The sequence below is a fragment of the Glandiceps talaboti genome, chromosome 16 (genome assembly GCF_964340395.1).
Source record: "Glandiceps talaboti chromosome 16, keGlaTala1.1, whole genome shotgun sequence".
In the NCBI taxonomy this organism is placed as follows: Eukaryota; Metazoa; Hemichordata; class Enteropneusta; family Spengelidae; genus Glandiceps; species Glandiceps talaboti.
In genome coordinates, this window is record NC_135564.1 from 639,317 (window position 1) to 711,405 (window position 72,089).

The following is a 72,089-nucleotide window of genomic DNA, read 5'->3' on the forward strand; positions in this document are numbered from 1 at the left end:
AATAATGATGACAAAGTTGACACATGAAAAATGTAGAACCTCGATTTTTTTAACAAAAAAAAATTGTATATAAGATACTTAGATGTATCTATGTATATATATCCCCTGCGTTCTGGTCGGGTAGCGGATCACTAGAGCTATTTAAGGGGATTAATTTGTCATAAAACACTGACAAGGGTACTGATCTAGTGTCATATCAGTACTGATCTCTCTCCCCAATGGGCATCTAGTGTCATCTATAACAGATGTATTTAGGTTTTTTTTATTGAGGTGTAACTCGTACCCCAACCTTGTCTTACGTGTTTGTCTGGTCCATAGATTTTGATTAATTCCCAGGAAACTCTTTCCATGCTCCCACTAGAATCTCTTTCCGTTACTGTCAAAGTTTGAGTGCATCCTTTTTGTTCACTTTCTTGTGGAATAACTTTAAATTCAATTCAATTATGATCTCTCCCAGATAAACCATACTTTAATTTCCCAAGTTTGTCTCTCTTACACTAACATCTCTATTACCCAAATTTGTCTCTCTTACACTAACATCTCCATTACCACTAGTATTCACGGGAATGTAAAATATTTATAAAAAAACCACATTTTATGTTGGAAACTCGAGACAAAGATATCAGCTGCGGTGGAATTCTAAAGAACACGTGACATCACAGTGTACATTGAGTCTCGACATGTCTGCGCCCTCATCGTTTGACTAGTATTTATCTATTGTGGCTATCACAAGTTTTCGTTCTCTAAATCTGTTGTCTAAGCCATGATTTAGGAGCCTTTCTTTATTCTTACAAACTTTCCTTGCAGGGAGAACGAGACATCGATACAAGGAAGATGACAACATGGTGGTTGCGAAAGTGATGGACGTCATTTCTCAAGACATCGCTACTGTGGATCATTGTCTTACCAGAGTCAACTCAGTAGCCAAGGATTTACATTGAATATATAATAAAAAACTTGGACTTAAATCATTATTGATAGATCTGAAATTCTAAAATCTGAAACTACGTTACCCTGATCATACGCGATTTCTTTGAAGTGAAGGCCCTTCCCATTAACGTCGTAGATGGCGTTGTTCGGTAAAAAGTTATTGTGCAAGTCACGCTGTTAGTGTTACATTGTATATTGACAAAATTCGTTATACATAAAAAAGCTGAGCAACTCGTGAGCATTATTAAGACGCTTTTTAAATGACGCTACTTTGTCATTTAAATTTTGTGCCAAAAATTAGTTTTACCCCATATGTTAGTATCGAAAAATGACCTCCATGAGGTGTTGCTTGGATTTACATACCCGGGAACTGATAGCCAATCAAATCGGAGATTTGTTCTAAAATTTCAAAAACGATTTAGACAAAGAATTTTAACCTATCAGTTTAGGCTTTAGCTTTGAATGTTCGCTAGAGACTGTGAAAAAGTTTTACCCGGCCTTCGAACCTGACGGTGGTACTACGAGTACTAGCCTACTCTGTGTTGGCTCATTTTCCACGTTCGCTCTCCGCCTCCACAAGAGAGCCTCGGAGAGAGAGATCGAGGAAAAGGAGCCTACACGTATATAGTTTCTAGACTTGACGGTGGTGATGTCTATAAAAGAGTTACATGATTATCTCAACATTGTGATTAACCGAGGAAAAAAACAGTTGTAAAAAAATTTCAGTTGTGTATGAATTGTATATATGGAAATAATTATTCAATGCTCTAGTATTATGTTGCTAGGAAAACTTCGAGCATTGAGCAAACGGGTATGTTTTGAGCTTTTGTAAAAAATGTAGTGGTAAACACAACGAGTTCCTGGTGCAATCTACGATTTAGTTTTGGTTAATCTGATCACAGGGTCTTGAAGACGTCATTTTGACACTTTCTGCGTGACCAGGTGACAAAGTTTTCAAGTTGGCAAGACCTTGGAGGTCTAAGGGGAGTTGACATGACGGACGAATATAAACCGAACGATCTATGCTTATCTCATTCACCTCCAAGTATCTAAGTGACGTTCGATGCCCGTTGATCGTGGCAATTGAATGCTAGAGTTTAGAACGGTTTTACTGAACGATTCGTCATTTAGTGTGTACCGTGATTCCGATATGTGCAAAAATCAAACAGGTGTTTAGTGAATTATTAACAAGAGCGCCACCAACGACGACTTTTTCAGCATTCTATTATATCAGCTTGGTAAGCAACAGAGCGTTGTATATATTTCGATCAAGGACCCTGTGTACAGATATAACGTCACAACATGCTGCAAGATTGATTGGTCAGGAATGAGATCATGATAGCACATCTGTAATATCTTATTCTAGGGTAGATGCACCGGATTGAAAATTACTATGTATACAATATCCGCCACCCTTGTGTCTTCTGATAGTATATTTTCATTCTTCGCAGAAACCGTGTTGACTTTGTTTATATTTGCATTGTTTGTCTTTAATACCAATATTAAGAAGTAAGTACAAGTAGTGTAATTTTTGGTACAGATTTTTTTTTTAAATGTAGATATATAACAGGAAAATGTTTTCCGAACTGTGACACGTGAGATATCAGAAATATATATATTAGGTTTGGACAATAAAATTCGGCAAGTTGATAGTGAATGGAAATAAAACAATGTGACATCTACATGATTCGAAATATTTGTTATCAATGAGCGAGAGAAACATCGACAGTGAAAGGAAGACAGACATACAGTTGTGTAGAGACAAACGAGCTATAAAGAGACACGGAGAGAGAGTGAGAGTGGAACAGCCAGACAAATTGTGACATAGAAATTAGAGATAGAGAGAAAATATAGTCGGGGGAGGGGGGTGTACTGCTGTAAATTTATATTTTATCACAGTCCCACTGTCATAGTCTGTAATATACGACATTCGTGCAATGCTCAGTATCAGCCAGCACTTACTGGTTAAGTAGCCTGATGGGGGCTGAACAACACAGTGTATCTTATTATAGTCCACCTCTATCAACATAGAAAATAAAATAGCTCATATATTTATAGTTCAATAATATTATTTGCCTAAATGTCAGTAATCTACATGCAGGCAGTACAACTTTACAGCCCTGGATGCAAACCAACTTTACTATGAACAAATGGGTACTTCCATCCATCGACCTTTCCACATGAGATGTATATATTTCAGCCTCAGACTGGGGCAGCGCTGTAGGCTTGCACGTTACGAAATTGGGAACAAACACATGTTGTCGGCCTTTTTTTAGACGGAACCCCGAGGTCGGGACTTGATTCTGACATTGTCCCCTAGACAGAATCGAGTCCCGACTTACTCCGTCTAAAAGCAGAATTTAACACACGGTAGCTGTTGTCGTGTATATTTTTTCCTCTACCATTCAACCGATAGAGTACTAAAAGCCTATTCAGTACCCATAACATGGTTTCCGGTGACAGTGTAGCAACCGCCTTTGTTATGCAAATATAATCAAACAAATGGGTAAGTCATTTACTACTGTTGAAGCAATCGGCATGTTCGGTCGCCATTGCATACATAATTAATGTGTTGCTAGGGGTCGACAACTACCTGTTTGTACACTGAAGCGATCTGATCGTCGGAGAAGTTATCAGAAACTGGACACGCGTCTACGACTCTGTGTTTTTCGGGATTGAAATTAAACCAATTTAACATGGAAGAAGAGAACGAAAACAAACCAGAAGAACAACAGGAAGGAGAGGCACAACAGGAAGAAGGGCAAGAGGTACAGGGTGACGAGGAAAAAAAGGTATGTGGCAATTATGTGAACAACACCTACCGTTTGTATTACCACCGAATTTCATAACCACGAATGGTCCTTTATGTAATTTATCTTACATTTTGTGTGTACAGGAGGAGAACGATTCAAAAAAGAAGACTAAGAAGAAACAGAAACCCCCGCAGAAACCACACAGAGGGCCACCAACGCCAACACCAGAGGACCTTCGAGAGCTGGAACAGGGCTTCATTCTTGACAACATAGCAGTGAACTCAATATCGAAAGACTACGCCAACACACAACCTAAATTAGGACCAGCTATACCCCCATACAATTCACAGAAAGACAAACACGTTAAGGATTACTTCGAATTTGTTCAAGTCGATGGAACTCTGGAAAAAACAGCACAGGTAAAGAACAATTTCTGTCGTCTGAAATTGATAGTTTATATTGAAGACCTGTATATGCATATGTACAGCCGTCATGGACATTCCGCCATTGTTGATTTTGTAATGTGAGTAACCCCCCTGTTTGTTATTATATTTCGTACGAACACAACTTTGCGGTCTTTACAAATAAAGTGTGAGCCTTACTACGCTTTAATAAACATTACAAATTCCTTTCTCACATCACACAGGATTAACGAACATTTTTTATTCCAGAATCGTTGTTACAGAGAGACATATTATTCAAAGATTATCAAGACATAGAAACTCAAATGATCCCCACCCTCACATCACCCCTCGTTCTCCTAGATTACTATCTTAAATTTACATATACACATAGAGATACGTCAATAAAAACACAGTTTAAATTGATATTACAAAATGGCCGCTATTATAATCACGTGAAGCAACCTTCGCGACGCTTCAGGTCATGAGATACTAGTATATGCTACTACTGTGTGTACTGTGTTTACTCAAAATCAAAACAAAATGCCAAATCTTAACACGGACAGTTTGTATCTTTTATAAAATATTATAACTTAATCTCGTAAATTAGTGCAAATAGATTAGTAGATCAAATTATAATCAATGCAACATTTACACAGGGATTATTTTCTGACAGCTCAGTTGTATTGGTACATCCTTCAGTTTCAACTATATTGAATATGCAAAATATGTATGAATGAAATAAAATGTGTATAAATTTGATATAATAATTACCCTACTAGTAAATGACGAAAAGATGGTTTCATTACTTATTTAGCATTTTTTCTTATGAGTTGTTTAAATTCTGATATTTTACTGTCTACAATTGTTGTATACCAAGTGTCCTAATTAAATAACATCAAATAAACCATTTGTACAAATATCTATATTTTCTTGTAAATTGAAGATAAAATGTCATAAATGTGTATCTTTATTGATAGGACAATGGTGGATGTTCAATTGATGGACCAGTTATTGATAGATTCATAGAATCCGGTGCAGGTTATCAATATTTATCAAGGCGAAATGCAGCTGGAGCAGGTATGTATGGGCACCACACTTACAGTCTGTTTCACATTAGTGTTCACTGGCTCTGTTTGATACAACCATGCTGAAACCAATAAGAAACTGTAGATTCTACACCTAAGATAGCAAGATCGCAATTTCTACAGACATTTAAATGTACTGTAACTAGATGCAGTCATATTGGTGCTAATGTTTAAATGTCTGTATGGTGGCATGTTAGTTCATTTCACTTTGACAAAATGTTGCAAGAAACTGTATTCATTCAACTTTCTACCTTAAAGTGTAGCATGTGCAGGTTTTTTTATTGGTTTCTGCATGGTGGCACCAGTCAGTGAACACTAACAATAATAGGTTGTATATATACATTTGTAGTTTATGAAACAGATTATTTTATTTACTCCTTTAACTTGTGTACATGTCACCACAATGTCAGATGTATGTACTATAGATAATACACAGCCTTATAGTATCTTGACTTTTCTCTCTGAACTTTTGTCTTTTTTTCTGAAAGAAAAGGGTAGTATGGTACATTTTTAGACATACTCCAAGTGGGGGAGTGATATCAACTGGCACATAGCATATATTTACCACACATTGATCTAAACTTTTCATAAACAATCGCCATTCCATTTGTTGATACATTTTGTTTTATAAAGTAGATTTCCAAAGGGATTGACATGATTTGATGTCATGTGACTAAACTATTGTATTAGCTGAACAAAAAGGATTATATTAGGTATTGTGTATTAATGATACAACTGTAATCAACATAAGCAGTCAGTGAACAGACACAAATAAATACACTTGTTTGAATGCTTAGGAACTCCAAGGGAGTATGTTTGTTTGTTAGAATACCAATGCATAGAATATCACTTAACAGTGTTTGTTTAAAATCCACTCAGCATGCATAGAATTGTTTACAAGAACCCAGGCCATCACAGTTTTCCTTGGTTTCATTGTGTTGTTTCTTACAACTTGTTCTCAAATGACCATAACCATTACATGAATACTTTGACCAAATACTTAGATGATAACACCTCAGAGTTGTTCACATGATCATTCCAACTAATTGAATGTTATTGTATAACTATCAAAGCTTTAGTAGCAATTTTTCTGTATAAATTGTAGAGTTCAACTTTGTTGCTATGGGGAGGGGGGAGGGGGTGTTTTGTTTCAAGATACTGGCTTGACAAACAAAAATGAAATCTGTCTTTCATACTGACTGTGACTAGGCTGACATGGTGTAGCTCAGTGATGCTGTGACCTGGTCAAAATTGCAGTGAGCTCAGTGATGTAGCAACCTGGTTGAAATTGCAACCAATCATGCTGCAGCTTAGTGGTGCAGCAAATAGATTGAAATTACAACTTCATAAAGGAACTGTAAATAATACACTAGAAAACTGATAATTTTTCTCCTCTTTTCAAATGAACTTATCCATGGTTTTAACTCTGTTATTTAGGTCACTCAGCAGATGGTGTAGATGGACATGCCCAATTTATGCAAGATGTGAAACCAAACTTTGGTTGGCATGGTCAGTTTGGATTTAGGAGAAACTCTCCCTGGCTAAGAAAGAGTCCATCATGTTTTGGTACTGACGCACGGTCTCCAACACACTGATTGACGGATAGATAGATATGATATGATATGATAGAATCTCTGGACATTTACCATAAAACAAAGAAAGCATATTTGCTTTACAATGTGCACAAACAACATTTCATCTTTGTCACATTCCCATGAATAGAGAAGTGAGAACTAGAGAGTCTTTACTTTCTGCAAACATCATTGAAGAGAACTCAACATGAAATGGATATAGTAATTTCCCTCCAACAATCATGCTAATGTTTACCTCCTGAATACCATCATACAGTGATAATAATATCATAATAATATTAAGAATAATAATGGAACATATTGCTTTGCTACCAAATAATGAAACGTAATTTTGTATCTGCTTCATGTTGCAATTAACTCAACCGAGTTGAGTAGTTTTTTTGTTATCGTTTTGATTTCTTAAAATCACTGTTTTATATCTAAATTTTACCAAAATAAATGCGATGTGTTATTACCACTGTTTATCAGTTTCTAGATTATCTGTATATTTGAGTGAGTTGATTCTCTTAATTATCTGTTATACTTAGTTCGACTTGAAAGTCAAGAAACTTGAAAACATGCTTATTACACAGTATATCAACATGGTGTATGATGTTTATCAACATGTAATAGCATATTTAGCACAGTATATCAACATGGTGTATGGTGTTTATCAACATGGAATAGCATATTTATCACAGTATATTAACATGGTATAGTATGTATCATGCACTTCATTTCAAGTTTCTGGAAAAATTTGTCTTTCCTACAATGCACATCACATATAAAAACAATTGCCTCAAGTAGTTGCTGCTGTCTGGTTTTCAGTATTGATAAATTGTTGAGCGTGGTTAGTAATGTTAAGCCATGGCTTAGCAGTGTGTATGTGATTAGACTGAGTGAGTCATCTTTCTTCTAGTCCATGTGTTCACTTACTGAATGTTAAAGTGGCCATATGGATATGAGGATTTGGTATTTATTTTGGATTTTTCATTTATAAAACAATTTTATCATGGCTTCCGACTTAAAACGCAATGTGAAACAACAAACCAAGTCTGTTTGTAACGCAATAAAAAGATTAATAAATGTGTAAAATGTTTGTACAAAACTGAACAAATATTCAGCCATTTTAGTTTTAAATGTTTGTATGTACGATAATAAACATAAAAATTGTTTAGCTTTTTGCAATATATTGAGTTACAAACACAGACTTGGTCAATGTTGTTTCACATTCATTTTTCAAATAGGAAAATCCAAAATAAATACCCACTCCTCATCTATATAGCCACGTTAATGTGAAATATGCCTCAGAAATAAACTATTCAAAGTGCTGCTGTTACTTTATTCAAGAAAACTTCAACCTATTCTATGTGAAAATAAAGTAAACAAATCGGGGTCGGTCACCTTAAACATTTTTTAAATAGACGTAAAAATGTTATCACGATGATATACACAAGATGATATACACAATATCTTTCTGCCCTTAACAGTCTGTGAATGGGATTGACCATAATGGAAGGGGGCAACCTTCTTCTCCTTCATAAATACAGTCCTCAAAATTATTAAATTCATACTGGCAGCATAGCAGCAGAGGGAAGTGAAATATATATACAATGTATGTAGTTTTAAAACCCGACACTGCAGATCTTACAAACTAATATCTACTATGCTTGACACATTGTCTCTTTTGTAAATAAATCTGGCATCAGTCTCCTCATATTATCTCCTTATATAGGTCTTCTCATTAATCTGGATACCCAATGGGTAAACAAAAGAGAATGCAAAAGACAAAGAAGGCTGGGACTTGATCTGAATATTTGTTTATATGCCAATATATTTATCTTTATGTTTGTGTTATTATTGACAAGGAATATTCTGAGTCATAATCTTGAAAGACAGCTACTGGGGAATTGGTATTTTTCTGGACTATGATATCATCCTAACCAGCCATTCATTGAACTATGATATCATCCTAACAAGCCATTTGGGCTTCTCTTCCATTATGGTATGTCTGAGTGATACATCTATGTATGCTGATAGCGTGAAGAGATTCTTTTTATTCAATGAATGTAAAATATCTCAATAACCACACCAATTAATTTGAATAATGAATAAAAGACTTTATTGTCTCTTGGTAAATAAACAAGGTACCCCTCAAATAATAGTTATTTTGTTCATTTTCTTGGTCTCTTCTTTCCAACACTTGTCCGTTTTTGTGAGTCCTTAGATTTCTTTTTGCTGCTTGATGACTGTGTCGGTGTTTGTAATGATTCGTCTGATTCTTTGGAACTTGAAGTCTTTAAATCCAGTCTTTTACTACGTCTTATAATCTTTGCTGGAGTGGTGGTTTCTTTGTCATCTTTTTTCACCTTCTTTGGGGGTTCTGAAACATCAGACTCCTCAGCTGGCTTTGATGTGTCATCATCTGCTGGATCTGACTGTAATTAGAATAAGGAAACAATATCTTCAGATCAATAAAAGTGTAGTGACATCACTATTTGCAATACTTTATACATAGAGGTATGGTACTTTTAGTGACATCACTATTTGCTATACTTTATACATAGAGGTATGGTACTTTTAGTGACATCACTATTTGCAATACTTTATACATAGAGGTATGGTACTTTTAGTGACATCACTATTTGCAATACTTTATACATAGAGGTATGGTACTTTTAGTGACATCACTATTTGCAATACTTTATACATAGAGGTATGGTACTTTTAGTGACATCACTATTTGCTATACTTTATACATAGAGGTATGGTACTTTTAGTGACATCACTATTTGCAATACTTTATACATAGAGGTATGGTACTTTTAGTGACATCACTATTTGCTATACTTTATACATAGAGGTATGGTACTTTTAGTGACATCACTATTTGCAATACTTTATACATAGAGGTATGGTACTTTTAGTGACATCACTATTTGCAATACTTTATACATAGAGGTATGGTACTTTTAGTGACATCACTATTTGCAATACTTTATACATAGAGGTATGGTACTTTTAGTGACATCACTATTTGCTATACTTTATACATAGAGGTATGGTACTTTTAGTGACATCACTATTTGCAATACTTTATACATAGAGGTATGGTACTTTTAGTGACATCACTATTTGCAATACTTTATACATAGAGGTATGGTACTTTTAGTGACATCACTATTTGCTATACTTTATACATAGAGGTATGGTACTTTTAGTGACATCACTATTTGCAATACTTTATACATAGAGGTATGGTACTTTTAGTGACATCACTATTTGCTATACTTTATACATAGAGGTATGGTACTTTTAGTGACATCACTATTTGCAATACTTTATACATAGAGGTATGGTACTTTTAGTGACATCACTATTTGCAATACTTTATACATAGAGGTATGGTACTTTTAGTGACATCACTATTTGCAATACTTTATACATAGAGGTATGGTACTTTTAGTGACATCACTATTTGCAATACTTTATACATAGAGGTATGGTACTTTTAGTGACATCACTATTTGCTATACTTTATACATAGAGGTATGGTACTTTTAGTGACATCACTATTTGCAATACTTTATACATAGAGGTATGGTACTTTTAGTGACATCACTATTTGCTATACTTTATACATAGAGGTATGGTACTTTTAGTGACATCACTATTTGCTATACTTTATACATAGAGGTATGGTACTTTTAGTGACATCACTATTTGCAATGGTTTATACATAGAGGTATGGTACTTTTAGTGACATCACTATTTGCAATACTTTATACATAGAGGTATGGTACTTTTAGTGACATCACTATTTGCAATACTTTATACATAGAGGTATGGTACTTTTACAGTTACACATTGGTTTACAGAAGAACGCAAGTGTTGGCATATCATTTAATGCAGAACACAATACTCATGTTTTTACTAATGTTGGGGAACCCCAGTAACAGAAACGGTGACATCAGATAACACTAGCATATTTTCCCATTGCATTGCACATAACATGTTTGTTAGGGAACCCATGTGAAATGGGTGGGAACCAAGGTAGACTTTACTTACTTACCAAGGTAGACTTTACCTACTTATGCCTTAAAAAAACATTGACTACATAAAATTACTATCTCTTTATGATTGCAAAACGTATGTATATTGACTTGTTGTGACAAGGCTCCTTAGCACACTCATATTTTGCTTGGCTGAAAAAAGAGAAATATTAAGGAATAATATCTCATTGTAAATTGTGTAAAGAATCACCTCATCCATTGGGTAAGTTTAACTGGTTTGTTGAAAACTATGCTGCACATAAAAAGTTGTTGAATATTGACTTCATCACTATTGTTGAAGTATACTTACATATCCATCAAAATCCCAATCTATTCCCATGGCTCTTAGTCTGTTTTTAGTCCGTTTTTGTTTCTGTAGAAGTTTCTTCTTGGATTTCTCAAGTCTCTCAGGATTCTTGATAAGGCTGTTGTGTCTTTCTAAGGCTAACTTATGTGCAATTGGTTTCTTAAACATTCTATTCCACCCCTTGAACAAGTCTGGCCACACTTTCTCTTTTGGAATAAATTTACCTGCAAAATGCCAAAAATAATTTTATTATTAGATTTTTATTTATGTCAAATATTCATATTGCAAGGATGACAACACAAACACACAGTGACACACACACATGCACACGCAGACACATGCACATGCAGACACAGACAGACGTAGTCATGCGCAGACAGACATGCAGACAGACAGACAGAAACGCACACACAGACATGCATACACACATATTATATACATACATACATACATACAGACAGACATGCACACACACACACACACACACAGACAGACATAGTGATAATGTTGAAATTGTCTCGTTAAATGTGAATACACGACATCTCTTAAACCATAATTTGTACTTACATTTCAGAAGTTTATGGTACATCAAATAATTATTCATTGTTTCAGCAACAATCTTTGCAACTTCTTCAAACTCAAATTCTATAAATGCATAACCTTTGGAGTTGCCGGACTGAGACAATAGGAAAAAGAAAGAAAGAATTACATCAAAACTTTAATTTTTTCTTCAATCTCCTCATCTTTGAAATAGCATTTACTAATTATTTCATACTCAGCTCTCCATTGGTTTCTTTGTTATTTAAAGTATGCAAAATTACAAAAATCAACACATTTTTGTTGATACCAGTGAAAATTTGGGGTTACCTTCCAATTTTTTTTTTACTTTATGAAAGTAGAAATTTTCATTTGCTTTAGTGAAGAAACTGTGGATTTCATTGGACTTACTATGCTAAGATAGAGGTGAGTTTCAGCACCTCATCCGAAGTTGGTGTCAAAATCAGAATTGCTAAAAATCACCTTAGAGAGAGTATCTGAGGCTGACTTCATTTTTCAGAGCCAGATTCGAAAATGTTGGACAACCTTCGATGAAAATCAGCATTAAAAAAAAAACAATAGGACAGTAAAATAAAGTTATTTTGGAATGGTAAAACTACATTGGAACGGATTATTGTAGGTTATCAGAAAGTTTCAAAACTAGCACTGAAAAAGACATCAGGATCAAATAATTATATTGTTTTCGAAGTAATTTTATCTAATTCTGGTTCTGTTAAACATGCTGAGGTTCAGGACACTGAGAGTGGACTCTACCAATATCCTCTGGGTATACAAGAAAACGTTAATTCAGATTACTTCAACTTGTCATTCTACTAATTGTACCTTTTTACTTCTACTGAGTCGTAATCTGGTAACTGTTCCAAACTGAGAAAAGAATTGTTTCATCTGTGGTTCAAAGAATCCATGAGGTATATGCTTCAAATATACAACACCACGACCTTCACTTGATGACTGGTCTACCTGTAAAATGATTTGATTAATAGTCTTGATAAGTTAATATATGTTCTCAATAATATTTCATGTGTACTTTTGTTGTAATATATTTACACACCAGGTTAACAGCTTGGTAATAATGCATGTTTTGTTATTTTACTGAGATGATTTCTCCAAAAATGGAAAATATTTGTATGGATTTTACAACAAAGCAAATATTGGTAGATAGGTATAATCATGAAAATAATAATCTTAATAGTATTAAAAAGTTAGTTAGGACAGTTTCTCTTTTGAAGATTGACTTTGAAATAACATGATTGGACTTTGTGAAATCATATAAAATGTTTACAGTTTCAGTTATGAAACACCACAACCAGGAATATATTACTATTTAGAGAATATTTATAATGTCTCAAGACTCTCGTGGCAGCTGATGAATAATCTATTGCGGTCTTCACACACACACCAAAGTGACAAATATATATGTGAATCCATACCAAGGAACTTTCACATTATCAATGGGTGTTTTTTTTGTTTAGTGTAGATAAAAATCTGATAGAAAGCCTGAAAGGGTTCATTACACTTCCTGAACATCCAGCATCGATGCCAATGACTAGAATATCATCGACCACGGCGATAATTAACATATGTGTCATGTATTTCTGTTAAAAAACATACCTTTGTTTTTATATCTTTCACTTTTTTCTCAAACTCGGCCTGTTTTTCGGTGTCAAGTGCTAATTCAAGCTTCGGTTTTTTATCCCCAGACGCACGTTTTCTCTTTGACGCCATGCTTACAACGCTTACACCATCGTCTTTTCACGTGGTTTCATATTCGTATATAGTAAAGTATTCGCATTGGCACGGTGGTGCAAATCGTAGTGTCACTTCTCCCTGCTCATTCGAATTTTGGAGATTTTATCTTTTTCGGCAATATATAACATGTAAAAAAATCTTGAATATATTTTTAGGCTTATAATAGTGACAGAATCCAACACAATTTGGCGAAATTTCGATTTCCAGGATTCCGAATCGTTGCTACGGTATTGCATCGTATGCTTGGGTCAAATTCACAAATGACTTCCGGTTAAGACATTTATATTGGAGGGAAGTGAAATCAACAAACATACGATGTCCCTAACTCTATAGCAACCAGCAAACAGAATGTCGAAGTTTGTGATAGCAGGTTTGTACTTATTTTCTGCTAAATATTAAGATGATTTTGATATAAATATTCCATGGTTGATAATTTATGATATCTGTGTTTCTTTTGGATTTCTCTAGAACGTTTTAGAGTAAAATTTCAACTGTTAGGAAGGATATTTTTATGATAAACATAAGATAGTGCTCCACCGTAACTTTCCCAACACTATCACTGCACTGGGACTCATTGAGTTGACAGAACCACTAGTTTCTTTTTTTTGTCTACCCCCCCCCCCGATTCTCTTGGAGTGTCTTCAAATGGTACTCGAGTACTCATTTTGTTGTTTTCTTTGCAAATGTAATATTGTAAAAAAAAATTGTATACATTATAAATATGACCAGTCACTTTTTTAATTAAGTGCATAAATTAACATCTGCAAATTGTATATTTATATAATATTACTCCTTGTACAATTGTACATATATGCATTCATGCATACAAATGTAGGCAAAAAACGGAAGAAAAAACATGAACTAATTGAATATTTGAAACTTGGAGAGAAAAGTAAAATTCATAGTGATGAAATTGAAGGATGTTGTATGTTCTTGGGTATATGATTATGTGTTTATACATATACATATACATATGATATACAATATACAGTCATATCTAAATGAGATGAAATTTATGAAGTTTTTCCCTTTGAAATTGTGCGAAATTTTTAATGACAGCAGGTCAAAGCTAAATTTCACCTACTGCATTTGTTTTCTTTAAATAAATTCACCCAAAGTGGATGTTGTACTTGTAGTGAGTTTAGCAGATATCACCATCAGTTTGTATATTTCCATCTAATGTGTCAAATTACTAGGAAATTCAACATATTTTAGTATTGTACAAATTTTACAATGTGACATTTTGTGATGTTTCAATTTATTTTATTAACAGGAATTGCGGATTGTCCGTACTATGCCAAAGCTGAATTACTGGCAGATGATCTGAAGACAAATTTACCAGATTTCAAAATCCACAAAATAGTCAAACATCCTGATGACTGGCAGGTGAGATTTCTACCATTATTTGTATTTCTATTTATTAAATATTTCACCATATTTATTTCAACAATAACAAAACAGGCTTTGAAGTTGTGTAATGAATGGAAAAGAATGAAAGTAAACATATACAAAAAATAATATAAGATAAATGTACAATATGGATAAACAAAAGACATGTCAGTTATGTTGTAGGAGGGTGCAACAGTAACTGATGATGAATACCAACTTGTTAAAAAGTTTATCATTTACCTATGGATAGAATCTCTGATTGTAACTTGTCAGCTGTATTTATCTTGTCTTTCATTGTTTTTTAATAGAACTGGTTGACAGACACATGTAAGAGACATAACTGGGCTCATAAGAAATCACCGATTGTATGGAGGGAATTAGTTGACCGTGGAGGGAAAGGTATGCTAATTGGTGGGGCCAATGAATTCCAGGAATATGCCATGGGATACTATGGAATCAAGTCTCCAATGTCAAGTGACGACATGAAGAAGGTTTCATCAGAGAACTTGGAGACCAAGTTGATCATCACAACAGAGGAAGAGCACATAAAGAGTCTGAGTAAACCTCTACACATCTGTATTACCAATGCTACAAGTCCAATTGCATACAGTTCAATACAAGCAATAGCCAGCGGTGATGTTTTTGGAAGTAACATGGAGGTGTCGCTGAGGTTATTCAGTGAAGGAGAAAACTGTTTGCCTGCTCTAGAAGGAGTCAAGATGGAAGCTGAAGATTTAGCGTGTCCTCTTCTGAAAGATGTAACCATAGTAACCGATATTAAAGAAGCGTTGCAAAATGCACATGTTGTCATTATGTTGGATGAAATTGAAAAGGGCAAGGATATGGACAGAAAAGAATGGCTCAAGAAAAATGCCGAAATATTTACATCACGTGGTGAAGTATTAGATGAGGTAGCAAACAAAGATGTCAGAGTAGTTGTTGCGGGTAACGGACCTGTAAATTTCAATACTTATCTACTGAGTCACTCAGCACCATCCATTCCTAGACAGAACTTTGTAGCACAAGCAAGGCTACGTGAAAACTATGCTAAAGCAATAATTGCTAAGAGACTTGCAGTCAATTCAGCTGGTGTTGTTGATCTGTTGGTTTGGGGCAATATCAATGGTACCACATATACTGATGTCAAACGAGCTTGTGTTCATGGCTATGATGGTGCAATCTGGGGACCACCATTCTATTCTCGACCTGTGATTGAGATGGTACATGATAATAAATGGTTAGATACTGAATATCTAGAATTGCTGCAAACTCATAGAGAAAGTGTAGAAACTGCACTTGGTCATGTCGCCTCATGTTCAGCTGCATCAGCGATAACAACCATGTTAGCAGATTGGTGGAAAGGCTCATCTCAAGACCGTATATATTCACTTGGTGTCATCTCTGAAGGTTTGTTAAATATTAATATTAATTATATTGTTTAAAATATCAAAGAGGGGGTAGGGGTAAAACTTAAAATAGTCTGCCTAGATATCTGTTTTTCTAAGCTAGAACACACCTATTCATGTTACATCCTCCTGTAAAGTACAGAAAGATTTTTGAGCAGTACAGTACTGTATTAGTTTTGTAAAAAGTAACCAGATGTCCCATCTTTTTGAAATATCACCTCATAGCAAAGTGGCTATTTGTGGTTGACAGCAGATATTGGGTTTAAGCTAGGGAGGCCAAAACTATTCATCCTAACCCAAACTCCCTAGCTTGACATCTTACCATAATAGAGACACTGTATTAAAAGATCACATTGCAAAACCAACTAATTCTCATTTTTTTTCCACCACAGGTTGGTATGATTTACCTGATAGTCTGGTTTATTCTCTACCAGTCAAATTTCATAAAGGAACATGGGAAGTGGTCCAAGACCTAGATCTACATGATAATGTTAAAACCAACCTGCAGGAAATCGCCAAAGAACTACAGAAAGAGCTGTATGTTATATTCCCTCCTCCATTCACTCTAACTCCACCCCCGTCTGAAGAAGAAAGTGAAAAAGATGATGAAAACAAGAAAGTATTTGGCACTGATGGCGAGTCATCTCAGGATGAGTCAGGTTCAGATGGTGAACAGAAAGGTGAAGGTGTTGGGGAAGTGTCATCTGAAATGCGACAACTAGGAACAATCAGAGAGGAAATTGAACCTGAAACAACTGACACAGAAGCAGCAAAAAGTGTACCTGTTACAGATGCTGAAGAGGCTGTCTCTACAGAACCTGCAGCCACTCCAACCCCAGCCCCAGCCCCAGCCCCAGAGCCAGAGCCAGCCCCAGCCCCAGCCCCAGAGCCAGAAGAGTGATTTTTATGTCAATTGTTCAGGGTGAAAGACTCCTTATTTTATTTATACTTAATGATTGTAAATACCCCTTAATATTTGAATTTGATGCATTAATGCAGATTTTATTCATGCATTCATTATATTGAGTGTCATATTATGTAAATAAAGAAATTTACACCTTGAGCTGTTTTGATGTAGCGTGTGGCATACTAACTCACTTTATTGCTTAGTATGATTAGTATAACTCAAAATCAGTTTTATTGACACTTTGTACTTAATGAAGCATATAAACAGACATAAATCTAAGTCTCACTTGTTTGTATTTAGCACAAATGAAATCTCTCTACACTTTATATAGCTTCCCTTGCAAAATGTTGCAACGATTCTCCAGTAATGCGTAATTTCTTTTTATATCTGATTGGGCTTTGTACAGAAAAGTCAATTTTAATTTGCAACAGTTTACTAAAGCAGCATATGTGTATGGTATCTTGATATATCTGAATATATGCTCTTAGACTTGTTAAAAAAATCAGATGAAATCAGATGCTTAAATGAGGTGACCTTCCTCCACGTGATGTGTTATAAAACTGTCACAAACACTATGACTGTATAAATGGTTCTTTTCAGCACTTAACTGATCCTAACTGCCAATCTTTACTTCCACATGTAGCTATCAACAACACATCTATTGAAGGCGTAATGATTTCACCTTAATTGCCTCAAAAAAAAAAATCACTTCAGGGTCAGTGGTGCCTCTTGTGTCATTTTCACTTTTCAATTCATATTTTTTTCTCTATAAAAGAATGTAATGTATTTTTTCCCAAAGTTACTTGTTTGTGATATTTCATACCGACAACAGTAATTGTTATATTCAGCTATCAGAGACAGTTTTCTAATAAAAAGATTGCTGACTTACTATGAGGGTTTCAATTTTATTTCAGTTGCTAGTGGTTACACTTAGAGTCAAGAAAACATTCCTGATGACACCCTAAGGCCTTGTATTACTGATTAAACACTGCCACTATTGGTCGTATAGGATATGGTGAATGATTGCATTTCTAAAAACATGTCTGTGTTTGTGATTGATGATATTCATCACAGATACATAATTACTGTATAATGTAGTATTATGATGATAATCTCAAGAATACTACCTGACCATTTTACTCCTTGATAACTATATATATAGTAATCAATATTAAAAAACATCTTTCCACAATGTATGTCATAACCATAACACTATAATTATTACCCTAGCACTGACCTGTAATACTATAGAACAACCCCATATGTAACTTTCTCAACAACAAAAACATCCATTGCTGCCTTTGTGTTTAATCTAGCTGCTAGACCGTCCAGCAATTCTGCTAGTTTTAAAGCAACCACAGGTCACATACTGACCAAGGTAGTGTTGAGGGCTTGTGTACCAGAGGTACTGTCACCTGTGGCTTTTGTTTAGCAACCTCTAGAGTACAGATCCAAGTCTTATTACAAGACTACCTCTATGAATGCATTGTGTTAATCCTTCAAAAAGCTATCTCTATCCTATAACTGGACCTTATATTCTAGTATACATAGCTGGGTTGACTAGTTATCTATATATGGCTATTTGGTTGTTGATTTGTTGTTGATAGTTACTTTGGTATATCATTATCAATGTGTTATAGTTATCTGTCTATGAGAGTACAAAATAGTTGAATAGCTGATGTACTTTAAAAGTTTTTACTTTCTCACTCATACCACCATAGACTCAGTACCTCCCCTCCATTGTCGATGGTATCACAGATGATTGTGTCTACGTGTTTGTGTGTGTTTCGCAATTGATAATGAATTACCAGTACAGCAATAGGTATGCAGTAAATACAAGATAGCAAAATTGAAAGAAAACAATAAACGTTACAGTAGGATGTGAAAGTCAAACTTTTTTTGTGAGTATAATAATACTCACAATAATAATGCCTTTGGTTGTTCATGAATACACTCATATATAAAATATTAATACTGAGAAAACGCCACTCCAAAAAGAGCTTTCTGTGAACCGTGACGCGCCCGTCCCGGTTCATAAACCCACTACAGCGCCACCAACCTTTTATATGGAATCTTCGTCTGTTTTCTCGTTGCGCAGTTGATACGCAACACACATGCTTTTAATATATACATTGAATAAGTGCACACTTTTTTCAAAGCCGAATGGTTGCTAAAACCAAAAATCATCTGTTATAAACCACCCCGATGAGAATCATTGCATTAATTACACGTATCTTTGCCTGCTCACATTTGTGATCCTTTCGGTGCATTCAATGAAATTCAATTTTGTGCAGTAATCGATTTGAAAAAGGAATCATTTCACTTTTGAATGTGCGATTCTCAGTTGCGGACACTTGTGGCACAGGAAATATCTTTTATTGCCGTCCCTTCCTAGCTTAATGCTTAACTTTTTATCACAATTTCAACCTATGCAAATTCATTGACCATACATGCACTCACATAAACACGCATACATATGCATACCTACATACGTACGCACAGACAGACATACATACATACACACACATACATAAACGCACGCACGCACGCGCGCGCGCACACACACACACACACACACACATGCATACATACATACATACATACATACATACATACATACATACATACATACATACATACATACATACATACATACATACATACATACATACATACATACATACATACATACATACATACATACATACATACATACATACATACACATCAAACAATACGACACGAGTTAAGGTTACTAAGACAACGCTACGACTTTATTTGCAACAGAATTTAAGCGCCAGCTTTAGATTGACGGTAAACTTTGGAAGCACTGGAAGACCTTCACTGTAAGCACATTGTCTAGTAAATCAATGAAGGCGATTATTTGTATCATTTATGTATTTGTGTCTTTTTAATGTCTGATATTGAATTTGTCATATTTTAGTCATGTGATGTATAGATGATCAAGTCGTGCTAATATAGTCCGATACTGAGTTTGTCATATTGTAATCATGTGATGTAGAGACGATCAAGTCGTACCAAATACAGTCTGATACTGAATTTGTCATATTGTAGTCATGTGATGTCGGAACAAGTCGTACTAAATACAGTTTGGAATGTTTCATTTTTCTGATTACTATAGAAAACGAAAGTTTCAAGTTTTATAGTTTGTGACGGAGTTGTAGCCGGTCGAGGTTGTTTTTCTTTGTTTAGGATTGTTCTTCCTCTTGTTCACCTTCCTCCTCATCGAATTCCCCCTCCTCTTCAGCTGTGGCATCCTGGTACTGTTGGTATTCAGACACCAAATCATTCATGTTGGACTCTGCTTCAGTGAATTCCATTTCATCCATACCTTCACCAGTGTACCAATGCAAGAAAGCCTTACGACGGAACATAGCAGTGAACTGCTCGGACACACGCTTGAAGAGCTCTTGGATGGCGGTGCTGTTACCAATGAAGGTGGCGGACATCTTCAGACCACGTGGTGGAATATCACAGACAGCGGTCTTGACGTTGTTGGGGATCCATTCAACGAAGTAGCTGCTGTTCTTGTTCTGGACGTTCAACATCTGCTCATCGACTTCCTTCATAGACATACGGCCACGGAACATAGCAGCAACGGTGAGGTAACGGCCATGGCGGGGATCGCAAGCAGCCATCATGTTCTTGGCATCAAACATCTGTTGGGTCAGCTCTGGTACAGTCAAAGCACGGTATTGCTGGCTACCACGGCTGGTCAGAGGGGCAAAACCTGGCATGAAGAAGTGAAGACGTGGGAAGGGTACCATGTTGACTGCCAGCTTACGGAGGTCAGCGTTGAGTTGACCTGGGAAACGGAGACAGGTAGTGACACCACTCATGGTAGCAGAAACGAGATGGTTCAAGTCACCGTATGTTGGGGTGGTCAGTTTCAAGGTACGGAAGCAGATATCGTACAGGGCTTCATTGTCAATACAGTATGTTTCATCTGTGTTTTCTACCAGCTGATGAACTGAGAGAGTGGCATTGTATGGTTCTACCACAGTGTCTGATACTTTTGGTGATGGTACAACACTGAATGTGTTCATGATACGATCTGGGTATTCTTCACGGATCTTGCTGATGAGGAGAGTGCCCATACCAGAACCGGTACCACCACCAAGGGAATGTGTAAGTTGGAAACCTTGAAGACAGTCGCAGCTCTCGGCCTCCTTTCTCACGACATCTAAAACTGAATCTACGAGTTCAGCACCCTCTGTGTAGTGACCCTTGGCCCAGTTATTACCAGCACCACTTTGGCCTGAAATGGAGAATCGAAAATGTTAAATTCATCATTCTTAGACTAATTATTATTTAATTATCTTATTTACACCAAGCTGCCTAAAATGGTAGGGTGAGAATCATATACCAAACAGTAACGAGAGTGAAGTGTAAAAATTACCAAAGACGAAGTTGTCTGGTCTGAAGATCTGGCCGAATGGTCCAGAACGGACAGAGTCCATGGTTCCTGGCTCCAAATCTACCAAGACAGCACGGGGTACATATTTGCCACCAGTGGCTTCATTGTAGTATACGTTGATTCTTTCCAACTGCAGATCGGAATCGCCATGGTAGGTACCGGTTGGGTCGATACCGTGTTCATCGGAGATGACTTCCCAGAACTGGAAAACATAATAATAGCAAATTTTGTTGTAGCTATGGGTCAACATTTCGAAGGATGTTTGTTTGTGCATAATTAGAAAGATATACGAGGTGTTATTTAACAAGTGCCACTCTAATATTACTGAGACAGAAAAGTGAAATCAGATTTAGCATAGTAAGAACTGTCTCATTTATATTTTCATGATCATTTGTGAGATGTCTACTGGAATACTGATCAGGACTTTCGAAAGCAAGTTTATCAAACTGTTAAATTAACGGACGAAGTTCTTGTTGCTAGGTAACCTTGTTCTGTGTCCAGCATTGAAGCTATACGCGTGTACTCAGCCCTAAATTTAGAGGTACACCACGCAGACAAAACATCAACTCATGGCAGAACATTTCCATGGATGACATCACGCTGTCGAGTACCAATGAACAATAGAGTTGTCAAAAGAGCTATAACTCAACCCACTCAGCACCCACACAGAATCTTCAATATGTGTACAGCTTGAATGACTATCTTTTTATTCACTTAAATATATTTTACATGTTATAGGAAAAAGTCAAACTGGGGTGGATCATAGGTTTTATTTTAAGAAGAAAGTAGTCACGTATGTGATACTTGGTCGAATCTACATCCGGGTAACTACTAGTTACACATCATCAAACCAACGTCAAGGAGACAATTGCTTTTTGTTGTTAGAAAATGTTGAATGTTGTTTTTTTGTTTGTCCCAAATCGTTGCTCGGGGTGACTCCAGGCCAACCAGTAATTATAACCTCTCCTATTACCCAACATATATCATACACGGTGATGACCAATTGACAATTGCCCTTTCATTCAGCCAACACGACAGTACAGACCAGTGATGTGTCAACACATGTTAAGGTTTTAAAGTCTCACTTGTCAGATGACAGTCTTTGCAAATCTATTCTTAAATGGCCCGAAGGTTCTTCACTGAAAAAAAGTCGGCATAGCCACCACAACGAATGCTAATGAAGGACTCGAGACGATGGCTTAATTCACATAGCCTCACGTACTCAATAAACTCCAATTCATCTTTGCAACGTAGCGCCCACCAATTGTTGATGGCATGATCGACCAAGTACCAAATTCCTTAAAACTTTGGATCGACCAAAGTCATGCTGGTTATGAGAATTCTGGCAATTCTCTGTGTCAACTTTCCACATACCACATATATGAATTGTCGCAAGGAAGTGGTCCATGCCTAATTGAATCGCTTGAATAATGTCCTTGCTCATTTACTTGTCTGAGCACGTTGACAATACAAAGCCTTGTTTGTTAGATAAAACACTGTCTAAGACTCTCCTTAAAATGGCCCTAAGGTACATGATTGTACTTTAGTCGAAAAGTTGCCAGGGACACTCTGAAGAATACAAATGAGAACAGTCAAGAAAGACTTTAAGTAGACCCTGTTAAAACGGCGTCATCGATTATTCAGACAGCCATCGAAAGTAAGCATACTAAATCCCAAATGGTGGAACCAAGTGAAAAATGTTAGTAATACAAGCAAGAATATATGTTTTATACGTTAGGCAGTGGTCAATGTTAAATACATACTGGACACCTGGTTGACAATAACTTGATGTAGTTTGTGTATTGTAACGTTAGCAACCAGTAAACAGTAAACTCAAAGAACCCGTTAGCGATATATCAGTGATGCATCTATTTTCAAAGTTTGACATTTATCTATCACCATGAGTATGGTGAGCTTATTCGAATAAGTATATATCAACAAAATGTGTCTGAACTTGATGAAGGTTTACTTCATCGACTAAATTCTGTTATCAATTTTAACGTCATCGAATTTCGTCTGTTTATCATTTCCTGACCATACATTTGCAGATCATACTGCAATTCGCTGTCTCATACTAGTTATTGTACGGACACTTCGGGACAAGTTTTCAAGTAAATTCAGCTCTATTTCAAAACGATGTATTGACTCTAGGGAGAGCCTGTGCAGTTATCATAACGGGAGCCCATCGAAAAAATAATTATTCAGTCAGGGGAAAAATGTAGAAGTTACCCGAATTGTTGATAAACTGTGAATAATTGATGATTTTTGTGTGTATGTCAAACCTTACCTTGGCACCAATCTGGTTACCACACTGGCCAGCTTGAAGATGAACGATTTCACGCATTTTGAGGGCGTTGAAGCAACTGTGCCTTTAAATGATTGTCACAAAAACTGAATGGACAGACAGAACCAAGGAGTGGCTTTATGTATTGCAGAGGACAGAGTACTTCAGATATATGCACGAAGTTGTGTATCCATTCACCAGGTTACTGACAAAAAATAGGTCCACCAAGGGGCACTAGTACACTTGAAAACTCAGCAGGATTTGACTTGAAGGTTAATTCGATTTCCACTAAATATCGTATATCTGATAAATTCACAATGGTTGGTCAATTTATTCGCTACATTTTCAAAGAAGGGTCATCAGGAAATCTTACAATAAGTTTGCTGACATTTCTTTACGTGTGCATTCCACTGTTCCAGAGCCAAGGGAGAGAGAGAGAGATCATAACTGAAAACTTGAAAGCTAGAAACCCTAAATTTATCATTTTGCATATTTACATTTGGACCTATAGCAGATGCGCTACTGATTGGTTGATTTGTTTTGTTTTGTTGTTAATTTGTTTTAAATGAATTGGTTGTTATTTATGGATTGATGGATAAGTTGAATAGAATCACCCTATACCCGGTATCACTACGCCTATGTACAATAGAATCACCCTATACCCGGTATCACTACGCTTATGTACAATAGTGTGCGTATTTTTAGTGGAAAACATGCGTGCAGTATTCTGACATGAGTAATTCGTTCTGAAGTACTCGCAATACATAACACCACTCCTTGGTTCCTTCTGTCCATTCAGTTTTTTGACTATCATTTAAAGGTATTATGTTAATATATATTAACATAATACAACTTTTTACCCATTATTTACGAGTTTTGATAATTTTTATTTGTCCCACTATAAACTTAACATCACTTCTTTGTTGTTCACCTTTTTCGGGTTATTTGTCAGCAGCTGAATGTTAAAAATCAATTCAGCTGTGAGTTCGGTAACTATAAAGCCGACAGTATATACTTATATCAGCATGTCCAAAAACAATAACTACAAATTATTTCCTGATATTTTTCTCCAGTTAGACGAGGAAAGTACGTGTGACATAACCTTTAGGTCACGAATAGTTTATGGCTGAATGGAGAAAAATATTTGGAAATGATATAATTATACCCTTGCAAACATAATTCGTGAAATACTCATACATGTATAATGAAATTAAATTTTTGTGTGAGTTCCATTCACTGTGTCCTTCCGTAAAAGTCTTTTCGTTATGATCCCCATTGCTTTAGTAAACAGATTCCTAAGTTGGCGACTCTTATAGGCATGCGTAGAAACCCAGTCTACCCATCCCACGAGACCTCGGGCAATTCTAACTTTAACAAGTTACTGTAGCATAGCGCCAAACAGTCAGGAATATCTCCCAATTTGGATAATTATCCCAATCGCGATGGACACATACAAGGTACTTTCGGTATTTATCCCGCTCGGGAAAGAGTTTTTTAAAATACTTTGTTGACAGGTACCAGTGGTATATCCCCGGGATAAACGGATACATGTATAAAATATTGAAAACATTGATACACACGTGGTGCCTATATGTGTCTTTCATAGTGTAGCCCCCTTGTAAGAGTTCCATTCTGGCCAGACATAAAGTAATAAAGACATTTACCTGTGGCTGTGTAAATCAATGATATATCTCAACATCTAGGGACAAGATGACAGTTTGCTTACAGTAGAAGGAACTTATCATGGCAGACAAGTTCATTCTGAATGTAGTAGTTTAAATATAATCATCATGGGATTAGTTTGGCGAACGTTACATTTCTTCTACGAAAATAAGTGGTGATATAACGAAAACCAGAGAATTTTGCTGGATAATTCCAGGTTTATATTTATAACCATTGGAAACAACAAACCAGTGTGGCTCTGGTATAATAGCCATAAGTTAGTCAGTGTACTTTTAGATATATCTCATGATAGTTACCAGGAAAGGTATATAGTGTGCCATCATTAACATAAGCTTATGCATTGTTATATTATACAAGTATATTGGTGACGCAAATCGAGAGATCTGATTGGTCTAGACATCAAACTAGCACGTCTAACATGTCTAAAATGAATGTTAATAAAGTTGGCACGCGTCCAAGTTAAGTCAATGTTTGTCGTCTGCTCCGAACGTTGCATTCTGCTCAGTGCAGTGATAGTAAACTCTGTGGATTGTCAGGGGAAGATTTTCTCAGTGAGACGGAAGAGTTTATGAGAAATTATGAAGGAAATTTCGAAAGCAACCGAGTGATCGCGTATTTGTACAAATCATCGCCTACTACATGTACCGAGGTCAAGGCATGCACGGTTCGCGACTCGGCAGGTGCAGAGCTAGAAGTGGAAACAGGTACGTACACACGTCATAAACAAAAGCAAGTGTAAGAGTTTACACTGACCGACTTACCATTATGCAATTACGAAATTTGTCTGGGATCCTGTCCAAGATATCTGTTATCAATCCGAGTGGGGAATCCCCAAACCCGAAAGTCTACTGTAGTATAAACATACAATGTAATCAACCTGCGGTCAACATCTCGCTCTCTGTCTTCGCGAAGCTGTATGCAAAGCATGCCCTATACCAACCATTTCAAGTAATACCTTAAGTCAAGCAACAGGTGGTTTATTCACAAATGTACTTTTAATTGGGCCGATCAATGTACAGATTATCAAACCAAGTAGCAGACAAAATATATCCAGTCACTGCAGCTGTGGGACACGCGGCGTGGCGTTCATGGTGGATATCAACTGTCTTGCAGCTTCACTGTTATACAAGTTATTCATAGGGGGGGGGGGGTGCGGCAGACGAAACCATAAATTGTTAGTTCTTTTCTTGTTTCAGATTTTTATTCAATATACTGGTGTAATATACTATTAATAGCGATAACCCACCCCCTTGGTTCAAAATCGACTGGTATACCATCCCCAGGGAGTGGTTTATTGAATATTCCATAGGTTCATAGATAACACTTTAAACACAGGATTTGTTTACACAAATGGACAAACAAGCAGATAAACAGGGGCGGAAGAAACCGAAGTCCAATCCCGTTGGTAGGGGTTGTAAGTTTGTCACATTATTGTATTTCACGGCTCAGGCCATAGTGGTCCGAGTCCACTGGCATAGTCGATGCTGACAAGGGGTGAGATAGTTGTAACAGCGCCCCCATAAGGGTGGTCAGACGTTCCACAATGTCGAGTGTTCGTAGTTAGGGTATCGCTCGTTAGATCTTCACTTTACACTCAGACTACCAAAAAAAGCTATACAGCTGCCCATGCACAATACTGCTATCATTGTGCTTGGGTGTGTTTTTCAAACGTAGTTGGGGTATTTACATGCAGCACGAGGGTTCTACTTGTTCTCTGCGACCGTACTTTCACTAGCACAGTGACTGAAAGTATAGCACTACTAGCAGGAAAGACCACAAGGACTAGTGTCGATATTACTACGAGCAATAGCATAGGCACTCACGCATCATCGTGATCATGGGGTGGTGTTGTTACTAATTACATTCTGTTTATCACAACGATCGTACGCTCATGTGCATACAGTAACTTGCATACTTGCGGTATTTCACTGCAGTGCAAAGACTAATTTGTATGAGGAAGGTAGTCTTGGTGCTAGACGCTCGGGCTTTCTTCCGATACGATAGCGAACGAAGATTATCGTATTGTTTCGGAATAACACCCGAGGTCTAGCAGCTAGGCTAGGGGGAAGGGGAATCAGCTGTCTTAGGCCTAAAGGTGTGGTGGTATTTTTGACAATATAGTGGATGTGAAAGTTAAAAAGACATTTCTTACTTGAGCAGTCTATCCGGGAATGTTTCAAGAAGAGTTATTACTCGACTCTTCCTGCAAATTGTTATTCTCATATGTAATCCTACCCTTAAAGATAAGGTCATCGTGACTCCAGTAAACTAGCAAAAAACAAACTACACCACATTGGAAAGCTTATGATATTGACTTTCAATTGATACAAATATAAAACAAAGTGTTTCTTCACTACAAAACTACATTATTGCATTCCCATGTGCTTCTAACGTACTAGATTGCGAGTAGGATGTGACACATTACATTTGACCTCAGGCCATTAAAAATATATATGTAGTCTCTGAGATCTGGCTCTGTATAATATGTAGTCTCTGCGATCGACTCTATAATATGTAGTCTCTGAGATCGACACTGTATAATATGTAGTCTCTGAGATCTGGCTCTGCATAATATGTAGTCTCTGCGATCGACTCTGTATAATAGAAATTCTCGTTCGAAACATAAGACAATAAATGAATGAAACAGACTCGCAGGTAAATAAAGAAATCGAACCGTATTCTCTGCATCAAACTTCAAATCAAATCAGATTGAGGGTTGGTAATGACCAAGGGCATACAACGTTACCGAGCTGAGGCTGTAGGGACAACTGACCTGTTCCAGTATGGTTGCCTTGAAGGTGTTTGGCAGTCGTACCACATGTGCAGTGTCCACGTAATCACACGTATTTAAATACCTCTCCACATGTGACAGTGTCCACATAATCACAAGTACAATTAAATACCTGTCCACATGTGCCAGTTTCCACATAATCACAAGTACAATTGAATACCTGTCCACATGTGCCCGTTTCCACATACTCACAAGTACAATTAAATACCTGTCCACATGTGACAGTGTCCACATAATCACAAGGACAATTAAGTACCTGTCCACATGTGACAGTGTCCACATAATCACAACTAGTACAATTAAATACCTGTCCACATGTGACAGTGTCCACATAATCACAAGTAGTACAATTAAATACCTGTCCACATGTGACAGTGTCCACGTAATCACAAGGACAATTAAGTACCTGTCCACATGTGACAGTGTCCACATAATCACAACTAGTACAATTAAAGACCTGTCCACATGTGACAATGTCCACGTAATCACAAGTAGTACAATTAAATACCTGTCCACATGTGCCAGTTTCCACATAATCACAACTAGTACAATTAAATACCTGTCCACATGTGCCAGTGTCCAAATAATCACAAGTAGTACAATTAAATACCTGTCCACATGTGACAGTGTCCACATAATCACAACCAGTACAATTAAATACCTGTCCACATGTGACAGTGTCCACATAATCACAAGGACAATTAAATACCTGTCCACATGTGACAGTGTCCACATAATCACAAGTACAATTAAATACCTGTCCACATGTGACAGTATCCACATAATCACAACTAGTACAATTAAATACCTGTCCACATGTGCCAGTTTCCACATAATCACAAGGACAATTAAACACCTGGCCACATGTGACAGTTTCCACATAATCACAAGTACAATTAAATACCTGTCCACGTGTGACATTGTCCACATAATCACAAGTACAATTAAATACCTGTCCACATGTGCCCGTTTCCACATAATCACAAGTACAATTAAAGACCTGTCCACATGTGCCAGTGTCCACATAATCACAAGTACAATTAAAGACCTGTCCACATGTGACAGTTTCCACATAATCACAACTAGTACAATTAAAGACCTGTCCACACGTAATAATAAGAATGGTATTTGATGAACAAGGCAACCTTGTATATTAACATGTAATCATCAATACTTCAATTCATTTTTTATCATTTTATCATTTCCATAGCGTCGTTTGTTAAATTCATATTCTCTACCAGACATCATTGAACTCGTTGACAAACAAATATATTGCTAAATCATGTCCAACAATAGGTAGTATGTTAAAGCACAGGCAAGGAAAATGTCGAAACTGAAAAAATAATATCAATATACAAAGTCAACACACAAAATAATCAATAAATTGCATCTTGAAATGAGGGGCCATTTTACAGTCAAGTTAAAGTTCTTTGGACGTAAACAATTTATTCTTGGCCTTCCTTCCAAGCCATTTAAAATAAGATATTAATATATTCAAACCGATTTCATATTCCTGGCGTGAATCAAAAATGATAACATGTACTGAATCTAGTATCAAATCTTCCTGATCAGCAAGGCATGTTGGAAGGATGAAATGTATAAATGATGCTGATGATGATGATGGGTAGTAAGAGAACACTTGTACATCTGTAGACATTTATCACAGTCATCATGTATTGTATTCAGTTTTGTAGGAAGATTAGAAAGTGTGTTCAGTTCATGATACAGTACAACTTCATTTCAGCAAAGTTGCAATGTGTGTGTGTTTGTCTCTTTCTGTTGTTTTGTACGCATCATCACGATCTAGGAGGATATGTCGCATTTCCATCTAGGCTGTCTCCTTTAATAAAATGACCAAGATATATCACCGACCAGCAAATGACGCTGATTAAATTCCAAGAAGTACAACAGAGGAAGAGTTGGACAACCGGAAACGCATCGATGTATAATGCATGTGTCCTCTCATATCAGTAGATACGTGAAAGCACGGTGAAGTTTCTAAGCGATCAATAACATTGTGTAAATTGACATCCAGAAACCTTCAAATTATGAGCCACTGATGGGCACTGTTCGAACAGATCTCCCCAGAAAAGGTGAACTAATAATGAAACTAGCAAAAGCATAATTTTTGATGAACTTGAAACATTGAGACGTATTTAGAGTCACTGCTACAAACAGGAGACGATATGATTAATTGGTGACGTCATTGATACATTTGTATCTGTTGACCTAACTCGTTTGAATAATTGACTGGTGCATCTGGTGGCGCATGGTACAATGTTAAAAGTGGATGCATTATACTGCGTACGTGAAACGAAGTCCAATGGAGTTGAATCGATCGTTTCGTCATGAACGCCAACTCAAGATTGAGTTTCTGTGAATCTCTCCATAAATTTGTGAAATTGCAGACTTATTTATGTGTTTGTAAGGAGCGTGAATCAAAAGCTCAGTAGTTTTATTTTATGCACAAATACAAGATTGCGAAGCCGGAGGAGAGAGGGCAATAACTCACTCACCATCACCGTAGGTTCATAATTGCCATACCGTATCACATTTACCACTTTCCGGTGTACGTACGACTGACATATGCCTGATAAGTCGGGCACGTAAGAAAAAACCTTTGTTTCTTAGAACTCGGACACATTTCTCCTCTAGTTTTCTGTTTAAATATTCATTTACTCATCTACGAAGAGGAAACCGTTGTTACATCTACAATTACCGCCGAAAACCGTTCACATGTGCATGCCTCGTAATCGTATCACTATTGCGTGCGCCAAAATTGTCAGCGAAAATATCAACAGCAGAAAGGAAAACATGGGTGACGTCTGTACTTCTTGTGTTTGTGAGTATATCTCATGTATAACTTCTTAATATATTAATTTAACTCTAGTAGTGTAACTTAGTCTATACCTTCTTCCAACCTGGAAATCGTCCAGTTGATTTGAGAAAATTTTGTTAAAATATCTTACCATTCTGTCATCAGACAGAGTTCTTTGTAAATGTAAAAAATTACCATAATCACAAACTCGGCTCACAACGAATATAGGTTGCAGTTGATTTTCAGTTTTACATTGAAGAAAACCTACAAGTATCATTTTGCAACTGTAAATTGATGCAAAGAAATTTCCTTAAACGTATGACTGTATTCTAACAATCGGAAGTAATCACATATGTCAAGGTTTACATGTACTTGTCAATATATTGGCAGTTGGAAACAAAAAATGATGAAGTTTCTGTACAAAGAATGAATTGCGCAAGTTTTTTCCCGCCTTTAACACAAAACCGTGTACCAAATGCAAGTTATATATGTTAATTAAGACGTGCTAAATCTCAACTGTATATCTCTCAGTAATTACCGTTATCATGTCAAAGCACGCATGTGAAAGTGTTGCCATGGTAATATGGGCGTGAAGAAACGTGATACACCGATAGAAGAGTCATAACCGCCACTTTTCGTATCTTCAGAATGCGTTGTTCTTTTAACTTCAAAAATAGGGTTTGGAAATATCATACAATGAAAGGCAGATTTTTTTTGTCATAATTTTTGGAAATCATGACTATTGGAGTTTTAAACTTTCAAACGCATGACATTTTTTCTGTAAGTGTAAGCAAGGATAGAGGTGTGAATAAAGATGAAATAAACCATTGACAATTATCTTGTAAAATGGCAGTTCTCAGTGAATGGCAGTTCTCTTGGCAACGCAGTATAACGCAATTATTATTAAAAGAGGGTGACCGTTTGTGTTTTTGACATTACGGATTTGGAACAGTTTGCTTCTTGTGGGTTGTAAGGGAAGCCTTTCGACCTAGTATCTTCCTGTGAAAAGAACAAACTCGTGTCTCGATTCAACTAAACTCTGTTTCCCCTCTGTACAGTGCGTATGTACTGTATACTGTAGTGTAGACTGGGTGTATTAACTGTTTAGATTCTACCATGAGTGAACGATTTTCAAAGTATTTGAAAAGAGACAAGTCCAATGTTGATAGATCTTATAGTAGACTTAAAATTGACTACATACACAGATGGACTGAGAGTGAACGATATACAGTTGAAACAAGACAGATTGATGTTTGGACTTAGAAACTTGTATTCGTTTATGGAGCCATGTACTTGAATGAAATGTTTGAATTTAATAAAGATGGGTTGTAATTTGTAGTGAAAGACTTCGGGGTACATTGTAACTGTCAACTGATTATACACTCAGTTCTCATCTCCCATATGATAAATGAATTAAGGCAGCGAAGCATGGAGTCGTTATTGAGTATTAATCTAACAAATTTGTTAGAACAACAATGAGCTTTCAACATCTAAGCCCCTAAAGGCTTGCCTGTATCTGAAACCAAATACATATCGACTTGTACAAGACAAACGTTTGTACCGCTACGGGTGGTAACAAACACGATCGGAGAAAAAACACGTTCTACTCAGGTTACCTTGTTCTAGTACTGAAAATAGGTTACTCACACAAATATTTAATAAAGTCGAGTTCATGTATATGTCAACTGATTATCTGTACTGTTCTTATTCTGTTGTAATCTTCAAGTTTGGATTTCGATCATAGAATATCATTTGAATGCATCTCCACGTACAAGTTCAAAGCTTTGTCGTCTAGCCACGACATCTCGAGATGTGAGTAATGTATATTATATTTTGCAGTATTCATATATTTTCGTCAAATGAAAACGCATAGATATTCTGTGTGGTAAACATGCCGTTAGTTTATGATCTATGAAATCCCGAATGATGTGATCAGATCCATAAGGTTGCATAGATTAGTGGGTATATCATTTTTTTTCCATTTCCTAAATTACGCACAAGCGATTACTACTGAAGGGGCTCGCTACTTTGATAGGTTGGAGAAAAAAATTGAAACGTGGAGTATATAAAGACTCATCGCCGTAAAAGTACAACCATCTTTGCGGCAATGATATTATTTTTCCTTGCGTCATCAGAAACAATATGCACTGGCTGTCGAGAATGACAAATACTACACAATGTTATCAAAATGGGGAAAAAATAGGGGACAGCAATATTATTCAAATTTAATTATTAGAGAGAAACTGTTTAAACTTTTTCTATTACTTTGTTCATTAAAACTGAAACCAATTCTGAATTAAAATCAAGAAAAAATGTCGGGGTTTACTGTTACCGTACAAATGTTTTAAAATAAAGGTCAAAGTGTCATCAAAATTTAGAGTACAATATGGTCGCCAAATAGTTCATTTTATGGGAAAATAAACAAAATATCGATTTCCTTGAAAGCAAGACAGCGGACCCAAATCTCTTTCATTATTTCAAAAACTCCTTAATATGGACAAAGTCTCTACTAAAATCTAACTTGTTCCAAAAATTACCATAAAGAACATGCGTCTCAAGTTCCGTTATAATTAATTCAGTGGTTTTTGTGATATTGTGTTGACAGACAGACCTGACAAACAGACAAAAGCTAATACTTAACATCCCCTTATGGCAGACAGATTATTTGATATAACATAAACAGATATTTATCTAAAGTAAAACAAAAAAGTCAAACAGCTGTAAAAGTTAGCTTATGGGTTAATTTTCAGATATTATTAAATCCTTAGCTATGTTAGCGGAAGTTATCACGTTTAATATATAACACACGGAAATCCCTCAGTCTGTAGTTACAAGATTGTAAATCTCGCTCTCTCGCTAATTCAAGAATTTCAAGTTCTCTCGAAAAGCTTTGGAAAACTAGAAGAGCAGGTGCAAGAAAGACAGTTTTATTCACAGACTTGACCTGTAGATGAACTATCTCAAAAGGCTGCTCTGAAAATAAGACAAAGAATCGGATATGCAAATTTCCTTTTTAATTTGATTACTTTGTGTAAAATTTGAATAATTACGACTACGTTACCTCATTCGTCATTTGGTTTGTTTGAACCGTCACTCATTTGTTGTGGAGCTGTCAATAGATTGTCTGACAAAAATCAGTGAACTAAACTTCAAATTTCAGATGTAAAAATTGCGTGGAATAGTAACAACATGCAATTACTGTTATGCACTGACTCAAAATTCTGCTCTTTTTTTCTGACTTTATTAAAAAATTTATCTTTGACGATAAAATCCGCCTTTGGCACTGGATGACGATACACTGCCTTTCAAGAGTTTCTAGCTTCCATTATGTTGTACAAATGCAATCGAGTAACTCATAAACTTCAGTCTGTGATTATATCAACAACTACTGCAATGATTGCCTTCTTGGGTAAAAACCTATTTTGGTTTGGCGTCAGTCGTTAAGGCGTATAACGAAGCAGTTAATGTTAATTCTTAACTCCTCCCACTCATTTACATCGAAAACAAACCACTTTTTCACGTAGTCTCATCATGATTTTTCCATGTTGTCACTACGTCAGGTGTCGATAATCAGCTAAAGTCATTTCGTTGGTGTATTTTTAAGACAACCTTTTCACACTTTATGTGAGAAGAAGCGTGATCGTTTGGAGACGTGTTCTTATTTAGACGTGTATTGTGAATGGTTTGTCATGCCTCGTTGGCCTGCGTTTATATTTGTAACGCCCGTTGCACACACGCCAATTTTCATTTCTCGAATATAATTCCTCTCTTGTACATGCACGGGGTAAATAAACGGAATTCTTCGATTAATTGACAATTAAGTGGCGTTAGCACTTACAACCGACAAAATGGCAAACTCAAAACGAATGTTGAACTTTTGAAGGGCATTCTAAGAATTTCTATGTGTGGGCAGAAGACAGCTGAGAGTGCATTGGTTAGTAGGGTAGTATACATTTATTACCCCAGTCAACGGGAGTTGAACGGATATTATGATTTTCATGTATGTAAGTATGTATGTATGTATGTATGTATGTATGTATGTATGTATGTATGTATGTATGTAAGTATGTACGTATGTATGTATGTATGTATGTATGTATGTATGTATGTATGTATGTATGTATGTATGTATGTATGTGTGTGTGTCTGTCTGTCTGTCTGTCTGTCTGTCTGTCTGTCTGTCTGTCTGTCTGTCTGTCTGTCTGTCTGTCTGTCTGTCTGTCTGTCTGTCTGTCTGTCTGTCTGTCTGTCTGTCTGTCTGTCTGTCTGTCTGTCTGTCTGTTTGTTTGTTTGTTTTGTAAACACATCAAGTATATATTTACATTAATTTTGTGGAAAGATTGCCTGTGAGATAATGATCAATTGAGTAGATTTTGGTGGTGATCCGATACCAAATATCGATTTAAGTGACACAATGGCAAGAAGTCTTTGTAGTAAACACAGCTCTGATACTTTACTTCTGTGTGACTGAATGGTGACATGATGTTAAAAGAAATTAGTGGCAACAACTGAATACTACAAGTGTCTGTGATATGCAGGAAATGGCGGGATTTTGATGATTGACCTTGAAGGTCAAAGTGTCGAAGAAAGTTTACACCTAATAATATAGGGATAGACACTTGAATGGAATATCCATGTGTTTGAGTTAGGCATACGGCCACCATTAAGGTAAAAGTTATATGAGCACCAAAAGCAATGCGCGTATAATATATTTCAATTCTTCATCTCATACATCTCTACAGCCTGTCTGCAATATATATGCAAGACATAGCTTCATTTTGATAACTGACCCATAAGGTCAAGGTCAAAGTCAAAGGTCACTTTCTTACAAGAATGCTTGCATGTGATAATATTGTAATGGAAACTTCTGGGCTTTCTCTCTGTAATGAAGTTTGAACAAAATAATAATACTACAAAGTGTCTGTGATAAGCAGGACATGACTGGATTTTGTAAATTGACCCTGAAGGTCAAAGTTCAACGTCTTTAAAAAAAGTTAGTAATTAATAATAGGGGTAGATACTTGAATTGAGTCTCTACGCATTACAGTTTTTCCATATATATTGATTTTTTAATTACAAATGTGAACACAATTCGGTGAAAATTGCATATCTCGTGAAACAAAGTGACGTGTACATGTATATGACATATCATCTTTGTTGAGGGTTTGAAAGAAATCGGATATTGTAATAGTCTACCTCTTCGGAGACTAATTAGTGTTGTACGTAAACAACCATTACCATGGTCAGTAGTTTAATCACATTTTTAATTAAATCGGTACTTTTTAACTTATAAGAATGTGGATGGAACACTCAGACGTTTTTAGAATTAAGTTGACGTTTTTAATTAATAGAACAAATTTTGGCTCGTCCATTGTAAGGATCATAAACAATTATAATTCAACATGGCACCATGACTTGCTATTACATGTACTTTTGTATCTACCGTACGAAAATGTAACATTTTCAACATCCATGTGAACCACTTTCAGCTCAACATTGTGTTTTCTAGTAGTTATACAAATTAACTCAATTTGTTCATCTCACCCAATTCACGGCTTAGTGTACCGTTATCGCTTCCCACAATACAACGTACGTATTCATCGATTTTATCACTAGGATTTACCTTCTCGACTGTAAAGTCCACACCAAACAATATCAACTCAAAGATCTCATTGTGTCTCTTGGTCAAATTCTGTTATTTCATCAAGATTCGCGATGTCAAATTGACTTCGAGGTTCATTTGAATGTGTGATAAGGTGTCCTTTGCTCCTCTACGACGACCAATTGACCGTGAAAACACAGAAAATGTCTAATACATGTCTAATATGTTCTCTATATTTCTATTCCTCGTTGCACATTTATGAAAGACTAATTTGTTTCCAAAGTATTTTCATCAGGAGAATTTGTAACTTACGGTGAATATTTTGATTGACAATGTGAAGAAAATAAAGAAGAGCAAGGACACGGTTACTTTCCGCTAAAGTGGTTCGAGAAATTGGCAACAAGGTTACATGGAACAATATTACTTAAACTGAATAATTATTAACTTTCGTATCAACATTTACGATGTCAAGTGTGAAAACCTATGAAAAACACCACAATCCTTGTATTTCACCCTGATTCAAATAAACTTGACTGTTACATATCAAGATTATAGAAAGCAATATATTACGAAACATAAGCAGTATATGTGTATGTATGTATGTATGTATGTATGTATGTATGTATGTATGTATGTATGTATGTATGTATGTATGTATGTATGTATGTATGCATGCATGCATGTATGTATGTATGTATGTATGTATGTATGTATGTATGTATGTATGTATGTATGTATATAAGCAGTATATGTGTATGTATGTATGTATGTATGTATGTATGTATGTATGTATGTATGTATGTATGTATGTATGTATGTATGTATGTATGTATGTATGTATGTATGTATGTATGTATGTATGTATGTGTGTGTGTGTGCGTGCGCGCGCGTCCATCCGTGTGTGTGTGTGTGTGTGTGCGCGCGCGCGCGTGTGTGTGTGTGCGTGCGTGCGTGCGTGTGCGTCCATCCGTGTGTGTGTGTGTGGGGGGGGGGGGGGTATGTGTGTAAAGATATCCATTCTTTTGTACAAAATCACAAAAATCTTATAACTCAAGTATTACATTCTTGTCACTTATATGGTAATCGTATGACTGTTTCTACAAAAAAATGTTGATAACAGTCAAATTTCTAGTATGACTATTATAGCTTAGTTATTAATCAACTGTCGTCGTCTCGTTGAATAAAAATAAAAACTCTCGTTATATAAAGAGAAACACTGTACAAAGTAAGACAAATCTTGTATTTGGCAGCAAACAGTAAAAACGGTGGCCTCGTTAAACCGCTTCGAAAGTATGTGTATGCGTAGATGTACTAGATGTAGTATAGTCGTCACAGGCAGCAGGCATCAACTTGATGACTCGGATTACATATGAAACCTGGAAACACAAACAAATGAAGTATAATCAAGAGTCATTAACGAGAGGGAAATTTACCCCACATATGTTTTGGATTTTTTTTCTCTCGGGGTAACTGGATCCCATGTCATTAATATGATTTTACTCGTTACATGAAATACTAGCTAAAAGAACACCGACATTTCTCAAATGAAGTACAAGTTAACGGCGGCGTTGCAAAGTTTCTGTAAAAACTCGCTTTTGAAATAAAGAGTCTAGGTGATAAGACGTTGATGTTTGCAAAAATTACTATTAGCCAAACCATTGGCTGTATAGTACATAGCATACTTGATGGTAATGGTTATGATAAATGTGTACAGAGTTGTTAAAATGTAATTATTATTAACCAACTATATTTGATACATTTTCATGAAACGTATAATTTACATTCAGATTTCATTTCACAATTTATAAGTATTTACGATTCTATAATACAGTAATGGCTATCTTTCGGAAGGATTGCATCACAGAACCCAACCACACACCGTACATATCCTGAACGTATGTGATGTTCTTGCATATTGATAAAGATTTACATAATATGCTAATGTGTAATTTGCATACCCTCTTACTTTGTAGGGAAAGAATGGTTTACTACTTACGCTTAATTTCACACGGCAAGGTATTGGCTTTCTACTACGTCATGTCACTGTGGAATTATTAAGAATAGCAGTAAAGTTTGCACTGTAAATTAAACCTGTCAGTTGCCAACTGAATATAGGCATCATATATTTGATGATCTAACCTCTCAAAGAGATTAGTTCACCTATCAAAGAATCAACCTTTCACTACACGCACGTCATAGCTGACCGAAAATACCAATGCATTCATTTGATATGATTTCGGAGCATTCTTAAAGAGTGTGACAACATCTCGGATTCGTATATATCTTTGCTCAGCTGTGGAGCTCCACGTCAGTACGACTCAGATATTATTGGCGTGGATATGCGACAGCTATTTTCTGCCCGTTTCCGTCGTATCCAATTGTCTTCCTCTACATATAGTAGGTTATATAATAATGATAGAATTGTTAATCTTCAGCTGTTAGACAACTGTTTTGTAGTGATGATTACACACTGTTCAACGTCATTGACTGAATTAATGCAATGCTGAAAATGTTAAGAATAATCCACCATGAAAACAATATTTCTAGCAGGTTTGTGTTTTCTCCTTCCTGAAATTTGTTCGGAATAAAAGAATATAGTCACCTACTTTCGATAAAATACATTATCAGAGTGGTGAGAACTTAAGTACAGGTAAAATTCGCGATAAGTCCTAAACCAGTCTAATTTAGTCGATTAAACAAAGAAACTTCCCTGTGGGATTATAAACCTGTAGTCAAAGTTGAAAACATAACGCTAAACATCTGCTTCTTGTCTAGAAAGCTTTTCATGGAGAGTACTGCTTCAGGCGATTAAAGAGGTTGCTTTAGCGGTGAGTTGCTCAAGAGAATACAGATTTTGACGACAAGTGAATCCATTTGGCGGGAAGGGACTTGACCTCTAGATTTTGATTACTAAATCCATTTTGCGGGAAGGAACTCGACCTCTAGATTTTTATCATTTTTATTTTTTTTTGCTGTTGGTGTGGAAAATATGTCTAAGTTAGGAATAATTAACGATATCTATAAACGATATGGAGAATAACTTTAAAAATGCCGAATTTGTTTGACTCAGTATTACGTCATCAGTTTTTGGAAATGTATGGCATTTGTCAAAATTATGCAAAGCAAATAACTCTACAAGGCGAGACGACTGCATCGTGGACATGCACATAAACACCGAACAAACAAATACACTCATAAAAACATCGGCACTGCTGACTCTGCCCTTCATTCATTAATCTCTCAATGGTGATATATATATCTAATGATCACAAGTTACAGAACATTTCATCAATTTCAAAATCCGTACAACGTTACGGTTAATTATTCAATAATTTTAACTTAAATAGACATAGTGCAGATCTGAACATTTCCTGTGTTATCACTTTTTGTTTCATATGTTCGTTCTATTTACTGAATCATCACAGATGTGTAGATCATACTAAGGTAGAACACGCCTCTGGGAAAGATGTATATTCTCTGAAAATCAAACTTCTTCAATTCTCTCCAAGGTTTGCCACATGAAAGCTTGTTCCTTGTCCGTATGAAATAATAAAATAAATTTGGGGGATTCATCGTCTTCTTGTTAAGGAAATCGTCAATCTGTTATTTGTCATAGAGTTTCATAGTATTCGGCGGCCATATTGGATTCTAAAATGCCTAAATATTGACAACAGATATCATTTTTACCCTGTTTGTACTTTGACCAGATTTGTTTTATGATTTAAACTGAGAATGTAGAACATAGAAGCAGAAACAGTGAAATTGCCGTACATAGACATTGTTATGTCTATTGACATCATGATCATGGATAACTGGCACATATATTCACTTCAAGGCACAAAAATACACGTCAAATACGATTCTAGACGAATTTGATATCAGTATTTATTCAGATTGAAAATGGTGACTCGAGGAGAAAAAAAATCGGACGCATTTAACATGTTTTAGATTCATTGACATTTGCAGTGATGTTACCGGTGTGTGAACACGTTGTAGGATGTAGCTCATCAATCGATACGTCTGATCAATTAGCAGATCGTATAAAGTGTCATTTTGAATCACCCTTACTTCAAGTACCTCAATCACTTGCATTTTTCAATCGAACTCTTGCACCCACAAGTTTATAGTCAACACGCCAATATTATCATCTGTGTGTTATAACTGGAGTGAAGGTTTGAGGTTATCGATCGATTTGTAGTCGAGACATCCATCGTTTACGCATTACTACACTCATTTCCGACGTATGATCCATTGCGCGCAAACGGTAGATGGAAGCATACACGAATGAATGATACAAACGAATTCTGTTAAACCTGAAACAGAAAGTCGACTGGTTCGACAAAAAATCTTTCTAAAATTGCTACTTTTTGACGTCTGGCTTGACAATTTTTTAACTAACATTGCTACATTTTATCCCCTGGCTCAACAAAAATCTAACCAACATTGCTACATTTTATCTCCTGGCTTGACAATTTTTTAACTAACATTGCTACATTTTATCCCCTGGCTCAACAAAAATCTAACTAACATTGCTACATTTTATCTCCTGGCTTGACAATTTTTTAACTAACATTGCTACATTTTATCTCCTGGCTCAACAAAAATATAACTAACATTGGTATGAAATGAAATTTTTACTATCCATGCTGTATGTTATTATCTGACTCAACAAAATGTAAGTACAATAATTACATTTTAATCCTTTTGAGAGTGCAGATCACCTATAGGTAGCTCAAGCTAAGAAAATGTAACCAAGTTAGTAGTTTTTTCGTCAAGCCAGACGATAAAAAGGTTGCAATGTTAGTAAGATTGTTGTCAAACTAGACGAGCAATGTTAGTGAGATTTTGTCAGATGGCGTTCTTTTGCAGGTGAACTGGCTCAATTGTATACTGAAATTGACAAAATGTCATTACATACAAATGGCAAAAACCGAACTTAGACTGCGAATAAAATGTTAATATTCAAATAAAATCATGACTAGACAATCACGCTCCCAGTCTTACGCCATACTCAAGCAGCAATATTACCTTTGATAAATGGGCGAAATTGCCGATCAACAAACCGAAACGTAGTGCCGACATTCTCTTCATTTTATTACTTTGCAATAAGTAGGTATACAGCATCTATTAGTGCTCTTATTGCACCAGTTTACATGGTTTAGTCAAGAGACAGGTTTTCAAATTTCAACGATATCCAAAGTTAGACTGTCGTAATGTTGTATTTATGATGTAGTCAATACATCTGTGTGATTGGTAGACACTGACATTTGATGGTCTTTGATACGCCTTCCTCCCAGAAGGTATACATTATAATTACTCGTAACTATCCACCTACAGGTTCATCACTGTCTCGTACATGTACTTAATTGCACAAATATCCTTCAGTATTGTTTTAATTTGTGTTTCAGCTGGAGCGGCTTCCTTCTATTTCATAAGACATTTATTTATACAATCAAGTAATCCTGCTGCAGTAATATATCACATCTAGGTTTGCACAGCAGTCTCAGCCTACACAATAAAAATGAATTCCCGTTGCTAAATCTTATGTAAGAACCGTTTTCATTACAGATATAAATTAATGCACAGACGAATATTTCGAATATTATGAGCATTGTTTTTTATTGCGGTTTGAAGACCCTTACGAAAAGACCAGGTCGGGCGTTTATAGACGTTTTTGTACATATAGCATATTGTTTTACATAGTTTATTGTTTAGTATGGAAAAGAAGAAAACTTTAAAATATAACTGTGCGTGTATTATTGAAACAATCTTATGACTTCACGCTTTAGCTCGATACGTATAATATGTATTTATTGCAATTATACAACACACATAGGTCATTAGCCTCGCTTTCGAATCCAGATACAACACATTCGCGAACTCGGGATACGTTATGCAAATAGTGAACTTGGGGTACGTTGTGCAAATGGTGAACGTGGGATACGTTATGCAAATGGTGAACTTGGAATACGTTATGCAAATGTTGAACTTGGGATATGTTATGCAAATGGTGAACTTGGGATACGTTATGCAAATGGTCTATTGAAGTTAACGATTCAGCGAATATGAACAGAAACATTTGACACGTAGTTTGTACAAATAATCAATGTATTGAAAGATTCGTTTCCATCACTATTATTACTTTGTGAAGATAAGAAAACATGACATAGTAGATTCAGATGCTAATTTCTTAACGACTTAAGTATGTTAGTGGAGCAAGCTACAATTATGAATGTATAAACGTTAACATAGCTTGCCTCGTTACCTGTACGTATTGCTCTCTTCTAAATCAGTGTCATCATTAGCAATGGTTAGCATTAAAAGCTTGGATAAAAGGAAAGTGTTTATTGGTCGGCTTAGTCATATTACAGAAAGCCATAGATAATGTTGGACTTCACAGTATCTCTCGTCAAATCAATAAAATCTCTCTCAAGAGAAGCATAAATATGACTATTCGGTAATCTCTTGGTAGTATCAAGGCGTGTGGGATGCATAAATATGCTTCATTTTTTTGTTGCAGAAACCAGTTGTTGTCCACCTGAGTTGATGGAAAGATAAAATACAGTTGACTTGAAAAGATTGACGAGGAGATTCTTACGAAATGATTCGTTCTATATCCCATAATGACCTACTTAATCAGAATCATTTACATATCTAGTACCGTAGTTAAAGAAAATGGCTCTCTAGGTGACAAGTCTGTAATGTATTGACTGATCGTACTTATAACAAGATCATATAGTTACAAAGTGTTATATTTATCTCATCTCAGATGACGACATATACTTCTGTTGGAATATAATAACGCAGAGAAAGTAACGCGGGTGCTCTGATGTTCATAATTTCCAGTGTATACTACACTGTAAGTATGTAAATTCAGTTGCATTTATAGGACATTTTCACGAATCTAACGTCTGTACCTATAGCAACGTCACGGAGATAGGGGTAGTCAAAAGTGTAATGCGCTACCTTGTTATCTTTCTATTTTGCTGCTGACTACATCAACGAACTGTAGTAATATTTCATCTTTCTCACCTTGCTTTATTAACTTCACTCTACAGTCTTCCGATAAAGTCCATGATGATTCACAGCGTAATCGCCTTTCTATGTGTCATAACCCTTGATTTAGTTATCAAGATGTATATTATTAAAGCGATGTATGGGAAAGACAGTTCTGCCATATATGGAAAACAGACATGTATTATTTGGTACATCTAAAAATACTAGTACACTGTATATCTAAACTTTACCGGTGTCACATCGATGTCTCTCTCTTACTTCTGTCGTAACAGTATCTCGATAACAAATGATTATAGGTTAATAGGATCGCTTGTACGTTTTTGTTTCTTGGGATACACGAGAGAGAAGGCAAAGTATGATAATTTATTTCTTTTAATTTATCCAGATGTAATATTAAAATGGATACCAAGTCGCCCTTTGAATATATAAGTCGTTCAAAACAAGACGATAAAACTATGGGACCGCTTTCTATAGGTTATATAAAACGTCAGTTTAATTTTCGATATGATAAAATTGTTAAAATAGTGATTTTATATTAAAATGGATATGAGTTCTTCGTTCAGATATTGACGATTTTTCTTGTTTAGGTCAAATAATACAGTTGTGCTAAATATTGCAGGATATAGTCTCAAACTCAATTACTCAATTATTATTTACCTTTTCATTGCAATGAAAATGTGTTCAAATCTCTGAAAACCAGAAAAAAGATTAAACCATTTTAATCCAAATGTTGTCAAAATTATCATATAAATTTGAAGCCAACATGCAAACTGAGCATGCTCAGATGTACAGGATTGTAGGATTGTCTGGAGTCGGTGAGAAGCAAAATGACAGATGTTAACAGTAGCGATTAATTCATGTTTATCAATTAAATAATATTACATGTCCCATGATGCACTATTCAATATGGTTGTTTTAGCTTCCAGTTGTCTATTCTTTTACACTAGCGTGACATATTAATAATACAAATAATAATAATATTAATAAATTCTTTTCAGCGCATTACGCAAAAAGCCTCAATGAGCTTTATATATCTCAAAAATAAAAACTATCAAAGGAAAGGTAAAACAGTGAAATGTCTAGGATGAACACAAAGAAAGACCATAAAAACCACTAAAAACGTAAAGTCTAGGATGAACACAAAGAAAGACCATAAAACCACTATTAAGCGTAATGTCATGTCCAAGAAAAACAAAGAAAGACCTTTAAAAAACCCGCTAAAACGTAATGTCCAAGATGAAACAAAGTTTTAAAAAAAACCTTTATAAAATCTATTACAATACCAAGTAAAATGTTTGGCATAAGAATTTGTAAAAAATTGAAAAACATTTTTAAAACAAACTGTTCCAAAATGAATCACTGTTAAAAGTATATTGTACAATATGTGCTAAGTGTTTGTGAACAAATATGTCTTAAGTTGTGACTTGAATGATTCCATCGATTCAGCTCTCCTAATGTGAATTGGGAGAGAGTTCCGTAACTTAGGACCAGCAACAGAGAAGGCGCGATCTCCATTGATAGTAGTTGCAACACAGGGGTGGTAACTATAAACTGGGTGCTGGAACGTATAGTCCGCGTCGACTTGTGTACTGCTAACAGTTGAGATGCAGAGTGGTGACAATTTGTTGATAGCATTGTATGATGACGATTTGGTACACGATGCGTTGTCGTACAGGTAACCACTGCAAAGGTTACGTAATACTGGTGAGACTGATCATATCTACGTAGTTTTACAGCAAATATATCAGCTGTGTTCTGCAATCGTAGAAGTTTGGGGATCTCTTTGTCTAGACGACGGAATTGCAATATTAAATCCAGCCTAGAGGTAACAAATATGTGGATTAGTCTTTCAGTACTGGTGTTGTCGAGGTATTTCCGAAATGTTTTGAAGTAGCTAGCAAACTGTCGGTTCGCAAGTTTTTAATGATATTCAGAAGCTGGCAATGTATCGCGAATTTCTTGAGTTAGCATCTTGTCAATGATCTTGAAAAGTTGTTTCTGATCACGGTTAGTAATTCTGTCTGAATGATAAGCAATCTCAAAGGTGTACGTGGTCTTTGGGGCATAGCATGTTGATTAATACATTGTTTTCAAAGTTGTGTTGTATTGCATTATGATAGCAGTCAGAACTGTGTGGCGATACTTGGATGTCCTTATGTATTTCTACCATGTTGATACTCTTGCAATTACGATAACGTACTTTGCGCCTTGTTGAATTTACGACAGGTATAGCAAGATTAGAACTCACGGTATCACGGTCACATCATTTACTTGCCTGTGGTCAGATGGAAGACCTCTGTGAATAGCAGCACTTGAAACGAGGTTATCTGTTTGACGTGAGATGATCAAATCAAGAGTGTGCCCACAACGATGAGTGGTTTCCGTAGTATGTTTTTGAAGGTTGGAGGATTCAAGTAGCTCAAGGAACTGTGATGCCTCACGATTTGTTACGTCATCTATGTGAAAGTTAAAGTCACCCGCAATAAGTAGGTAGCCAGGAGCAGTTGTTGATGTTTCAATCAGCAAAGAATATTGGCTGAGGAACGTTGGTGTTGTCAACTTGTTCTCCTTTGATGGGATGGACGGTAGAGTACATTGTGATCAGACGTACTGTGGTAGACTTTGAGGTAACAGTAAGATCAGTATGATCAAAAGAATTGTAGTTAGTGGGTGATTTATTGATCTTGACATTGAATCCCATTCGTAATAGGACACCAACTCCACCACCTTTACTTTTGCGAGGAACGTGATATAAATTATGATCAGGTAAGGTACTTCTCAGTTCAGAGATGGCATAGGTATCACCAAAGTTACCAGTAAGCCAGGTTTCAGTTATGGAGATGATTTCAAGTTTTTTTTCTCAATAATAAGGTCACTTAATGATGTTATCTTTGACCTCATGGCTTGTGTATTCCATACTGCCATTGAGATGGTTACTGGGTGATGATTCGTCCATTTCACCAGTGGACTGTTCATCAGGTTGCCTTTGTGATGGTGTTCCATCTGTGCATTTGTACACTTGTGAGTCTGATCTGCGATCAATACAGAAATCAGTTGTTTCTCTTTTGTTCCACTGGCACACCCTCTTTTGGTTAGCCATGTCCTGTATATATTTATTGTCTTCAGCTGACTCTAGACAATGCACGATTGTTGATTACTGCTTTCTTGATACTAATTAAGACAGCTCTCGTGTATAATAATGAAACCATATTACCAGGTGCTAGATATAATAATGAAACCATATTACCAGGTGCTAGATATAATAATGAAACCATATTACCAGGTGCTAGGTATAATAATGAAACCATATTACCAGGTGCTAGATATAATAATGAAACCATATTACCAGGTGCTAGGTTAGCACAAGACTGCAGCAAGCTACCAACCGAAAATAGCACTTCTGATAGGTCCAAAAGTATCACAGAATATTCATAAAACTAATAAGAACAGTGAGTCCACAGAAAGTTCTCGAAATCAGGTAGAATTATAAACTAGATGAGGAGGGGCAACTTGAGTGCGGCCTCACAACAAAACTCATTTACATATACATTATATATTGTATCACATTTACACTTTCGTAAAAATGACAGAAGTGTACAGCCAGGACTAGAAATGTGTTGCCATGTGAATAAGGACCCCGTTGTATGATAACTTCACTGTGTTGAGAACCATAACCATAAGACTGTGATAAAGCACTCTTTGTTGAAATATAACTCTGATGGATGAGTACAAAGTAATCGACTTGTGAAACATCACATGGCGCCAAAACAATCAAACGGCCCCTGGCGCATGAATTTATTCAGACAGTTCTGAACAACACCTGCCTGACAGGTCACATACACTGTTTCTTTTTTATTTTACTCAAGATGAATTTGGTTTTCTTAAACCATGTTTCACCAATAAATGGCAACACATTTCTCTATAGAATTGTAAAAAATATTCAAAAATTCCTTTGTAAGGAGGTAATCGGCACAACAAAAGACGTAATTGAATGATGACGACAAATTCAGTTGAAATGATCATATAAGAAATGATATCGGCTATGTTTTAGAAATTCATATGTTTAGCCAACGAATTCTGTGGCGAAACAATGGATGTGTGAACAGGATGACAATATTCTCAGTTACAACTGAATTAGGTTGGCGTAACAAGGATGAAGGTGATAAAAAGACTTTTGAAAATCCTTACAATTGCTGTGATTGGACGATCATGAAAACCTCACAAATGATAAATACTTTATTGGACAATTTTGACACTTTTTTCACACGTAGCTGACTTTAATCGAGTAAGGTTTCTTAGTATTTACAATTTATGTTTTAATTGGAAATTAATAATATTGGACTAAATAAGAAATGATCACATGTAGGCGTTCATAAATAAAAGAGTTCGTTCAATGGTTGTATGTGGAAAGAAAAGTATAGCTATAACATGCTTGAAGGACGACAATAGCAATTAGGAAAAATCAAGGATGACCTGGGCTTACACAGACAGACAGACAGACAGACAGACAGACAGACAGACAGACAGACAGACAGACAGACAGACAGACAGACAGACAGACAGACAGACATTGAGATAGACAGGCAGGCGGGCAAATAAATAGACAGACAAGTGGACAAACAGGCAGACAGACAGACAAACAGACACATAGACATACATCTAACGAAAGACAGGAATACAGACACAACATCTCAATTGCACTCTAAACAGCATCGTATCACATCATATGGCATCACATCACATTAAATCACATCACATCACATCACGTCACATCACATCACGTCATGTATATATTTGCACAGAATTAATAAAACAAGAATAGCAGACGAATGTAGTTTTATAAAGTCATAAGTTTAATAAAACAACCGTTTTAAGGCATTTCTTATCTTTCTCTTCATATTTGAAGGAAATCCAATTGATGACAGTGTTACCTTTTACTGTCAGTTAAATGGTTGTCCAAGTGATGACAGCGTTCTATCAATGTCATCAAAATAGTGACCTTATTAATCCAGGGTCATGCCATTCAAAACATTCCAGAGATTACACACCAAGATATGAGTTATTAGTGCTCTTAGAGACCAATGTGTAGGAGATATAGACGTAAAGAATCTTGAAAATACCACAGGTTGAATTTAGTTTATTAGTGATGACGCCAGTCTTATGATCCAAATTAAGACGACTCTTTTCAGCACAATAAACAAATAACATGTAGTTTGTTGAGACGGTGTGTGTGTGTGTGTGTGTGTGTGTGTGTGTGTGTGTGCATGTATGTATGTATGTATGTATGTATGTGTGTGTGTGTATGTATGTATGTATGTATGTATGTATGTATGTATGTATGTATGTATGTATGTATGTCTGTCTGTCTGTCTGTCTGTCTGTCTGTCTGTCTGTCTGTCTGTCTGTATGTATGTATGTATGTATGTATGTATGTATGTATGTATGTGTGTATGTGTGTATGTGTGTGTGTGTGTGTTTGTTTGTTTTTGGGTATATGTGAGTATGTTTGTTTGTTTGTTTGTTTGTTTGTTTGTGGGTATATGTGAATATGTAGTTTTAATGTTGGTATGAATTGATGTATAATATGTTATTACCTTTATGTGGGAATAATGTCTGTCTTGAAGTCATAGATATACATAGGCATGGGAAAAAACGTTTTGTTTCATTTTCTATTGTTGACAACATTATCTCGAAAGAATCACATCGTATTCATTCAGACTTCTAATAATCAGTTTTATTCCATCACGTGTTTATCTTTTACGTGATGTCATACATTACCATAGGGTAAGGAACCTAATGCATATATAACAAGTTTGTTGAAGGCAATCGATGTGACAATTGGTAATCATAACCACTTATATGAATAACTTACAAACTGTCCTAAAGTTCACCGTTTCATTGATGAGTTTAACTTCTGAGTAGATACATGGGACATGATGCAATTATATCAAACTAGGAAGACACGACTTTCCGTCTATTTGCATATTGATTTGTCTCCAAAATCTGTCTTCTAGAGTCGTCAAAACACTTATTATAGGGCCTGAAGAATGTTTTGTTGACACGTAAAAATTGTGCCCTACTAATAAAAAACATAGTATGACGTAGTTTGAAATTCTTGAAAAAGTAACTTGTGGTCATTACTATCCCATAATATATTTGCATAATTTGAATAATGAGACAATCCACCCAATGAAAGTCACGTAAAATTTAAACCTCTGCAATGGTGATACAAATAAGTTATGTCGATGCTCTCATTTATTGTGCACACCCTTGTAATAAAGAAAGTTTATTTAATTTATAAAATCGAGTTTTCCTAGTACTGTGCGTTGATGCATATTATGAGTTTTATACTCTTTGTTGTTGCACTGCTGTCTCCTTTCTGTAGCATCAAACAATAGTTACACACTGACCAGCTGTAGTTTGTAGAGCAATTTCACTCAACATTTGGAAAGATGATTACGTAAATTTATGTTAGTAATACTACCGATTTACTGAGTGGTAACTTATCGTTGGAGACTGTATTTATGCACCAGTGCAGTTTCATAGCCAGGTCATAAACGGTATTATGAAACATTCTATCAGTTAATAATTTAGTATTGTTGATTTTCAAGTTCATACGTTCCAGTTGATTAAATCAATCTCTGTATTGTCGGTGACAATAACATAGGCTAAGTGAAAAATGGTGGCTATTTTGTTTGTTTTGACAATCGCCATTTTGAATGTAGTTCACACTTCTTGATGACGTTTAACACGAATATCACGACGCTTAACGAGAATATTGTGACGTTTAAAATGGATATCAGGACTTTTAACGTGTCTCATATTTACGTCAAATACCATCACTTATGACGAATACAGTTCATCAATGACGCCTCGTCGCCGCTTGGAATTATTTTAGATGGACCTGAAGAATATTCTTTGAAACTTATTATGTATGCTGAGGGAAGACGTAAACAAGCGGCAATAATTGAAATATTCAGCTTTGTCTTGAAGTAGTTCTACGGTGAACTGATTTCTAAGATAGTTCCTTCATTCTAACAATTCCCTCATTAAGACTTTCAACATGTATATACTTTTAGATCACGTGACGTGGAAAATATCGAGAAGGAGACTATTGATTTGACCGTTACTTGTGTTACGGTCATTAGTTTGTTATTTTCCCTTCATGTGATAGCGGCAGAAGACGTGAAGGAATAGACAGAATCTCAATTTCTAGCGATTCATGCTATCCAGACAGAGTTGCTTCTTAACGATTGGGGGAATAATACAAGGATGAGACCATATAAGGCAGTGCGTATTGGTTCTAGTTTATCATGCAATGCGGTCCCTCTTAATGAGCAACCTTCTCTGTCGTTTGCTTTGCGATGACGTAGCGTCATTTTCTTCAATTACTGCATTGATTTTAGCTGCATTGTCAGTGAGCAGCTGTGCATTCACTTTGATGTACAATCAATGTAGGGTCAATTATCTCAAACATTTTTGCGATGACAGCAAAACTTTCAATTTCTTTGATTTGTCCGACTCCCTAGGCTACTGAACATTGTCAATGCTGAAATGATTCACTTTAAAACGGCGGAAATACATTTGATGGCGGAACTATATAAATAACTTCGATCAAAGTGTCTTGTCAATTGCTTAGGTGTGGATGTAATAAGGAGAGTTTACAAGTGTTGACTATTCAAGTTGGAGCAAAGTACACAGTCCATGAATCATTTTGATTATCCACAATGTGAAAAATGACCGAAAGAATTTTAATTGTCCAAAATTGATGACAATGTCATTTTACTTCGATGTAGTAAGTAACGCTAATTTCCAATATATGGGCATGCGATTTCCCATATATGGACATAATGACAGAATTGTATCTAATGGGGAAAGTAAAGTGACCCAAGGTTAATGCAGGATGTAAATATCTACCTGTCAATTTGAAGGTCGGTGTCGGGAAATGAGGTGGGGGTGGGGGTGGGGGTAGGGGCGGGGGTGGTGTGGGTGGATTATTGATGATATTGTGATTTTTTGGAGAAACACATCAGTCAATACGTCATTTCTTTCGTAAAATGTTGAAAACATCGATGATAATTGAGGAATCGGTACGATGATCGACTTTATCTAACGGGGAAAACTGGAAATAGCTTGCAAGACTATAGTTTTAAGACGAGAGATTCGTTGAGAAACGACAGACTATGGTTTTAAGACGAGAGATTCGTTGAGAAACGACAGACTATGGTTTTAAGACGAGAGATTCGTTGAGAAATGAGATTTATAGAGATCGATCTTCTACTCTTCACAGCTAGATGTTTCTTGAATTGTTAGATTTCGTATCGAACCTTATCTTTCAGAGAAGAAAAGAATCCAACACAATCAATGCCACTTCTCAGAGAACGACCAATCAGATTGTACGTTGGTTGTTTACATGAATTATGGTAATATACATATTCATAAAATGTTCTGACGTCATCATGCGTGGTGGTCACTGTATTTGTTACTTTTACTTAAAGAGTAAGTGAACACACACGACACATAACCAATAAATTAAATCAAGGAGCAGGTTTAAAATCCAATCTATCTGTCTTCAGCCTTCGAGCAAGCAGTAAACACCCACTAATATTTCGATAGACGGAAACCAGCACACAGTAAGAATTGCGTAGGCCCTGCTATTAATTGACATTTTTACCGATATGTCGTTCGATGTAGGTCTGGATTACGAAGTGGAGTCTGAGAAAAATGTAGTGCTCATCACAAACGAGTTGCGTAACACAAAAATAAGCCTTCATGGCCCAACGTATGGTGATCAATCCAATTTCTATCGAAATGATGAAAACATGGAAAACAGCAGCAACGGGTGTGAAGATGGAGAGTTGAAACGTAATGGACCAGATTTCAAGACGCTTTATGCCGAAGGTGAGTGTCGCAATCATCATTATGATTCTTTGTGAGTAGGATACTATATTGTCAGTCTTTGAATTCAATTTCACTACTACTTGAAAGCTTACAAATAGTTATCATTTTACACAATGTTTATTTCAGTGAATGATATTCAACTAGAATTTTATTATTTCAAATTGTATATACGCACCGAGAAAAAATATAATTCGTTAACGAAAACTTTTTGCTAATCGATTCGAACACTAATTTCAAGTTTCAGACGAAATTTGCCTTTATGTATAGATTATTGGCATAGAAATAAAAACGCATTGGTTGGTGTATGTGAAAGATAAAAATTGGACGTGAATCGTTGGGATAACGTTTTATATATGTAGACTGATGTTAATATTTCAATATTTTATGGATGCAAAGCTCGTCTTGACATTGATTGATTGTCACAAGCGTTTACTGCTAGTAAAACAGGTTTCAAAAGTGTGTGATGTGAAATTCAATGTAAAGAGGCAGTGAAAAAGGTTTGAAGCATAAAAGATGAATTAAAGATTAAACGATATCATTTATCATCATTTTTAAAGTTAGCAAGAAACTGAAGTCTAAAACTTAGAGGTTTACTGAAAGATTTCCATACGAATTACCCCCACATACCTGCCGGCACACCTAATGCAGTTACCATAAGATGGATGTTTATTGATTGTGTTATTTTTCTTTGGCAACGTATACAACGTATGTATTTCCAGCTGCCGGAAACTTCTATTTTCTGTATCAATAAGCATATATATTGAGAAATAATCTCTCGCCAATATGTTGATGACTTCCTCTTAACACCGTACTTCAATAAACGATGCCGTTTGATCCGAGCTTTTCTTCCGCTGTTCGTGTTGCTGGACTTATTAATATTATACACCAGCGGCGTTCAGAGGTTTCATGTCGATTTCAGAATGTCCAAGGCTCAATTAGTCCAATTAGTTACGGCATTAAATCACTCATGTTATGATATGTCTATCACAAGTTTATGATTCGTGATAGTTGACTTGATATCGAAGCGGAATTAATTATCGATGGTGACATGTAGATCGAAGAAAGTTGACACTGGTTGATTTTTCTTACCTTTCTGTGTGATTTAGATATTTGAGAGAGAGAGAGAGAGAGAGAGAGAGAGAGAGAGAGAGAGAGAGAGAGAGAGAGAGAGAGAGAGAGAGAGAGAGAGAGAGAGAGAGAGAGAGAGAAGAGGGAGAGAGAGAGAGAGAGAGGGAGGGAGAGAGAGAGAGAGAGAGAGAGAGAGGGGGGGGAGGGAGAGAGGGAGAGAGCGAGGGAGAGAGAGACAGAGACAGAGACAGAGACAGAGACAGAGACGATCTCATTAAAATTGATGTGAATAATAAAATGGATTCTAGGTAAGTAGAAGAACAAACCAGAAGATAAAAGACAGCTTGAAAAGAGCAAACAAGATAATTTGTACTTCTTCTATAGCATTATTAGCAAAACATAATGATTTGTACTGCTTCTGTAGCTAGATATAATTATGACAACTTGGTGATGTTCGAACCAATGTAGTATTGTCGTAGATGAAATATTCATAATTTTAGTAAATTTAATATTTTGAATACATCGAATATCCCACTTCGACTAGAAGGTCGACATACTCTCTCAAGGATATCGGATTCAGACCACAAGATTCCAAGCATACTCGAGTATGTGAGAGGAAAGTCTGCATTTCATACATAACTAGGATTCATAGTGATCATTTATCAATGTTTTGAGAATAGTCATAAGGGCATAGCAATTCCTCCTGAAGATTTAACATTGTTGCCATTTATTATTCAGCCATATACATGCGTTATGTAAATTTGGACATTAATGAGAATAAAAGATCATTTTAATATTTAGAGCTGAGGCAGGCGGAACGTCGGGGCAAGTCAATGAATGAGGCATATGCTAAGTGATTGCCATGGTTCTAGTGTAGACTTTGGCTTGAGCAAGAATCCGTGTGTAGTCTGAGCTAATTTCCTAAAGTTCAAGTGATCTCAGTACATAAGAAGTGCAGATATGAGAGTGATACGAATATAGTTATCAGCTTAGTGCGAAGATCAACAAGTAACAGTATCATCTACGTGTTTGTTATATATCCAGTCCAATTTATTTTATGTCATGTTATTTCATTTGATAAAATGTATTTATTATTTCGTGCCATCTTAATAACAAATCAGTCGAGTTTGTTACATATAGTAGTTGTGCGAAATTCGTATTTTATTTGAAAATGCTTGTAGGCATATAAAAGACATAATTTATTACAGCCGTCAAAATGAAGCCCACTTCTTTTGGCTTCGGTTTATCAAAATGACACATAGCTGATGTTAATGTCACTTTGTAGTTATGTTACTAGCATTGATTCGAAATGACATTAGAAGAAATATTGCACATATTCTGAGGGATTTCGTGTGTCCAATAAAAGCACCACTCCAAGTTAATCGAAGACGAACATACACAAGACACAGTAGTTTTCTCCTTGTGACGCACGTAGGCATGTAAACAAGTCGTTAGTGTGAATTACTTTCCAAGGTTGTACGGCTTTAGATTGATGAAAATTCGTGACTTTTTCTGATTGTTAGCAACAAACATTTTGTTAATAAATAACGCCTAGAAATTATGAATGATATAGCTATAGTATATACAACATCTATTTGGAAATATCGCTGTCATAAGAGTTCAAGTGTAAGTTGGTGTGAAAAACATACAATGCAAAAAATATATCTTAAGAATACTCGTTTTCCTTTGTTTTAAATGTTTGTCAGTTAAATCATAATTAGTGAAGACTTAGTAGAAAACAATTAATCATTTTTAAATCAAACACATCCTACCGTTCCTTTTCACATGATAAGAATTAATCTAACTATAAATAAATAATCTAAGTATGAAACAATTACGAAATATTTTCACCAGTAAGCAAACCTTTCAGAAGCGGGTTGAATAAGTTAGTCAAAATAGAGTCTTTTCCAAAGAATGGGGAACCCATAACAGTTAAGATAGACAGCGACAGAATCCATCATACCTGAAGGTCACAACAAACGTGAGTCGTGGACAAATATACACCTTAAACTCCGTGTAATCGATTCGCCCAGTCGAAGAGTCAATAGGTTTCGGCATCCTTACATGAATGGATATTTTAAACAGACAGTTAACTTCACTTCACTGCGGACTCGCTCAGTTGCAACCCTTATAGTACAAATGAGGTTGAAACACGATTCTCACGTGAAAATTATTCGAGCTATATTATGTACGAAGGAAAACACAACCAGCCCTTTTGAAAAGCATGAATTACGATACATATCCATAACTGTTAACCCGAGAAGGTTAAATAGTGGAAAATGCCGACTGTATAAATGATGTTGTTTATTCAATATGTTTGTTATCTGATTGCACTGGGAATACATGTTTGCTGAATTAGTACAGACTCTTACTTACCGCTATCTCTATGTTCACTCTTAGATATCATAAAAGGTCACATTTCAGACTCAAAAACTAATATTTTTGCTACAGAGATAAAGTTATACAGAAAGGGACTACATTGACATAATATTCGCCAATTCGAGCACAGCGATGTAGGTATCACCAACAACAAAACGATTATCCTATACGCTGTAGTTCAGACTTTGCTGCTACAATAGGCTGAAGGAAAATCTTCATGATACATCGTTGTGAGTTGTGGTTTGAATTCCCGAAGCAAAGTCGGAAAAAATGATCACTCAGAATTTTGATTTTCTTGATAATCTGTCCCAAGGTGCAGCATCTTTTGATTTGAGTGACATCACATATAACCCCCAAATGTAATGAAATGACATCAGGCAGCCTGCTATCAAAATCCAACAAGCTGCCCGTTCGCCCCGTCTTGACCTAAATTATGTACATATGGATTAGGCAAGGCAGGGTAAAATGGTAAAATAAAAATGACGCAAACTATTATGCATTTATTTACTTCATCTGAGGAAATAGGCTTCTAAGACCTGCCATGTGATAAAGGATGTCTGATATTATTCATATCACCAATAACATGAGCTATGTATTATAATACATGTCTAGACGTATTACACGGGGTCAGCAACCACAATTTTTCAGATCATTCCCAAATGAGCATCATCATGTAATAAGGGAGTTGTTGCATGACATTAGGAAGACGAAAGTTTTATATCCATGATGTAATAAATCAGTTATTACATGAAGTTTAGAACTAAAATGTCATATTCTTGAGAATTTTATAATGTGAGATGTCATGTAATGTTAAAGTTAGTAGAATGATGAAAGTGTCATATCGTAGGAAATGTTATATTTCGTGTAATAAAGGAGTTATTACATGAAGTTCAGAACGATTTAAGTCCTGCGTCCTTGGGAATATGAGATGTCGTGTAATAAAGGAGTATCACACGAAGAATGGGACGATGAAATGTCATATTCATGGTATAATAAAGCAGTTATTACACGGCTTATAGAACGACAAGCATGTCACATTTTAGAGTGTGGATTCCATGTAAAAGTGTTATTACACTAGTACGCATATTATATCATAGCCTGATGAACAATGGGATGTCATGTAATAAATAATTTATCACACGAATCTTTTTCTACATCTTGGTACCAATTACATAAAGACTAGTACACTAGTTGTATATAAATATATTTGATAAGTAACAGTTCTTTCAACCTAACTGTCGTACCCCTCGAGTGTTAAATGGTCGACAACGGTTTAATCAATGCTTTATTTGAACTAAATTCGAATATCTCTTTTCTGAGCTTAAACAACCCTGACGTTGTAGTCGTTGACAAGATGGTTGTTTTTTTCCGGGAAGAATATGCCAGAGAAATCTCCACAGGGAATATCCTTGTTTGTATTAAATATCATAGTGACGAAAAACAAAACAAAAAATAACAACAAAATTGGATTACACTCCTGTAGGATTGACATATCACAAGATGGTTAAGTTTACCAACGTTAAACTTCAAATGTGTTTAGGACAACTTGGTCTGAGAGAGAGAGCAAAATCACACACATACACCAGCATGAAACTATGACATTAAAGGTGTCTACTAGTGTGGATAGTTTCAGTTGCGTTCTACCGTACGTTTATCAACATATTAATCTGATTTTCTTAATATGCTGATAAAGTAACAGTTTATACTACGCGGCCATCCCGATAACATTGCAAAGAATTGCACATTACACGAGTTGAAGAACAGTGCAAACAAACAAACCAAACAAACAAATGACATGTACATAAGTAAGACAACATTTATTGCCATACATTCAACTCAAGATAGACAATTGATCAGTTTGTCACATTTGAAACCATGCATTAATGCTATAGGTATTGTTTTGACAGTCAGAAATATAGTGTATTGGACTCGTTACAAGGAATTTGACCACAGACGAACAAACGAGAACAAAGTGGAATTACTTGAAACGACGGAAACCGAACTGTGAGTTGATGAAAAGGGGGAAATCATTGGAATTGGAATATCAATTTACTACGAATGATGTATGTCACATAGAAGTATCTTTAGATGAGTTCATCTGGTAAAGAAACAGTCAAACATGTAAAGAGACGATGGAAGCCGAGAAAATATTAATAAGCCTAGGCACATGCAGGCAGTATTTCGACGAATGACATAAGGCGACCTTATGATTTTAGATCTTATATCCAGCATATGCTTTGATTGTAACGGCAAATCATCACTTATTAAGTTATTCCGACTTTTCTTGAACAACGAAATGCAGTCAAAATGAGATTTGTCGTCGAGTACAATCTTTCCGACGTCAACGATTGATGTTGCTAAAAATAGCAGTATCAGTAATAATCGCTTGATATTGCACATCGTTTATTACTGTGGCTGACAATAAACCCGATTCATTGACATAACCAAGCTTAAGACTCATTTCATATAACGGCTATTTCACTCAAAGTTCGGGGTAAGACAGTGAAATGGGCAATCATCTCTCACTTACTGAAACTTGAGTTTAAAATGTGCAACTATGGAGACTGCTCAGTTGGATATGATGAGTTATGTAGCCGGTAGTCACAACGTATTTTTCAGTTGTGTGTGCATGTGGAATGGGGGGATAGGTGTGAGCCGCTTAATAAAGGGATATAGTCGACTAGTTCACAACCCGGAGAATTGTTTGGTTATTTTGGTGTACTGTTACGTAAATTAATCGGTGTAATTATTACCTTCCATCTCCACAACGAATAAGCTTAAGTCATTCTATGACATAATTCATTAACGCTAGATAATTACGTCATTGCACACATATTTAAGATGCGACATGCACATGGTATCCTAAACTGTGCAACTGTCAGATTACGTGCATTAACAAAACAAATAACTAATATGTAATAAAATTTCCAAACAAACTTTGAACCATTCAACTTTGTTATTAATTTTGTTTAAATGTGTATTATAAGAAAATTAAGATTTGAGAAATGTTATAGGAAAACCTATCACGAGGTATTAAAGTTTTGAAGACTGTCATTAGGGTTGGTTATTTACATTTACACGTTAACAGTAGTTGACATGCGATTATGTCGTTAAATGAACTGTTTATGTTCTGCACTCATTATCTGCCTTTGTTCAGTTAAAATGTATTTTACTAGTACGCCCACATCCTAATTTCTATTTTCATTTATCTCGAAAATATAGCGTGCAAATCACTACACCAGAACACGCGAACAAGAAGTTTTAATTCAGGCACAATTCAGATAAGATTCAATAACGACAAAGATTGAGTAAAAATAATGATTGAGGGAGACAATCGATGAGCTAAAATAGACAAATCTTGAATTGTCAAGTCGTCTTTCTGACGCCGAATGTTGAATATGTTTTCGTATCCATTTATGCGGGAAAACAGTCCGTCGTGTTGACGCACGTTTGATAAGCTGAATATACTAACAGATAAACGGTTATCATCTGTCAGCTGAATATTGCAAGGCAGTGGAAAATTACTGATAAAAGCAAGATATCAATACATAGCTAGCAGACCTAATATTCTCTCCAGTGATTCTCCATGGATTTTGCACTATTCTGCCCACTACATTCCATCAAACACTTCGACAATAAACTTAGCAGTATTCTGCCCACTTCGAACATTCCATCAAATACTCCGACAATAGGGCTTAGCAGTATTCTACCCACTGCGAACATTCCATCAAATACTCCGACAATACGGCTTAGCAGTATTCTGCCCACTGCCAACATACCATCAAATACTCCGACAATATGGCTTAGCAGTATTCTACCCACTGCGAACATTCCATCAAACGTTCCGACAATACCGCTTAGCAGTATTCTACCCACTTCGAACATTCCATCAAATACTCCGACAATATGGCTTAGCAGTATTCTGCCCACTGCCAACATACCATCAAACGTTCCGACAATACGGCTTAGCAGTATTCTACCCACTGCGAACATACCATCAAACGTTCCGACAATACGGCTTAGCAGTATTCTACCCACTGCGAACATTCCATCAAATACTCCGACAATATGGCTTAGCAGTATTCTGCCCACTGCCAACATACCATCAAACGTTCCGACAATACGGCTTAGCAGTATTCTACCCACTGCGAACATACCATCAAACACTCAGACAATAATGCTTAGCATGCAGTATTCTGCCCACTGCCAAAATACCATCAAACGTTCCGACAATACAGCTTAGCAGTATTCTACCCACTGCACTGCGAACATTCCGTCAAACAATCCGACAATAATGCTTATTCAAAAGGTATAATGCGTCTCACAAACCAAAATTATCAAAGTCAAAGCTCTTAAATTGTGTAAACTTTGCCAAATGAAGGCATGTTCCTGGTCCCTTTAAAATCTTAGTACAACACAATGTAATGATTCTATGTACTCCTCATTGAGGTAACACTATTACGATGGCCCTTGATTGAAACATAGCCATTTAATTCAGTATTCCGCGGCCATATTTGATTCTAAAATGTTTTATTTTTGTATCATTTTGACCGCTATTTCAAATATTTGCGCTGTGAACCATGATTTTTTTCTTGTGTTTAATTGAGGATGGGTTTGACTTTTCTTAAACAAAGTTTATAGCGTTTCCATTTTGCTTGCTTAACATTGAAATTCTCGACTTTGTAAATGATATTGTAAACCTTTACTGAGTTCAATTGCTCTCTAAAGTGCTATATTCAAATAACCGTAAATACGATAAGCAAGTTTTGATAACTTCTTGCTCCATACCACCGTAACGTTATCCAAGGCTGGCAATAATTAACAAATAAGGTTTCCATAGGTCAATCGCTTAACGTATTTGTTGAAATTGGTAATGAGAGTACGGTGTAAAGGTTTTGTGGATAGTTATGAACATTGAAGCAATTCAGCTGTTTGAAAGGTGTGTTTCTAATAATCCTGTCAATTTTGTCCTATAATCATCCCTGCAGTCTCCATGGGATGTGAATTAATCGCTATAATGACGAGACAAAATTGACCCGCTCTCATCACTCCAATTTTCTATACTCGCATACATCGTGCTTACAATACACGTAGACATGTACAGTGATTGAAATTGACCTGCGTAAGCGAAAGATGAGCATCCAACCAATGCAATGAATTACACTGTGTTCATTGAAATAGACAACCAGCAAGATTAAACATTTTATATAATCATTGTCATAGGTAATCTTGTATCGTTGAATGCATATATCTTATATGCACTGCTGGTTCTCTTATTTGTACTTATTTGAGGAAGGCTGCTAGATTAATAGTGAATATTTCATTTTATCTAAGCCCCTGAACGTTGTTAAGGAAAGGGTCACAATTAACACATCTGTTTCCTTTATATGAAGTTTGTATTCTTCTATCGCTGTCATAAAAAACAACAATACTAATTATTAGTATTTCCTTTCAGACTTGTTACCTAAAGGATGTGGCGAGTTGACAACCAGCTTTCTCGTCGAAATTATCGATCAACTAATCGACTATATCAAACAAGAGCAAATACATGACAGCAAAATATTAGATTTCCATCAACCCCAGGAACTCAGAGAAAAACTGCAACTTGATATTCCGGACAAACCAGTCAGCCTAGAGCAGTTGTTAGCGGATTGTAAGGAAACGCTCAAGTATTGTGTCAAGACGGGTAAGTTGTGTATTTTGTCTCTTTAAACTTTTAACGAATCGATACACATAATTGAATGTGTAATCATCTCTGAATCTATGGTAAATGTTAACCAATTCAGTGATTTGTTCAGAGACGTTTCATGATAGTTTGAGTTTGTGAAAGAAACGATGTAACCACTCACTATGTGGATACTTAAATTTGAAAACCTTACAAGGAAAATCAAGAGTTGTACGAATTGTTAACATAGTTTTTTTCCAAATGTATCAATTGTTATTCACTAAATTACCACAAACTTGTAGGTTCGTGTTGCGGTGACATCCTTATTTCATTTATATATGCTTAGTACATTTTACAAGTTCTTTAATGGCATACTGGTACTTCTTCTTGTTTTACAAATATATCAGTCACCGATTCCAAATATACTTTTCCTTAAAATAAGAAGGGAAAACACTTATGGGTGTACTTTTAGGAGTTCAATTTTTGGTTGAAAGCTGTTCTATGTATTGTAAATTTCAATTGCTTATTTCTTTTGTTATTTCTTCTCTCCAATGTGTTTGTAAATTGTGCTCAGAATATTTGTCGTAAATACATATGCAGGATAATGAAAACAATAGCTTGATTTTTGGGGTTAGAAAACGATATTAAAGCTTGATAACTTCACCTCATTAATAATGTCCCTGTGCTTGATGGTTAGAATGTTTGCCTGAGTTACCGTTGATTGGACAAGATGTAAGCACACATTCAACAAAACGTGGCAACTATACAAATGGTGTACAAATTGGACGCCTTGTACAGTTGGGATTGGCAAATGATTGAAGAAGAACGATGTTAAAATGCTCTCAAATTAGAGAGTCATTGTGTTCACTTAATGTCACGCTTTTGTAAAAGAATTACGTTGGTTTACAGAGTAAACTTAAGTGCATCAAAATGAAAAAGAGCATTCTCAGGGGAGCTGTATGTCTTCAAACGTAAATGTTTGCAAACGTTTTGCGAACAGAAAAAACCCCTAAGATACATTTGAATGGTTCAATTTTACCGTGTCTAAATATAGTTCCCATCAATTACACCTTTCTCTTTTTACATGCTATGTCATTATGAGCATATGTCAATCATTCTTCGGCACTTCAAACTTCTTCAAAGGCATAACCAGAAATTAGGTTTGAAACCAACACATCGCTGTCGGCCATGTTGTTTCTATCAATTTACCTCATCCCTCGGGATATATTAAATTCAAATTGTATTTATCGTAGTGTGTCATTCTCAACTGATTGATATCGATTTATGAGAAAATGCAGAGCTACTTTAGTAATTGTGAAGTACAACTAACTGTTTACGATAATCATTTCAGTCGTAAGTAACTCCATAAAATAACATCGTCTTTTAATTAATGAGAGTCGGATATAAGACACAAACAGGGAAATAAAAAAGTGTCAGTCTGTTGAAAATTGGCTCTTTCACTCAAAGTAAAGTTACAATCATTAGCTTTATTCCGATTGTCTAGACATATGATGAAAAGAAGTGAATTTCATGACAACTGTTCTTTGATTATGTCTTTCCCAATACCGTGACTATTAGTTAGTTTTGATTGCCTGAGCTACTGACTAGATCAGTTATTTTATTTTTGTTATTTTAATTGGTAAAGAAGAGTGTTGGCCTTGGGATATGATAGTTAACATATGACAAAAGTATTATAATTTGATTAGAAACGAAAAGTTTGTCCCTTGGGATAGGCTGACTAATCAAATTTTAATTATTTTTCCCAAAATCGTTATCATCCTGCTCGTATTGGCAATTAAAATCTGGTTGTTTACTTCCAAGGAATCAAATGTATTCTTATCCTGTTAAATTATTCATGTGTCTGAACTAAAACTTTGACTAGAATTTCCTAACGGTTGTTAAGGAAGCACGGAAATATTTGATTCTTTACTTTTTTTATCCTACCAGTATTATCTGTTGGCATTTATTATACAAGCAAAGATGGCGTCCGTATTACATATTATGATCATTTGAATGATGATGTCATTCTAACTTCCTGTTCCCAAATAATAAGAAATGATGATGTTATTCAGACTTCGTGTTCTCAAATAACGAAGAATGATGACATCACTAATATTCAAGATATTTAAGATTCATGACGTTTTCGATAGTTGATGGAAAACAGATGTACGGATACATGTGTATGTTCGTTTGTGTGTTTCTGTCTGTCTGTCTGTCTGTCTGTCTGTCTGTCTGTCTGTCTGTCTGTCTGTCTGTCTGTCTGTCTGTCTGTCTGTCTGTCTGTCTGTCTGTCTCTGTAATTGTATGTATGTATGTATGTATGTATGTATGTATGTATGTATGTATGTATGTATGTATGTATGTATGTATGTGTGTATGTCCGTCCGTCCTGAAGGTATTCTTAATGTTATCTCTCAGACCTAAATGACGTCTTTACTTTGGCTACTTCTAACTAGCATTCGTAAAATTAATAAATTCATCACTGTTGCTACGATATTACTCGTATTGAAAACCAATATTTCAAATATAGCGAGGTGTTCGACTTAAAATTAACGAGTGTGTTTCAAGGTCGATCTCCTCGTTTTCGCGCATTTGCAAAGGCTATATTACTGTTCGATATTATTTTGTTGTACATCATACTGTTATCTAGTTTGACGTGTCTAACACTTCTCAGCTTTCCTATCTAATCACACAGTGCTTGAACTTAAAGCTTTCTAGGCATGTCAGTACCCAGGTAATTCTGAAGTAGCGTCTTTTTAATTCAATTCTGTAAAGAATTGTTTGCAACATTTGTACTGTCTTCTTCAATTGGATGATAATAGACAAGTGTTGACAGGGTTGGGTAACTTTACACTCAGTTCTATGCAAGTTGATTTACTGTACAGAGTGGTTTGTTGAAGAAGATACATTGATTTTTGCATTACGATACAAATGAACTACTTCTGTCAGGATCGATTTCAGGAGTTTGTACGATTGTTTTCAATCGCAAAACCGATATCGAATATCCCTAGTGTGAGATTGTTCTGACAATGAAAGCAGCTGTGATGGCACTAGACGAAGTGTTTGTTAATCCGTCATCACTCAAGTAGCAATTCTATTTATGGGACGAGTGAATTATTAATATTAACCTTTTATGAGATACATAAAATAATTAATGCATGATAACTGTCTCGTGATTAATATTTATGAGACAACCATATGTTTCAGAATCTGATTCAAAGAGGAAATAATTCAAAAATCATATTCTGTCTTTGATTCTTTGTAAAGGTTGAATTTTTGTCAAAATTTATCAATTCGCACTACCAATTATTGCAATAAGCAAGGATCTTAACGATTAATATAATTTTCATCATTCTTGATCCTTATTTATATTCAAGAAAATAATGAAAAATTAGTAAATATTTTAACACTATTCGTCGTTACGTCTATTTAGGGAAATAATGAAAACGAATTGCATTTGTACAGATGTAGACTGATGCAGTTGTAGAAATACCTAACTCGACAACTTAATGACTACAAAGTTCAAATCAAAGCCGATAAATTCAGTTCAACCTTTTCTCTATTATGTTGCTCTGTTTGTAATGATTAATAAACGATGTGTTATGCTTTGCTAACAAGTCGATAAGTCAAGCTGTGAAAGAATAGTTACTGTGAAAATTGAAACTAATAAACAAAGGAATTAGATGACATGGAAATATAACGAGTATCATAAGAAAAGACGTGACTTAACCAAGGCTCTCAATAGCTATGTTGCCTGCAGAAAGGACACGATATGAAGTTTCTTTGCAGTCGACACTTCTAAATCTCAAAGACTGATAGAATATAGAAACATTTGATTCTGTCTTTCCTGCGATGTCTACACATTGACTACATATGTACTCTTAACTCTAGGAATTAAGATACGATCCCACATTACACAACTCCGACAAATCTATCCAATCACATTTTGGCCGGATTAAAACTTGTCTTACTCCACTAGGTGCATTTGTTAATTTGATAAATGGTGCGGTTAGATCAAACAATTAGTATTACATTGCGATGAAAATATCGCTTCTGGCGCTTAACTTATTCATCAATTTGTGTAGTGTCTATGTCATCTGTACGTCATGTTCATGAGCCTTATATTTGCCGGTGATAAACCTAGTATTCCTACAAACATGACAAGTTAATTATCGTTGTTTTACTACGACTGATGGAGCTGAGTTTGGATATCATGAATTTCATATATTTATCGCCTAAGAATAGTTTATACAATATGGAATACATTATCTAACCAACTACCGAACAACAATATTTGCAGATGCTGACGAGATATTATGCTGTCATTGTTATTACTAAACATGCTTGTTGGGGAGACAGTTTCTGAGATAATATCCTGCCCAGTCTATTTAACTACGGCACACAGCCATTTTAGATGGCAATTTAAGCCACAGATTTTACTTGTCTGACAATATTTTCCATTTTCTGACTTTTGCTCTGAAACTACCATTTCAGTTATATCTTGATGTGCAGTATGCATTTATTCAGGGTGAAGTACATTAGTATATGTTTAAATGTGATTTTATCTTCAAATTGCCATCGTCTGGATTCCAAATTGACATCTTGAACTTCTTCACAAAGCTCAAAATGCGATTTCTCTGATAATTCTCGAGCATTTACAAAAGTTAAATTACTTTTTTATCTATTAACTTGGTAATAAAAAGTACAAAGTTGTTATTGTCATTACGGAGTAACTTTCGGATGTGTCGATTTGTAGGCTTCGACGACAGTTCTGTTGTAAATGTTTTCATAATTTTCATGTACATCTAGATGTCTTCATGTTGTCCAAACCGTAGATACATTGATATTGTCAAGTTATCCGTTGCCATCAGATCTGGAAAGCATCGATATTTTGTAAATCATGTGACTGGTTGTGATTATCTACCTTGACACGAATTCCCACGATTACCCTCCAACAAATACCGTGCGGATTGACTTCCATTAGCCCTACTTGAGTTAAGCCAAGTGTCATTTCGGTAATTATGTGATCCGATCTTAGAAAGTAAAGTAAAGTGAATCCTATGTTTAGATGTTGACACATGCCCTTTTTCTACTATTTTCAGCACACCCTCGCTTCTTCAATCAGCTATCGAGTGGTTTAGATACTCTTTCATTAGCCGGCGAATGGCTAACGGCCGCTGTCAACACAAATATGTAAGTAATGTCTCTACGTTTCAATAGGTGCTCTGTCTTTGTCTTATTCCAGGGAAGCAACAGCTTGTTTATTCAAGCATACATTTCTGATAATTTCTTTTGTTATTAAGTATCAAAGATCTCCATGAATTTGATCAAATGTGTAAGTGGTATGTCTTATGGCAGTATCTTCAATCTGAACTTATAATATACACGGCCTGTAATACGTATAACTATTCAAGTAATATGTTTACCTATCAATCTAATATCGCGAATTCTGTGGGAAATGTACTTGGTAGCATTGAAGTTAGATAACATTGAATCACGCGGCATAACGCGAATTCAGAATCCGAGGCCTAAGTCGACAGAGATATAATAAAATAATATGAAAATATACTAAAACAATAAAGGCAGAAAGAGATATTGAAGACACTTAAGGTATGTAAATATTTCAAGTGTTTCAAAGGTTTTAATTCTTTGGTGATGGAAACCCGAGTCTCTTAACATAACATAATAATATTGATCGGTTGGCTGAACAACGACAACTGATAGTCCCCTAATATTGAAATATTCACTCATTGATAATCCTCTCCTTTCTAGATTTACTTACGAAATTGCACCTGTCTTTACTCTCATGGAACGGGTCACTTTAAAGAAAATGAGAGATATAATCGGCTTTGAAGACGGTGATGGAATATTTGCCCCAGGTAAAGGCTACACATAATTTGTATTATTTTGTTTTTTCTCATAAATCTGAAGCAATTTGAAAGGTTATTTTTGATATTAAATAACGTAATCCCGTCATGGTGTATTAGAAAGTGTTTTTTTAAGACGTTGGAGACGAACTGGGTTTGTGTACACAGAGCACATAGAGATAAGTGAAGAATTCCCACGTGCGTTGTTGCTAATGTACATTTCTCATCAAAGGTTATTCTCTGATATCACTATCGTATCGTATCTACAATCACAAAGACTCATTCGTATGTGAATGTAATTAGTCCTCGATCTTCACCGCAATACTCTAGTAATTTTGTATCGTCAGACCATGGCCTTTCCCGCTATGACAGTATAAGGAAGACCTGTAAGCTTACGTTGATCGGATATCTTTTTCTACTGTCATCACAAACAATTTGAGTCAACTCTCAACTCGTTATTTTCAATCATGCCCTTTTAACGAACTTGTCAGCGCAGTTTGCTTAAGTTTGCTAAATTCTCGATAAGCTAATAACTTATTCAGATTGGACAATGCTGCTTTATATTCTATTTACAAGAACATTTCTCGATTTGAAGACAACTGTTCATAAACTATCATTTTTTTCTGACAAATTTGAGTTAACATCACGAATCACAACGGGTATAAAATGTAACTGTCTATGAAATTTCGAAAAAGTCAGAGATGAACCAATTTTTTACATTAAAATCATAATAAAATATCACTTATCATTTTTATGAGTTGCCATCATTTTCTCCCTTTTTATTAATCTCGTTAAAATGTCGTATTTTTTGAAGGAGAATGTAATTTGTAACCTCTCAGTGGTCTCTCAGTGGAACACAGAGATTCAAATGAGAGGAGAGCGTCCCACAAAATAATGAGTTATAAATTAAATGAGTTACCATGGCAACGAAGTAGTTTCGTAGTCACAAAAAGTATCAGGCCATAGACATGGTGAAAATAGCACAATTTGCTACGTTGAGATGTTAACTTCAAAGAAAACGTGAAGTGTCTCTCAGACGTGTCGTTATGAATTACTAAATAACGAATTCTATGAACAACACTAAGTGCTACAGTATTGGCGCAAAATGAAGACTCAACTTTTATACTTTACACTATTTCTCAGTTTACTTAAAGCGTTCTTCACGTCACGAAATGAAGTGAATAAGGCTTGAAGATCTGTGGTGCTCACTTAATGCACATTTCAAAAGAGAGTTCCAAATAATTGTCAACGTTACTCATTTTGAAATTTCAGAAATATCAGCTCACTGCGAGCAATTAAAGCCTTTTTTGGGCGCATTTTCCTTGACAACACAGGAAACGGATACTAAAGACGATAGTCATTTCCCGAATTTATTTTAGTTGTCTTCCTTGAGAGAAAATTTCCGATAAATTACCCATTTAAGAGCAGTTTCCACGAAGGACAAATCATATTATCTTAGACGATTGCTTGGTAATTTGTCCAGTTTGGAAAGATGGTCACACTGGGATAGCAAAGTTAATGGCTGGTTGCTTGCAATGATCAAAGCTATCATTACTTGTATTGATTTAGCCATGATCTTTCCCTAGGGGGCGCCATATCCAACCTTTATGCCGTCAATGCTGCACGTCACAAAATGGCACCAGAATGTAAAACCAAGGGAATGCGGGCGATACAGCGATTAGTTATGTTCGCCTCAGAACATGTAAGTACTACATTAGATTTCTAACAAAGACGTGTAATTCGTGATTCATCTCATATTAAACTCCCTAGAAAGTAGTCAGGAAAAGAACGGATACGACGCAATATGAGCAGAGTTTATTTCTGCGTAGCTAGAACTCAAACTATTTTTTCATATTTCTCGTTTCATATTTTGACTTATTTATTTCGCTTTATTTGCTGAAACATGTATGATAATCTAATGATGAAACCATAAGCCCTATCAAGACCTAATCTATTGACAATTTGTTGACAATGTCGAAATCATTTATTAGCAGTTTACACAGGTACATCAAGCAAATGTACAACTATAGAAATGGTTTTTAACATAATTTAAACAATTAAATATACAATAAAAAAAACACCGCTACTGGGGCAATAAACACAAAGATCGTTATAATTTTTAAAACTTAGCAAAGTATAGTTGATATATTGACTTGTCTATGTGATAAATCATTAAGGTAAACATGTTTATATATTCATGTCAATCAAATCCATATGAACACTAACGGCATTACCATTTATTTATTTATTTATTTATTTATTTATTTATTTATTTATTTATTTATTTATTTATTTATTTATTTACTTACTTACTTATTAATCAATCAATCAATCAATCAATCAATCAATCAATCAATCAATCAACCAATCAATCAATCAATCAATCAATCAATCAATCAATCGATCGATCGATCGATTGATTGATTGCTTATTTGCATTCACTTACACATGATAAAAAAAGAAGACAAGGACCATAAAATTGTATCTTTTGTTTTGTTGTGTTTTAGAGTCATTATTCTCTACGTGGAGCTGCAGCCACTCTTGGTATTGGTACAGATAATGTCATACCTGTACGATGCGATGAAAGGTAACGAAGTCCATTCACGTTTCCCATTAATAAACTTTGAACATAACGTATTCAGTCAGCTTCTCCACTCTTGTGGACATTTAAAAGATACCCACGCCAAAATACACACACACACACACACACACACACACACACACACACACACACACACACACACACACACACACACAACACAGCAAGAACTCGGACGTGTTGACAGACAGACATACAGACAGACAGACAGACAGACAGACAGACAGACAGACAGACAGACATTTTATATAGTTTATATAGACGGAAATGAAATGACGTCAGGTATCCATGAGTATTTCTATATTGAAGTTATTGGAGGCAGTATTCATTTTTGTCAGTTTTATTTTGTTCTAATCAAACCCCATTGTGTACAGGTGTGTCTTCGATAGCATCAAAGCGTTCGTTTAATCGCAATCATTTATTGCCTATTTGTATCATTCCTACGATAATCCAAGATGTTATCAGTCAAACGTAATATCCCCTTAGATAAGATTGATGCTTCAACGATTAACGGAATCCCTTGATATGTATCACTAATCACATCATAACATCCCCGGGCCTAACATACGTAACCTTACACAATATTAAGGTCAAAGGTCACCAAAAGACGTCCAGAACATTTATGATAATTTTCTAACGTATAGGGAAATTGTTTTGGAGCACTATATTTAGATCTGTGGTCCTTTGGGACTCATCAATTATTCAATACTATTAATTCAGCTGTGTGCTTCATTGATCAAGTAGTCCACTCAGATACCTATCTCACACAGGAGACTAACATTACCGCAAAGCAGAAATATTGCTGAGAAGCTTCTCTAAGGTCAGACGGTCGAAAATATCGTGATTAGGAGATATGAAGTAGAATATATGCGGTTTTTATATGCCTCGATGTGTGAGTTGGCTCCTCAAGGAAAAGTGACATAGTCACAGTACATGCACTTTTATATTACGGTGAAAAGATGACACGAATGAGGAATATATATAATAACTTCTGAGAAATTAATGACTTCACACCGACATCTATATCCATAATTCGTGGCTAATACAAACACTGGTGCATTAAGAAAATTTCGCCGGATGAAAAATGAAATAGAAACTTTGCTTTAAATCACTTTAATTTAAATTGCAAAAGTCATTAAACTAAAAGGCGGATCCGACATCTCACGAGATTACATTTACTAATTGAGAAAGATCACACGCCTTTCATTAGCGAGAATGGCGTCAATGGTAATGCACAAATATGTGACAAAACTCGTGAAATCTTCTTCCGTTTCTAAACCACAATAACTTTTTAATCCGATACGCTAAGTACATTCTATGTGTACTGAAAGAATACACGTTGTGTATTCAAATTTAACATTGAAAGCCAGTTAGCTATAGGTTTAAGTAAATTGACTCGTTTTAATTCACATAATGCAAAGTAACTAGACTACTGGGCATCTTGAATTGGCATAGCATTACTGAGCATCAACCTTCGAGCTCCAATAATTGAGGGCAGCCTTCTTTTGTTTTTGAACAGTATAATGGTAGAAGAACTGCTCAAAGTGACTAACGTTGGTGGAGGTATGCACAATACCTAGTACCCTCGACAAATGTTAACTATAGTAAAGGCTTTTACCCATGGCTTTGTTTCCCAGAATGCCCCATTCGAGTGCACAGAAGGCCTCTTCTGAGCTAGATTTACCAATTTTACCTTTGTTTTACTTTAATTATATTTTCACAAATTTCTGATTTGAATAACTTGTCTTTTCTGTTTAGGGGCAAAATGATATCAGCTGATCTGGAAAGAAAGATACAACAAACCAATGCAAGGGTAAGAATATGCAGATTAGTTAGTGGTGCAATCATAAGATTTCTCATCTTCAG

General features: G+C 35.7%; 5 protein-coding genes and 1 long non-coding RNA gene across 6 annotated transcripts in view; 4 read left to right on the forward strand and 2 right to left on the reverse strand.

Annotated features, from left to right (window-relative positions):
• LOC144447072 (uncharacterized) overlaps window positions 1-912 on the forward strand; it is a 2,370-nt gene extending 1,458 nt beyond the window's left edge. Inside the window, exon 2 of the long non-coding RNA XR_013481995.1 lies at window positions 808-912. This is a non-coding gene — a long non-coding RNA (uncharacterized LOC144447072). The remainder of the gene's footprint in view (window positions 1-807) is intronic.
• Window positions 913-3,439: 2,527 nt separating this feature from the next.
• Window positions 3,440-7,218, forward strand: LOC144447370 (sperm microtubule associated protein 1-like). The gene is made up of 4 exons (XM_078137354.1): window positions 3,440-3,722; window positions 3,827-4,102; window positions 5,065-5,164; window positions 6,610-7,218. The coding sequence occupies exons 1-4, from the start codon at window positions 3,627-3,629 to the stop codon at window positions 6,765-6,767; spliced, it is 630 nt and encodes a 209-aa protein (XP_077993480.1). The 5' UTR covers window positions 3,440-3,626; the 3' UTR covers window positions 6,768-7,218.
• Window positions 7,219-8,141: 923 nt separating this feature from the next.
• On the reverse strand, window positions 8,142-13,406 carry LOC144447551 (MKI67 FHA domain-interacting nucleolar phosphoprotein-like). The gene is made up of 5 exons (XM_078137601.1): window positions 13,272-13,406; window positions 12,483-12,620; window positions 11,670-11,778; window positions 11,106-11,326; window positions 8,142-9,181 (listed from the first exon to the last, which is right to left on the reverse strand). Exons 1-5 carry the CDS (start codon window positions 13,383-13,385, stop codon window positions 8,918-8,920), a joined length of 846 nt encoding a protein of 281 aa, XP_077993727.1. The 5' UTR covers window positions 13,386-13,406; the 3' UTR covers window positions 8,142-8,917.
• A 324-nt stretch (window positions 13,407-13,730) lies between these two features.
• On the forward strand, window positions 13,731-17,965 carry LOC144447360 (putative malate dehydrogenase 1B). Its single transcript, XM_078137344.1, has 4 exons — window positions 13,731-13,779; window positions 14,683-14,795; window positions 15,107-16,205; window positions 16,597-17,965. Exons 1-4 carry the CDS (start codon window positions 13,758-13,760, stop codon window positions 17,103-17,105), a joined length of 1,743 nt encoding a protein of 580 aa, XP_077993470.1. The 5' UTR covers window positions 13,731-13,757; the 3' UTR covers window positions 17,106-17,965.
• Window positions 17,966-19,857: 1,892 nt separating this feature from the next.
• Window positions 19,858-23,939, reverse strand: LOC144447858 (tubulin beta-4B chain-like). The gene is made up of 3 exons (XM_078137977.1): window positions 23,837-23,939; window positions 21,532-21,751; window positions 19,858-21,390 (listed from the first exon to the last, which is right to left on the reverse strand). Exons 1-3 carry the CDS (start codon window positions 23,891-23,893, stop codon window positions 20,321-20,323), a joined length of 1,347 nt encoding a protein of 448 aa, XP_077994103.1. The 5' UTR covers window positions 23,894-23,939; the 3' UTR covers window positions 19,858-20,320.
• A 28,483-nt stretch (window positions 23,940-52,422) lies between these two features.
• LOC144447834 (glutamate decarboxylase 1-like) overlaps window positions 52,423-72,089 on the forward strand; it is a 28,020-nt gene continuing 8,353 nt past the window's right edge. The window contains exons 1-7 of the mRNA XM_078137942.1: window positions 52,423-52,645; window positions 61,548-61,778; window positions 66,860-66,950; window positions 67,530-67,636; window positions 69,211-69,326; window positions 70,132-70,211; window positions 71,982-72,036. Coding sequence (XP_077994068.1) covers window positions 52,423-52,645; window positions 61,548-61,778; window positions 66,860-66,950; window positions 67,530-67,636; window positions 69,211-69,326; window positions 70,132-70,211; window positions 71,982-72,036 — 903 coding nt within the window. The remainder of the gene's footprint in view (window positions 52,646-61,547; window positions 61,779-66,859; window positions 66,951-67,529; window positions 67,637-69,210; window positions 69,327-70,131; window positions 70,212-71,981; window positions 72,037-72,089) is intronic.

Coding starts and splice junctions, on each gene's coding strand:
- LOC144447370 (XM_078137354.1), top strand. CDS start 3,627: ATGGAAGAAGAGAACGAAAACAAACCAGAAGAACAACAGGAAGGAGAG. Junction 3,723..3,826: donor AGGGTGACGAGGAAAAAAAG/GTATGTGGCAAT, acceptor TTGTGTGTACAG/GAGGAGAACGATTCAAAAAA. Junction 4,103..5,064: donor CTCTGGAAAAAACAGCACAG/GTAAAGAACAAT, acceptor CTTTATTGATAG/GACAATGGTGGATGTTCAAT.
- LOC144447551 (XM_078137601.1), bottom strand. CDS start 13,385: ATGGCGTCAAAGAGAAAACGTGCGTCTGGGGATAAAAAACCGAAGCTT. Junction 11,779..12,482: donor GACTCAGTAGAAGTAAAAAG/GTACAATTAGTA, acceptor CTATTGTCTCAG/TCCGGCAACTCCAAAGGTTA. Junction 11,327..11,669: donor GTACCATAAACTTCTGAAAT/GTAAGTACAAAT, acceptor GGCATTTTGCAG/GTAAATTTATTCCAAAAGAG.
- LOC144447858 (XM_078137977.1), bottom strand. CDS start 23,893: ATGCGTGAAATCGTTCATCTTCAAGCTGGCCAGTGTGGTAACCAGATT. Junction 21,752..23,836: donor GTAACCAGATTGGTGCCAAG/GTAAGGTTTGAC, acceptor TATGTTTTCCAG/TTCTGGGAAGTCATCTCCGA. Junction 21,391..21,531: donor ACCAGACAACTTCGTCTTTG/GTAATTTTTACA, acceptor TCTCCATTTCAG/GCCAAAGTGGTGCTGGTAAT.
- LOC144447360 (XM_078137344.1), top strand. CDS start 13,758: ATGTCGAAGTTTGTGATAGCAG. Junction 14,796..15,106: donor AACATCCTGATGACTGGCAG/GTGAGATTTCTA, acceptor GTTTTTTAATAG/AACTGGTTGACAGACACATG. Junction 16,206..16,596: donor ACTTGGTGTCATCTCTGAAG/GTTTGTTAAATA, acceptor TTTCCACCACAG/GTTGGTATGATTTACCTGAT.